This window comes from Siphateles boraxobius, unplaced genomic scaffold, assembly GCF_051911475.1.
Source record: "Siphateles boraxobius isolate OS27281-9 unplaced genomic scaffold, OSU_SipBor_1 8, whole genome shotgun sequence".
Lineage (NCBI taxonomy): Eukaryota > Metazoa > Chordata > Actinopteri > Cypriniformes > Leuciscidae > Siphateles > Siphateles boraxobius.
Window position 1 is genome coordinate 14,713,512 of NW_027509208.1, and position 72,089 is coordinate 14,785,600.

Here is a 72,089-nt window from a genome sequence, read left to right on the forward strand (position 1 = left end):
GCCACGGGACTGGCAGCCGCCTCACTGCATGCCATGGTCATTCTGCTGGTCCACCTGACCCAGATGCTCATGGACCTGCACGAGGGCGGGACTGACCCAGGGCTCTTCACTGAGCTGCGCGACGCCACTGACCTTGCTCTCTGAGCGATGAAAGTGGCCGTACGCTCCCTGGGTCAGGTGATGCTCACCATTCTGTGGCTGAAACTGTCTGATGTGCTGGATGTCGCGCGGACCCGTCTGTCCGACATTTCCATATCCCAGGTCGGCCTCTTCGGCGGTGCGGTTGAGGGCTTGCCCAACAGCTCTCAGCCGCCCATGAGCAAACTGACGTTGATTCTGTCCCGACGGCCCCGCCGTCCGCTCAGATCCCTCGGTCTGCCCACCGCCGAAGGCACCCTCCCGCGGCTCCCACCCCGCCCGTTCACGGGCCGGCTCTGGGGGCCGCGGGCGGACGCCACAGCCCTCTCCAGCCCCGCCCCCCGCTACACGCCGGGTTAAGCGGCGCTCTTGAGACGGGCTCCTCGGCGATGGAGCAGACTGAGGTTGATTCTGTCCCGACGGCCCCGCCGTCCGCTCAGATCCCTCGGTCTGCCCACTGCCGAGGGCGCCCCCCCCGCGGCTCCCACCCCGCCCATTCACCCGGGTCGGCTCTGGAGGCCGCGGTCGGACGCCACAGTCCTCTCCAGCCCCGCACCCCGCTACACACCGGGTTAAGCGGCGCTCTTGAGATGGGCTCCTCAGAGATGGGACTCAGTTCTTTCCAGGAGTTGGTAGCAGGACCACTCCTTTCCCCGGGGGAGGGCCGGGAAAGAATCCTTATTCTCCAAAGAGCTGACTCTCCCGTCTCTGAGCACAGAGAGTTCTCGGACGTCACAGTACGCCGCCCACAAGCCGTGCTCTCCTCGTCCCCCTCTGTCCCAGAGGTGGTTGACACGGCGTGCCATCCACGGACCGCTTCGCCCCTGTCCCCCTCTTTCGCCAGACCCCTGGCAGAGCAGGCCCCCGCGGGATGACCAGCCTGGTCCTCCCCTGGCCCCCTCTGCCAGGGCGCGGTTGCTAACTGTGCCCCCACATCGGGCCGCTATGCCGTCCACGTCTGGGCCAGTTACTCCGCTTCGCTGCCCCTCCGGGGGGACGCCTGTGATTCGCATGATCCCGCTGGTTCAGTTCCTGGGAGCCTGGTTAGAGCTTCCCCATCTGTCCCGCTGGGTCGCGCGGACCATCAGGCTCGGCTATGCGATTCAGTTCGCACGGTCTCCTCCCCGCTTGGGGAGTCCGCTCCACTTTTGTCGGTGGCTATGCCCCCATCATGAGAGCAGAGATTGCCACCCTGCTGGCGAAGGGTGCAATCGAGACTGTCCCTCCAGCCGAGATGAGGTCCGGCTTCTACAGCCCCTACTTCATTGTCCCCAAGAAAACCGGTGGGTTACGGCCAATCCTGGACTTGCGCGTGCTGAACCGCTCCCTTCACAGGATGCCGTTCAAGATGCTCAAACGCATTTTTGAATGCATACGGCTCAAGGATTGGTTTGCAGCGATCGACCTGAAGGACGCCTACTTTCATGTCTCCATTCTCCTTGACAGAGACCGTTCCTTCGGTTTTCTTTCGAGGGGCAGGCATCGAGTACGCGGTTTTCCCTTTCGGGCTAGCCCTGTCTCCTCGCATCTTCACGAAGGTCGTCGAGGCTGCCCTTGTTCCCCTTCGGGAACACGGGGTTCGCATCCTGAGTTATATCGACGACTGGCTGATCATAGCTCACTCTCGAGTTCAGGTTTGTGAACACAGGGACCTAGTGCTTCGGCACCTAGCTCGTCTGGGCCTTCGGGTCAACTGGGAGAAGAGCAAACTTTGCCCCGTGCAGAGGATCTCTTTTCTCGGTATGGATATCGACTCGGTCGCCATGTCCGCGCAGTTTACGAGCGAGCGCTCGCAGTCACTGCTGACTTGCCTGAGACAGTTCGAGGGCAAGAGTGCGGTTCCACTGAAACTTTTTCAGAGGCTCCTGGGGCATATGGCTTCTGCAGCCGCGGCAACGCCGCTCGGATTGCTTCATATGAGACCGCTTCAGCTTTGGCTTCGCGACCGAGTCCCGAGGTGGGCATGGCAACACGGCACCCTCCGAGTAACAGTTACTCCGACCTGCCGTCAGACCTTCACCCCGTGGTCGAACCTCAGTTTTCTACGGGCCGGAGTGCCCCTGGAACGAGCTTCGCGGCATGTTGTTGTAACGACAGATGCCTCCTCCACGGGGTGGGGTGCCATGTGCATTGGACGCGCTGCCCCGGGCTCCTGGACAGGACCCCGTCGCCTATGGCATGTCAATTGACTCGAGTTGCTGGCCGTACGTCTTGCTTTGCGCCACTTCCGGGGCGTGCTCAAGAACCAACACGTACTAGTCCGCTCAGACAATACCGCCACTGTAGCGTACATCAACCATCAAGGTGGTCTACGCTCCCGCCGTATGTCGCAACTCGCTCGCCACCTCCTCATATGGAGTCGGAAGCATCTGAGGTCGCTTCATGCCATTTATATCCCCGGAGCCCTGAACTGTGCAGCCGACGAGCTCTCACGGCTTCAGCCACTCCCTGGAGAATGGCGACTCCATCCCCAGTCGGTCCCTGTGAAACAACCCACGAGCAAGCCGCACTACAATCACTGCCAACAGCTCCTACCTTACAAACATGCGTGCGTCCCACGTCCCACCGGAAACACGGTGACTCGCTCAATGCCACAGAGAGAACGCACACTCCTAGCGACACCCTTATATGTCGCAGAAGGACGCAATTAAAGGGGCACTCCCCCTCATATGAAGTGACTCCGACAGATGTAACCAGTACTGCTACATAAGGATGAATTAAAACTTTTAAGGCCCCGTGGAACCCTGATAAATGTTTTTACTGTCACTGTTGTTAAGTTTAAAATGTCCAACATTTTTGAAAGGCAGCGCCTATAATATTTGATTTTTCAGTTCATAAAATTGATTAAAGATAACAAACACAGTTGACATGCACTGACAAATCATCCACAATAAAAATATGAACGTGCATTAAGAAAGCAAATAGTGTGTTTACTTTAAAATGTATACTCTGTTGTAATACAATGAGGGACAACACACAGAGAGGAAGAAAACAAGAGAAAGACGTGTCATGGGTAATGAAAAGAGACCATCTCTAAGCTAAAGAGGAGGAACGAGAGGAAAAGGTACCAGCGCACATTCAGCGTCTCTGGCTGAATTATTCAAAGCATTTCATGTATGAAGCATTTCAAAATATTTAGAACCACAAACATGCTCTTCAAAACACGGTCTTCACCTCGGCTAGAATAATAGCATCTGGGAATCTTTCTTGTCCAGAGCAAAATCTTGCTTTAGAAGCGTGAAGCAGTATCCATGCTTTTGTACCATGGTATATCCCTTTATAGTCCATTATTCTCCAGGAGTATTCACAGACACAAGGCCTTTATTTCCGCCTGTTAGTTTGATGTAGGTCTGCTTTCTCTCCTTTCGCTTGCCTTAGGTCTGCTTAATGTAATGCTCCCATTGCTGGATTATATCATTATGAGCAGTAAGCCACATTTCCCGACCCAGTAGTTTGCTGTAATATGCACACCCCATTAAATTATTCAGCTGTTCATACACACATTTATGCGTGATGTGGTTAGCCATAGTAAAATTTTACTGCTCAGAAGTTGCTTTTTACTGCTCAGTAGACTTAATGCAGTATTTGGTTTCTCAAATTCAGTATTTTGGTTTCTTAATTTCACCAAAAATTCCTTATGAGGATTAAAAATAGACACAAGCTAGTATAGCCAGATAAAAAGGCTTCAAATTTTTTTTGAAGAAAAACATTTGAATTCATACTGAAAATTTTGGTCACCGATTTCGGTATCTCTACAAATCTGAGCATAGTTTAAGATCTTGTTGAGATCACGTCTGAGATTGTGGGGCTTTCTTGGGAGAAAAATCTGAGAAGCAGCAGACTGGCCATTAAAAAACAAAATCTACATTTGTTCTCTATTTAATCTCGTTGCTGTTTAAACCATGAAACGGAAGTTGCGAACGTCTTTTCTTCTCTTTTGTGAAGTATATCTGAGTAAAACGGCTTCTCGAGCAAGAAAGAAATGTAGGGTGGGACTTGATTTTGTCCATTGGGAATTGATTGGATGGTTGTGTTTTGCTATTGCTGTGATGTCATGTGAGAGACAGGTTGTCCCGCCCTCACACCAGTAAACACGTAATCAAAAAAGAGATGTCTGCGAGTGGGAGGGGAAGCCATTTTGTTTAAAGATTATGAGTGAACATGAATTTAAAAAAATAAAATAATGATGTTCAAAAATAAATAATTTATAATAAATACCTCAATATTCCATAAAAAAAAAATTTTGATTTCATGGTCACTTTTTTGTTGTCATTTTCCTTCCAATATCCACAAGCACGCGGTTTAAGATATTCTGTTGATATAGCCTATTATCAGAGGACTTTTGTCTAAAGCAGCCTCTTTTTGTGACACAGCATGGCAAAGTGCTCTGATTTACTTGGCATTTCAGCACACTGCATCAACAGGACTGAATGCATTATGTGAATGACTCTCTTCCCCAGAGCTGTGGACAAACCCTGTCAGTACAATGATATAGCTGGCCCGATCTCCCTCTCATGTCTACTCACATCAATACAGACAAGAAGAGAGAAGCTCTTGTTGACTCTTCAGGCCATTTCTGTGGACATTAACAAGCCAAAGTAACGTCCTGCTTCATTCCCTTTGTCATGTGATCTGGGATGTCCAAGCATGTGGAGGTAAAACTACATGCTGACATCCACAAATGTAATCAGATTTAAATATAGGAGACTGAGTGTACATTATAACTCTACTACACATTAGACTGAATGCTTCATGTAGCTATAGTACAGTATATGGGGGTGCCAGATCCCACTCAATTCAACTAATAATGACATTTATTACATTTATTAGAGTCATGCCGTTTCAAACTCATATGGCTTTTTTTCTTCCATGTAAGAACACAAATGGAGAATAAAAATATATAAAAAAAGAATGTTCATTGAATGTTCATGTAAAATCAAAGTAGTAGGCCTATACAAATAGTATAGAAAAAACATTATTAGAGTACATTTTACAAGAAAAAATATTTCATGTTTAATTCAGTGTGTTAACTGACAAATAATTGTAATTATTTGTGAAATTTATTAGCAATTTCTGAGTTATATATATATATATATATATATATATATATATATATATATATATATATATATATATATATATATAATTTTTTTATTTTTCAGTGTAATGAACGTGAACAGAGACTGGGGCTGTTTTTGAGCTACAAAAATAACAAACATGCACCATAAAAGTATCATTAAAGCCGTTCAAATTACTTTTACACTATATTGGGCAATCCCTATGCCCTACTCAAAAATTACAGTGATTTTTCAATCCGACCTCATGAGAAAACATAACTACTATTTTTAGAGGTGGCGATTTCGTATGATTTTTTTACCATGTGATTTCTGCAGAAACAATTTTTAAGGGAAAAGTATGACGGTCCAACTCTAAACATAACCGTCAGTGGGGCAGAAGTATATCATATGAAACAGTATGAGTTTGTACAAACGCATACAAATTAGACACCATTTTGTCAAAACATAATTACAAAATTCCATGAGGGTGTGTTGGATTTGTCACCGAAAATCTTCCCCTCTGGCTCTGCAATAGCTCCCGAATCACAGTTTGGTTATGTCAAATTGTGTGTTTTGTGTACTACAAAATAAAGAAATTCAGAGGTTTGGAATCCCATGAGGGTGAGGATATTTTATTAACCTTTTTATATTGTTATTTGTTAATTTGGTCTTTCACAATGAATCGTAAACAAATGTTTTGGTTTGGATTAAGGCATAAAGGAAAATCTGAGTGATACACCAATGTGGGGGGAGTGAGTTTGACCCTGACAGCAATGGCAAAGCAGGAATGTAAAAGGCAGAGTTAAGACCTCGGGAAAGAAAGAGAGAGAGAGAAAGAGAGATGGGAGATGAGAGTTGTTCTCCCTGTATCAGTTGATCAATGTCATCTCCATCCTCCAGCCAGCACAAAGTCCTATTTTTAGAGCCTCAAACTCAAACTCCCCTTCACACAGTTTTACTCTTACATACACACACGCAGTCCTCCCTTTCTACAAATATGCAGTTCATAAATCTACATTCCCCTTGCAGAATCACCATGTAAGATGTTTAACCTATTTATTTAAAAATAGAAAAGGACATAAAACTGTGTTCCCTGCATAGATTTTTAGCACCACGGAAAAATAAAACATAGGCCTATCCTATTTACCTGAGTAACTTGTGAATTCGTATTCGCAGTCTGTAGCGTCTTTGTGTTGAGTTTTCCTTGCTGCCTGCACGTGTAAACAAACCTAACGCGCCGATTCACGAATACATGACTCTTATGAGTTGCTTAGTAGTGACTCGCAGTTTCGAGTTACAACCAAGCGGCAACATTCTAAGCTGAAAAATGAAGCCTACCCGGATGTGCGAAAAACTGCAATACATCGAAAATCCGCTAGGGGCGGGTCCCAAAAGGGAGCAAACGTCCATAGACCCCCATGTTAAATTGTCCGTTTTCACAGCAAGCATAAATTCAGGTTTTTACAGGTTGGTCCCATGGACTTTTATTGTATTTTTCGATAGGCTCCGAGTGCCTGACAACTGTGAGGGGGTGAATTTTTTTCTAACTCGTTAGTTTAGATCGTATAAAATGTATAACAAATAAGGACGTGGTTAACTTTGATTGACAGCGTGATTGATAGCTAATAACGGGCTGCGCCGAGTGGAATTCCTGAAATTTGACGTCTCGGCCATGATCTGACACAACACATCATACCACCTCTGTATCCTTTCTGAAAAGATTTTCCAAGGTGGCGCCGCCCATAGCCTACCCCCCATAAACGGCTTCAAAACCGTTCTTCAGAAAGTCTATGGGTGACGTCACAGACGCTTTGTCCATATTTTTTACAGTCTATGGTTACAACCCATGTCAATATCTTTGAATTATTTCATGCTGGAGTTTTACAAATGGGTGTAGCCTACTTTCAAAGATCCGGTGGTGCAAGTACAGTACCCGCGTACTCTTCTGATGATGACATCACTGACCCTCGCTTAGCCTACGCGTAAAAACCATAGACTGTAAAAGAATATGGACGTAGTCTCCATGACGTCACCCGTAGGTTTCTGAAGAGTGTTTTTGAAGCCTAAAGTGGGCGGAGTCGCTCGTCGCCATCTTGGAAGCGCTTCACAGTGCGTCACTCCCCGATAAACGAAAATGGGCAAAAAGGCGGGACGTGGGTGGAGTTGAGGTGCCTGGATGCTGAAACTACGCCCGCCTAGCTCGTCGTGATTGAGTTTGCTCAGGCCAAGCTAACGTGCTACTGGCCTCGCGCTAAAGTGACAGCTGACTTGAAGAAGTAGACCTAAAGCCAATAGTAAAAGTTCATGTTTTTGCCCTTTGAAATACTATAATAGTTAAAAGACATAACTAACCGTGAAACTATGTGTATTGTGATGCATTATTATTCTCATGCAGTAACTTACAATATTTGCTCTGAGCGTGTGTGTGAGTGTGACAGTTATTCATGCGCATACATGTCAGTCAGCGCGGCATCGCACGTCAAGTTCGAGAGAGCTTTATTCAGTCCATTTTCAATTCTCATAGATCTTACCTAAGAAGTTCAAGTAATGCACAGGAAATCCACGCTCATTTAAGGGACGAAGAGAAAGCACTGACACCTGCAGGATTTCATCTGACGGTACTTTTTATTGAACACTAAAAAGTTAAATAAGCATACTATAGTCTATCTGCTCCGTAAGATCAACGGTACAGCAGAACGAGTGTGGCCTCTAGATCTTAGACGTTTTTAAATCTGAACTCCAAAAAGCAACGATATTGTCAGACATCCATGAGTGCATGTTCACAGAGGAAAACAACTGAAGAACAGCGCTGGTTGTTCTCTCGATACTCGACAACGACGGAATCCAACGGCGTGGGCGAAGGTATAAGGGCGGCGTGTAATAAACTGTATGAAATAATCCCAAAAAAAGTACAAACACGGCAGAGATGACAAGTTCAGCAGCTGGAATCAGCTGAGGTGACATAATGGCTAACAGAGAGCAGACAAAAGGCTAGTAACAGCAGCGGTAATCCACCTGTCACTCAAGTGGCCACGCCCTTGATTATGCAGCATTTTAAGGCTTAATATAATTTAAACGGATGAGTTCTAAAAAAAATTCACCCCCCTCAGAGTTGTCATGAAGGGCAAAATTAGCTGTATAGACCAAAACAACTTAGGACACCAGGCTGTAAACATATTTTTTTCTGCGGTAAAGTCGGGAATTTTAACATGGGGGGAGATACAGATTTGACTCACTTTTGCTGCCAGCCTCAAGCGGCCAGGCGATGAATTGCAGTTTAATTCACTTTCGTGTTGGTTTCAAGAGAGAGACAGGGAGGTTGCCGCTTGGTAAAAACTGAAGTATATTTCGGCCTTTAACCGGTTCTTTTGATAGTTCAAAAACACGTTACCGTTTGAATCAGTGTAATGAATCAATAAATCGACTACAGAGGTTACCAACAGAATCAATATTTGACTTAATTTACTCAAGTTTTGTGGGCAGAAATTGTATTAGTTTTTTGTCTTTATGTTTTTCAATCAGGCAATTTCGGTCAAGTAAAATCACCTAGAACTGTACTTTGTTCCTCTAGTTCATGGAACAAAGTACAGTTCTAGAGTAGCCTATCTAGAAATCTTTCTACAGTCTATCTGTGATCTAGTGATTATTTTTGAAATAGGCTATCTGTTATGTCAAAAAACTTCCTTAGAGCAGTACTAAAATTAGATTTTTTTTAATGATCAGTCTTGGAACAAGATTTATGTGTCCACAAACAAAAAAAAGTTAATTTTTTAAGTACAATCAACTTTGTTTGACTTTAAAAATGAGCTGAATCTTGTATAACATTTTTTTTTTAAATTGCTTAACTTATTTTAATAGATGAAGACACATTTTATCATAACTTATTGATCATATACTTTTTTAGTGTAAAAAGATAAACCTGCACAGACAATAGGTATGTAATATGACCAAAAATGTATATCTCATCGTACTTATTTTGTAAATCCCTGCAGCACTCACTGCCCTTCCTTCTCTCTCTCTCTCACTCTCACTCTCACACACACACACACACACACACACACACACACACACACACACACACACACACACACACACACACACACACACACACATAGAGAGAGAGAGAGAGAGAGAGAGAGAGAGAGAGAGAGAGAGAGAGAGAGAGAGAGAGAGAGAGAGAGAGACGTATCCCTTTGGCGTAACAAAGGATCAAGTGTTCCACTGGACTGGCAAGACCATTACTGACAAAACCGAGCACAAAAAAAAAAAAAAAAAAAAACTGAAACAAAGGACAGAGAAAGAGTGTGATGGAACATGAAGTATAAAATGAAATAGGAAAATAACTCTAAATATAAAACGCAGGAAGGAATTTTATATGTGTATATACGTAGAGAGTGTGGAATGAAGGAGATAGCAGCACAGAGAAAAGCTTATTCCCCATCCTTCATGTGACCTTAAGCAACAAGACTTCAACTTTTTAGCTCCCTCATTCTCTCAGTCACACACAATGGGACGTGGGGAGGCCAGGCTTTGATGTTGGCACAATAATCTCAGTCCCCAGAGAACGTTAGATAGAGAAGGAGGAGCAAAGGATAGCCCTGAAGGGAGTATAGAAATACACAAGATTATGTGCGTGTGTGGACTGTAGACTGACTCAAATGATGGAGGCAGGCACACACAGACCCAGATAATGACCCAGCTGCCAGTAAATACTTTTAAGGTCAAGGTATGCAACGGCATTTCCTTTTTCCATTTAATGGAGCCCATTTACCATGCATATATACAATTATCTCATTCCAAAACCTAGTGAGCTGCATATGCCCGCAACATTTTAAGGCAATAAAGGCAGACTGACTAAACTATTAAAAGGCTGTTCAAAAATGTTAAATAAGATATCTAATTTGATCAAAATTGGCAGCAGCAGAAGGTGATCCATAAAGCACCGCTTCAAGCTCAGTGAAAAATGAATCCAAAATGGTGTTTAAGGTGAGATAAATATTATTTATAGATTAAATTCAGTAATCAAAAATATAAAGTGTAATTAAAAATGTATTATTTTACATGTGAACATGTACATGCATTTCTTTTGTGCTATGTATTTTAGTGTTGCATCGACATTTTTTTTTTAAAGAAACAGAAATTAGTTTACATTTAGCCGAAAAATAAATAAAGTTTCTGTAATGAAATTTGGGTAAATGGAAACCTGAACCTGGTATGATTTTGGTATGATAAATGAAAGCAGTGGCAGTGAAGTTTTTCGCCCCAACAAGCCGCCTCTTGATATTTCAGCAGAGCACATTTTATGTAATCTTTGTCATAGTGAAGTGCATTTGTCCATGCAGCCGACATTGTGTACAGTTTGTACACGTTGTGTGCATGAAATAGATAGCGATTCGATCAATTATTTCAGCCCTGCAAAAAAAATTCGGCTAAAATCGAATCTAGTTTTTGCTGTTTCAGCTAAATAGTTCCTGTTGCTGAAATTTCAGTGCATCACTAATTTTTATGTTTATTAAGAGTATAAAGCTTTATGCTCAGCAACATACTAACATCAAACACAATTAAAATCAATTGCAAGTCAAGTCTCTCATGTGAAGGGCTATTTTTGATTTGCTACCCATGTAGAGCATTCTAAATCGGTTACTGGTGTGCTCCCATGATGCTTAGGACCCTGCCTTAGAAGACAGCTGCTAATACGTCACTAGCTGCGTTTACATGGACCCTTATAATCGGATTGACGGCTCAATTGGACTAAAAACCTTTATGTAAACACCTTAATCGATCTGATTGAGCTCGATCCGATTGTAATTTTGATCGGATTGAAAGGGGTGGTTTATTCCTTTTGTAATCCGATCGAGAGAACATGTAAACACTTGATCGAAACTGAAAGGATTGCGCATGTGCAATAACGTTGAAATAGCGTAATGACGCATGACGCATGGAACGAGTTTGCTACCTGTTGAATAAAGTGTCAACTAAATGAGTGTCCCGTTATTCTAAAACTCTCATTTCACTCAGCATCTGTGGAGCAGGACAACGTCCCACCAGTCCTTGTTTCAGACTCTCATCCACAGACAACTGGTTTTGGGCGCTGTGTTTTACAGCGTGATAAATATAAGCAGCACGGCAAAACGGTGCATGCTCATTGTCTCCAAATCATGACCAGAGACGGATAAATATTAAGTCTGCTGTTTAAAACATATAAAGAACCAATAGAGGAGAATAGTTATGCGCGGACAGCAGCAGTATTCGTATAAAGCAGCGCATGTCAAAAAATCAATTCCGATTTGAAACTTGTGACATATAAACGCGCACATCAACCCGATTACTTTATTTATCGTTCATGTAAACACTGTGTTCGGATTCATCAATCGGATTGATTTCATTACGATTGAACCAAAAGGTGTCCCTGTAAACGTAGCTACTGTAGCAAAGAAAACCAACAAATCAGCATTTCCAAAATTAGACTTTTATTGGTCATTTGGGCTGCAATGGGTCATAATATCAACAAGTAATTGCAAACAGAGCCCACTGAAGTCTGGACAGCCATCGTCCATTAAAAAGCTGTTAATCATCTTATGGCTGTGAGCCTCATGAGTGGACTGGCCTCGTACTTCCATTCTGCTCTTTTGATTGGCCCTCTCTGATGGTATCCAGTGATACACACACACACACACACACACACACACACCATTACGGTTCTCTAACAGGCAGAGTCGGTTATGATGAGGGCTTAGGTCCACCATTACAGTTTAGTTCAAAAGTGAAGATCCCGAAGGATCGTGCATTTAGGAGTATGGCCTCGGAGCCTTGAACGTCAGTCGACCTCTTTGATCCATGAGAGTGGCCCGGGGGAGAAGACAATGGAAATGCAGAACGTAGCAGAGAAGAACAAAGGAAGCGTAAGGTCAACATGGAATCCTTGACGAAGGACGTCAAGAAATGAAATTAGAGAACGGGCAAATGGAAGGTCATTAACTGGGCCAAAAGGGCGAAATAAAAAAAGGAATGTTAGGTCATGAAAGGGGAGGGATGAAAACAACGGGTATCTGGACCAAACTTCTGTCTCACTTATTCGCTTTAGTCACATTCAAGGTGGGCATTTCTTTATTTGTGTGTAAATCAATTTCAGAAAGACCGTTTTATACGTAAAAGATAAAAACATGCAAAAATCCTTTTGTCTGTAGTCCAAATTATACATATACAAGTTCTTCACGCCCTGTTCTTCTTCGTAGACTACATCAAAAGAGGAAAAAACAAAACAAAACTATGTACACGCCATTTCATTTACAGTGGAGTAAAAAATTAAAGAATACCAGGCATGAAAGAATACCAGGATGACTAAGGCAGATGACATTTCAAAAAACAGAATGTTTTCATTAGCAAAATACTAAATCACTTCAAAAAATGCAGAAAGAGAGAAAATAAATGAACAAAACAAAAATTTCTGCTACCAAATAATAATGCTCGTCTCCCATTTTGCAACCGGCTGCATAAGTTAACGTTTTGGTGGAAAAACAGTGAATATATTTAAAAAAAATAGGAAAACGCAAAAAAAAAAGAAAGAAAGAAAAAATAAATCTATTTTCTAGCATACTGTACAAAGCTGTTCTCTCTGTCTTGCCGCTCTCATTCTTCCAAAGCTTTCGTTTTGATACGTGACGTGAACGAACAGCGTGATGGTGAGAAACGCAAACAAAAGCATAAACGTTATAAACAGGCTCACGACATAAACACTCCAAAACTCTGAGCCACCAAAGCCATTGAACAGAAAAACAACATCATCAGATCAAATGAACAAAGACCGAAAAAGAAAGAAAAATGTAAAAACGAAACAAAAAAAAAATGTACAAAAAGGCACGTAATATCCCAGTGCTTCTGTACTGTGAGATTCAAGTGTAACTTAGCATTCATTTAACGTTCTTTAAGCGTTCCTTCATACGTTTCGTACCGATGATCCTTCAAACTTAGGCGAAAAAATCCTGGACTGAACCAAACCTAGGAAGATTTCCTTCATTAGACCCCCTTCCGTCAACAACAGAGGGCCTCGGAGAGACCTGGTTTTGTTTCCATGGTGATCTTCCTTCCACTTTCTTGTCTCTTCATTCTTTGTCTCTTTAGGGTATATTGGTTTCTTCATTGTTTTGATTCTGCACACTGTCCATGTCCTGCAATTAAAAAAAAAGTGCCACACTGTTTTTTTGATGTTGTTTCTTTTAATATTCCTCCTCCTCCGGTTCTTCCTTCTCTTTCTGTGGTCCTGCGTTGATGGCGTAAGCTAGTCGTCGTTGCCTCCGTACATGTCGGCGAGTTTGCGGAAGCGAGGGCCCCAGTCGTTGAGGTAGTCATAGTCCTGGTCGCCTCCGCTGCTGGAGGAGTGAAGGGAGCTGAGCGATCCGGCCGTGGAGCCGCTGCCCTCGTAGTCGAAGACCAGCAGGGAGTCGTATGGAGGGGCCGTGGGATCGGTGTCGGCCGCCTTCAGACCCTAGGGAACATGACCACAACGGATGTGCTTTTAAAATAGACGCTTCAAAGATAGCACATGATCATTGTTTAGTACATGCGTTTTCTTGTCCAATTACTCATGTGGTACAACGTATTGCTGTTTAAGTGAAGAGGGGGATGTGATGGAGAAATAGAAGGAACAAAAAGAGGAGGAGGGGAGATGGGAGGAGAGGGAAGTGGAGAAGGATTGGGGTTGCCGTGCAAACAGATGCTGGGCTCTGGAACAGGCTAAAGCGTTTATTTATAAGCGGCTGCGTTCTGGAAACGCCACAGCTAAGTGCAGTCTGAGCTCGCACAATTAAACAATGAAACACTGAATACACTGTCAGGGCACTGGACGAGAAATAACTAAAGTGAGAAGAGGAAGGAAGGAAGGAAGGAGGAAGGAGTGACAATAGAACTGAAACCCATTAAGTAGAAACTGCGTGTGAGAGCCATTTCACATGCTGCTGAACTATTCTCTACTGTTTAGTAAAATGTGCAGGTGAATCCAAAATTTAAATGAACACAAAGACCACTGTGTACTGGCCATTATTTCCTGCAATAAAATAATGTGTCTTGCCTCTCAGGAAATCTGCAGTCTTTCCAACATTTAAAATTATCCTCTGAAGTTTAACCTATGAACTTCCTCATAAAATGAATTTATAAGAATATGGTAATCTTTAAACATTATAAATACTAATATATCAACCTTCTTTATTTTATTTTCATCAGGTCACAACAGGTCGTAACACACACAATTATACCATTAATATAAATATCTTATATTTTTGCACGATGATCAATTGTATTTTAAGCAAATAAATCCAATGATGGCGGAGTGGGTATGGAGTGTGGGCACCCAATGGAAGAATCATAAATCCTATACATGCATGTTTTGTCTGTAATAATAACAAAAACGTTAAAAATATATACAAAAAAAACTGTATGATGTACTTCTTCAGCCAAGCAAGCTGATGTGTGGAACGCTGGACATTTAATGCACTTTCCTAAACGGAGCTAAATGTGCTAAAACTAGCATTCAAACCCTAGTAGTAGGTATGTAGTACAGCATTTCGGACTTAACTTTAGTTAGATAATATCAACAGAGGCAAAAACATTCTGTAGACAAGATCACATGTCTACCTAGACAACATTTTGGGGTAGATTCAAATGTTTGATTTACATGTACCCAACCAATTTTGGTAGTGAATCGAACATCCAACTGCATGTTCAACTTGAATGTTTAAAATGCCTCTGGTGCCCAAAAATGCGGTCTTTGGTAGGCAGCTCACTTGGTTTTGAGACACCGCCATATTGTACAAATAAAGTTCTATTCTTAGCATAACACTATCCAGACTAAACACTGTATAGACGTTCAGCTGACATAATTCCGAATCCTGAAGTCGCTTGTCCAAACAAATCTTTCTGAAGACATAAAACGAATATAAACAAAACTCATAACTGACAATTTCTGTTCACGTTTGAATGCTAAAAAAAAAAAAGAGCTATAAAAAAATCCTAACTGACAGGTTTCTTTAAAATACAGTTTGGTCGAAACGATTGGCAAATGCTGATGTATAAAAAGTCTGTCCGTCTTTTAAGTGAGGCTGCTTACATTTAGCAGTAATGTTTAATTCATTACCTGATTTAAGAAGTTTCTTGCTAATCTCACCCTGCTTTGAGTGCAGTCGCACTACTTAGAGCGTGTGAGGTCTGCATGTGTGCGTGGGAGGGCACGCACCACAGACTGTAGCATGAGTTATTGGATCCCTGAGCCTGGCTAATGAACAACAAACCTAAAAGGACCTTGTTCCAATTAACCAATCAATCACCATTAAGTCTTATCACTGGTGCCATCGAGCCATTTTATATGGCGCGACTTCAGAAGAGCGGACACACAGCGTACCTCGTGGATGAACTCTCCTATGTCTCCGGGATGGGGTGCGGCCGAGCGGATGGGATAGTTCGGATGCTCGGAGTGCATCGGTCGCTCGTCCATTCGGCGGATCCCGACGGGCTTGATCATGTCTGGCTCCAGTGTATCGGGCTGCTGCAGCTGGCTCAGATCATAGTCCTGAAGAAACACAGATAGACAATCACAAACAGGGTTAGAGGTCTGCTCAAAGCCCTTGGTTTACTGGAAACATCTGCATGCAAAACAAGGAACGTTTTGACCATAGTAATGCAATTTAAATTGTCTTTGTTCCATATGAAGGACATTCATGTGGGTTTTCTTTTCAAAAGTTAGCTACATTTAATAAAACCTTCCTATGAGAAAATTTGGAACAGTCCATATTTGGAATGAAAATACTTAAAAGTACAACTAAAAAACTTGATGTAAAATGTAAAATAAATATATTCTTTATTCATACTGATATTTCATTTCTTTTAGGTTAGCGAGTGGTCATTAATAGCTTTGTATCGATAGCTTAGACTTCTAATCAGCCTCTATAAGTAAATAACTAGAAGAATAACAAAGTGCAGTAAAAAGTAAAACTATTTGCGCTACAAACCAGTGTTTATGACTAAGATGATACATTAAAATAATGTGACAAAAAATACCAGTTTGCAATATCAAGCCACATATCAGACTATTTTTATACTGCTGAAATAACTGGAAGCACATTTAAGTTACAAATGGCGACGCCTGCTGTTATGTTAAATATAAGGTGGATAAAATCGAACTCTATAGTATTTCCTCCTTTACATAGCTAGCCGATAGCCGAAAGTATGTTTTGATTTGCCACTACATTTTGAAATCAGCAGGTCGGGTCGGTGTAATACAAACTTTGTATGGCGCACACACACTAATTGGTTGGTCCACTATGTGGCAATACTCACAGTTGGCTCGCTGTTTTCAAGAACTACTTGAAGAAGACGATGGAAAATGCCATTAAAAATAACCAAAGAAGAAGGTGGAAACAACAAAAATGGATATGCAAGAGGTTAGAATATACCCACGACAAGTTTGAAAGATGAGATGTCTGTAAGTGGTAATGGTCCATGGAGTATTACTTTGAAAAGCTAGAACACTCGGTCATGCGCAAGATGTAGATGCAGGTGGAAAAAAATGCAGTGTACCCCAATTTAATGTTTTAATTAAAATCTAAAAATGCCAAACGGTTTCTGTGGGGATTTAGGGGGTAGAAAATATCATTAACTCATAAAACCATAAAAAAGTCTTCAAAATGATAAAACTGAAAATGAGTGTGTGTGTGTGTGTGTGTGTGTGTGTGTGTGTGTGTGTGTGTGTGTGTGTGTGAGAGAGCATTAAGACACTTTACAAAAACCAAAGTTTGGCTCAAATGCAAATGCAAAAATAATATGTGTGTGTGTGTGAGAGAGAGCATTGAGACACTTTACAAAAACCAAAGTTTGGCTCAAATGCAAAAATATGTGCTCACACCACCAGGCAAAGCAGGAACGGTTTCATCAATTTAAAATGAGTCTCTAGCATACTATGAATGTAATCAGCATTACTTGCAAAATGAGTGCTGAAAATGTGTCATCGTGATTTCAAACCGCACTACGCAGCTCAAATTAAAAAGCGTGAATATTTAACGACTGCTTAAAATCAAAATTTTTAACATGTTTTTATTAAACAAGCTAGATGGTCTCAAGTTATTCTGAGCTGAAATAATTGTGTATGCCCAGCATCAATAGCAGTAGAGAGGGAGCGCATGTACCTGGTCTTCCTCTCCGCCGCCCTCCTCGTCGTATTTGAGTATGTTGTCTCGCACGTCGTCCTCTGGATCGATCAGCAGCTGCTTGGCCTGTCTCTCTTTATCCCGTCTCTTCATCCACATCACAAACATCAACACCAGCACTGCAGAGAGAGACAGAAAGTGAGAGAGAGATCAATATAAAACGAGCAAAATGACTTGAGATCATACAGTTATAGGTGCAGTGTGTAATTTTTAGCACCACCAACCAAATTTTACATTTCACCTAGCTACACCCCCTCAGTTTCTGTTGCTTCCTCAGACAAGCTTCAGAGATTTCCGTGAGGGGTGTGGTTTTTCAGTAAAATTAGCACATAAGATAGTAAAAATTGGATTGCTATTATTCAGCTATTCTGTGACACTGCAAAGTATTTCACCTGCTGTTTTTCCTTAAAGTAAATTAACACAAGTAACGTGATTTAAACTGTAGAGACGGAGAATCAGAATTGTGCAAGAGATAATCATAAGCTGTGTTTCCATCTAAGTTCCAAATTTAATTTAACCTGAAAACAGTTTCTACATTCCATGTGTTTGAGAACTAAATTGTCACTTACATAGGAGTTTGAGCAAAATAGAAATGGAAGTTGTGGCCATTGGGAAACAACTGTGGCTCTTTTATTAAATGTAATAAATTACTTTAGAGTGCAGAGACATTCTGACAAAAATGTCATTGCTAGTGAATGGAGGCAGATGCCTTATTTTTGAGAGGCGACAACATGTCAGACAGTTTTGATGGTGACAGTAGCCAATCATTTTGATAACAGGCTTTGGCAGCGTTTCATGAAGACTAGAACCATATTTATGCAATGAGATTGGTCCTCGACTTTTTTATGCGCCTCTAGAAATGTACTCTATAAATGTTTTCATTGTAGTTTGTCTTCTTACTGAACAAAGCATTTATCCACCTCAAGTGTGCTTATAAGTTCTTAAAGGGGTCATCAGATGCAAAATTCACTTTTATATGGTGTTTGCATACAAATGTGTCTTTGCAGTTTGTGGACAAAACCACCCTACAATGAAAAAAATCCATTCACTTCTTTTTTTAATCCTCTAAAAGCCTAAACACTCTCAATAATCAAGCCGTTTGGATTTTCTGAGCAATATGATGTCATATTGCTCATGCTCTGTCCACGACCTCACGGATTGTCCTGTATTAGCATATTTACGTCCTCAACCATTCGACAACCCCCATGGAAGTGAGGGGTGGGGTGAGCAGTTGCTCATTATCATTTAAAGTAGCAGTGTGTAATTTTTAGCGGCATCTAGTGGTGAGTTTTGCAAATTGCAAACAGCAAGTCACTCGCGGTCTATCCCTCGGTTTTCAAACTCGAATGAGAAGCTATGGTGGCCGACGTAAGACAAAAGATGTCGTCGTCTGAGTCTGAGTCAGCAGCAGAGAGTAGTAAGTCAAGCAATGAGGTTTCTTTAGCGCTGTTTGTTCGCTTTCGGCTACGGTAGACACATCACGTCACAATATGTCGACGTTCATAGAAGAGGATTCCCGCGCCTATGTAGATATAAATGTCTCATTCTAAGGTAATAAAAACATAACGGCTCATTGAGTAAGGTCTTTATACACCACTGAAAACATAGTTATGGATCTTATATTGCATTTCTGTCAATAGATCCTAAGAAATATCACACATTGCACCTTTAAAGAGACATGCACCGAAACGGATCGCTGTGAACAGAGCTGTTTTTGAGGAGGTAAAAAGCATGTTGTTTTACACAACCATTGAGGAATTTTAACGAAAGTATGTTACAAACTTTACATGAAGACCCTAAAGTATCATACCAACTTGTGGAAAATGGGTATCCGATGACCCCTTTAAAGCACATTTTTGGAAACTGCATTTACTTCTTGGTGTATTCATCCAACATTTAAAAAAAATAAAAAAATAATATGTGGATAGAAACCCAGCTAAAGTCAACCGAAAAGAGAAAAGCATCATTTGATTTTGATTCAACTGATAACATTGGTGTAAGAGAACAGAACTGTTGCTATCATTTCCACAACAGTCTCGCTATTAAATCTTTTGTGACTGTATAAGCAGATCACATGTGCTCGACAGAAATGTGACCAACTGATAAGAACTCCACTGCCTGGAAGAAACAACCTCTGCCTAGTGTGTGTCTTACCCAGCAGGATGATGATGCAGATAAGAATGGCGATGATGGCTCCGGTGCCCAGCCCGGCTGCCATGATGCGTTCCATGTCCACGCAGTCGCCGTGGTGATCGCACTGGCACACCTTGATGCGCAGGTAGGTGATGTTGGACATGGGCAGGTTACCCGAGTCTGTGATGCTGATGGGCAGCTCGTATATCCCACTTTCCAAGTAACTAATTTTCAGACTTAACTGAGCATAATCGCCTACAAACCAACCACAAGTATGACAAAACGCGTGCATCAGATAAAGTTTAGCAAGATAAATTAAAACATAATTGAGAAAAGTGTTTTGATATGGCGTTGTGGCGTACCACTGATTCGAGTCAGTGTCCAGTTCCTGCGGATGTCAGAGGGTCGGTTGGGCAGCTCGAAAGCATAGGGCCCAGCGTTGGGGTTGAGGTCTCCATCTACAGCTGTGATATTGATGGCGTTGGGCTCAGGACGCTCGCACACTTCTGCTTCTTGAGGGAAGACTCGAGGTGCGTTATCGTTTATGTCCAGCAGGTAGATCTGCAGAGTTCCTGTCCCACTCGCAGGGGGGACACCTGACAATGGAAAGAAGAGAAAAAGAAGGGAAAGTCAAAACAAACATTTTTTCTCATGTCTCAGACTTTTGATTAAGAATAGTCAACTAATCACATTTTAAAACTTTTAAACACTATTTTCAACACGCAATCTAAAAAAACGTAACCTATGTGACGAGATGTTTAAAAACAAAAGACGCAATAAACTTGTCCATACAGCCCTTGCTGTATATTGCACACGTTTTTGTGTGCAATATGCTTCATGGCTGTGAAAGTTTCGTGGGCGTGACATCTGAGCCCGAGACTAATAGTTGAAAACTGACAATACAGATGAACTACAGCAGTTAATGACTTTAAGTTCCACTCATCTGTGTCGGTTGGCATGATAACTCATTTATAAACCATAATGCACAGTCTATAAGATCCAATCAAACAACAGCCCTTATAACTACCACAGACTGGACCATCACTACTTAGAAAAGAGCTTAGTTTCTGTTTCAACAAGACCTTTCGACTTCACTGATCTTTAAACAAAGAACAAGAGACAGGCAGAGCAGCGCAGGCAGGCTGACGGAGCTGAGGGTTTCTGTTCTACTCCTGCTGGTATTCAAAACACATTTTTAATCCGTTCCAGCCTGAAAACAACTAAATCAAGTACGACTAAGTATCCTTAATTTATTGAATCAGGTGTGCGAATCAGCTTCTTTGTGGCAACGGGTTTCGATCAGCACTATACTGCTACTTGCACACAAAGATTTAACTGAGTTGAGGCAGGAATTCACTAAGAATGCTAAGTTAGCATTGTGTATTTGCACCCGCTGTCTAAGTAAATTGTTTTAACAAGTTTACAAATATAAACTATGCAACTAAATTAGCAAAAATTAATTAAAAAATTAGCAAAGCAATTCTTGCTCCACAACATAACTCTCTGATTAACTACCATAGTACGATGCATCCTTGGAGAAATTAACTAGCTAGTCACAAGTGTTTCCTAACTTTGTCACATGTAAACCATGTTGGCTCAACAATAAAGAATGCCGTAAATTACGCCACACAGGAGATGGAGTAATAACTTCTGATATTTAATCGGTTTAGAGATCGAATTAATGTCAGATTATTTGTATCTGAAGATTACTTTGCTATGTTTGTTCTCTATTGTTTAGCTTTTTTTTACTCCAACCAAACAACTTTGTGATGCAGTTTGTGAATGTTCATTGGAACTATGGTTTCGGGAAACACAGAATCACTGAATTATTTAGGTAATGGCGGAACTTGTGACTGTAGTCGGCACTGCAATCTACCTTTAAAATGCCAAAAGTGCACTTTACTGCAGTGCACAGCTGGATATAACCCTCTTTTCCATAATTTCCTCAATTACTAATTGCAAGAAAATGTACACAAACAACCCTTTTAAATTAAAATGTATTTAAATGAAATGCAATTAAATATAATTGCTTGATAACATTACCATGCAAGTAGCATTGATTTTGAGCAAATAGTGCTGATCTAAAACAAGCCTAATTTGCATAGAAGAGTCAGTTTGTGCTAAAAAGAATGAGAATGACTTCATTTACATACAGTGTCTTGCTATTTCAGCGCATTTAAACTGGATAACAGGTGGGGTTTTGCACTGAAATACCGCATACAAAAATGGCACAACTGTTTAGTGAGTGTTTCAGGAGACAAGCTTTCAAATTTACAGCGTGTGTGTGAGAGAGAGGGGGTTTGTTTCAGAGCTCTGATGCAGTGAGAATGTTAAACACCACAGCAGAATAGGGCCTAGCAGACTTCAGTAGACTCTTTCACACAGCGGGTAGTGTATGTGCATATGTGTGTGTTAGGAAGAGAGAGAGAGCCTGCTTCAAAGAACAACCCAGAGAAAGTGAGTGCATAGACATTGAGAATGAGTTTGCATATGTTGTTGGTGAGATCATTAACATGGATGTGTGGGCATGTGTATATCTCTGTTCAGTTGCAATTTCTCCCTAGAGCTAAAATCAATAGAATCACTTGATCTCAAGTGTTTCTGCATATATACACATACACAAACACAGCTGCTCCTACCGTTGTCAGAGGCCATAAATGTGGCATTATAGAGATTGTTTTTAACATAGGGAGACTCTCGGTCCAAAACAGCAATTGTGGAAATTCGTCCATTGTTGGGGTCGATCTCCAGCCAGCTGGCAGGGTCAAACAATTTAGAGTACCTTAAAGACACAAACACACCAAACACAGATGGTTAACATTTACTTTTTCATACAAAAAACACTAAAATGGTGGAAAAAAATGACAAAACACAAAGGGTATATGTGGAGTAGCATACTTTCATTCTACTATTTACTATACTATATATCTTACTATTTCTGCACTGTATAGTATGTATTCTACATCATTCTACATTTGTCAAAATGAGAAGGATACAACCGAGCATACTGCGCTGGGCAATGTATCTCACAATGCAAAGCGTTTAACTTGACATTCCATTCCAGTGTGACCAGTGTTGTTATTGTTAACTAAAACTATTAAAACATTTTTCAGTAATTGAAATAAAGCTTAAAAAAAATCCTAGTCTTTTTCAAATTATTTTTTGACCATATTCATGACCATCCACTTTACATGACTATGACATATTCTGTTTGCTCCTGCACCTTTAAGACTTCTGTATGTAAATAACCTCTGACATGATTGACTGGGCGATAATTTCTGAGTGAATAATTTTTCCAGCTTAGTTTCAATAAATGTTCTGGCTGGACTAGCAAGAAAGCACTGCTTCGTTCTTCATAGTGTATTAAACTCTCCTATTTCAAAAAGTCCTTTCCAAACATGTGTGTGTAGATGCATGTGTGTGTTTTAATACCTAATACTCTGCTGCATATATCTGTCTGGATCATGAGCAGTAAAAGTCGTTAGCATCGACCACTGTGGAAGCCCCTCCTCCAGTTTGATCTGTTTGGGGTTTGGGTCAAAGTTTGGGCTTTCGTTCACGTCGATGACGCGTATGGACACGGTGGCTGTAGACTGGCGGGTGCGATGGATCCCGCTTGCCAGCGGCACCTCATTTTCAGCGACAACAGTCAGCCTGAATGATTGATTCATCTCAAAATCGATTGGCTGTACACAAGGACACACACACATACACACACACACAGAATCAAGTTAACGGAGCTGTTAGGGAAAATAATCAAAATTATACAATGAATGGATTGTGTTGCAATTAAATACACAGAGGAGAAATGCTTGAATAATAATTATGAATGACTCATTCTCAATTAAGAGACATATAAACCATTAACTCAGTTGAACAGCAGGTGGAAGCTGTTTCCATGGAGACCGTCTTTTACTCTTAATTTGAACCCGTGCCTTTAACACTCTAGCGAGATCTGTTTATACAACAGTTAGTTCTGGTCCACGGATCTGATTGGCTGGGCAAAGTGCTGAAACTTTTCAAATTTGTATCAATCCGCTTGTCCGTGTATGCAGTATGTGAGCGGTGCTGACTTCAAGTAGAGGGATGTTGTGTGATTTTCTCTCATGAGTGAGCAGAAAGTGTAAAACAGAATCGTTCACATAAGTTGACCATCTGTCAGTATGTTTATTCCTCAGTAAGTTTGTGAGTGTTACCTTGACAACGGTGACAAGGCCTTCATTGGTAACGGGGTCAGTGGGGATAGAAAAGCGTCCGGTTGGATCCCCAGATATGATCCGGTACACAGCATTCCATGAAGGAGTCCCTGGTTCATCTTTGTCAGTCACGGTGAGATTCGTCACTATCACATTCACGCGGTTCTCTGGGACCTCACCATGGAACTACAGAGACAGACAGAGAGAGATCGATTTTCAGCAAAGATGGCTTTTGCGAGACGCGTGTTCAAGTGTCTGTGTGTGTGTGCCACTCACAGTCTCTCGGGTAAACTCCGGAGCGTTGTCATTGACATCCAGCAGGCGTATGACAGCAGTGGCAGTGTTGGACAGACCATATGTGGGGTTTCCCTCCATATCGGTAGCCTGAATGATCAGGGTGTATTGAGGGACCTTCTGCTCGGCACAAAAAACAAAAACAAAAAACAAGAAAATTTGGGTTAAAAACAAAAGAAGGAAATGGTTTACAGCAGTGGCTCTCAACTGGATGTAGAATGTGGGAAGCGTTATGTTTGCAGGGCTGCCAACTGACTCGCGCAATTGACACTGTTCCCAGGCTCTCACACCACACATAAATTTTCTCACACGGCAAAAAATTGCGACGCAAAGAGTACACTGACAGAAAAGGTTAGTTTTGATTTGAAATAGTCTTAGCTTTCAAATTCTGTCAATTTTATTACGAAATTCAAACAATAAATATTGTTTTGGCACTCTTAAATGTGACGTGACAGATCACTAAGTTCAAGTGGACACGAACTGATCATCTCTTCCTCTTTACTACTAGTTAATAGTAAATAAAAATAAATGAACATTAAAAAGAATGTTAAAAGATACAGTATAACTTACCAAAATGTATCATGTCTCATGTAATCACTCAATCAGTGTTTAAACCACAGAAAGAGGTCTATAATACAGCTGGAGAACAATATGTCACGTAACGTTACATTTACCTCATGAAACCCATTTAATGACCATAGCATTTCAGTTAGGTAGAAAAATGAACTATAGAGAGGAGTATTTTGCTAAATATATGCACTATATTACATATTTATTTTATTTTTACACGTATCAGTACAATTATTCTAACGTTATTCTCATAAAAACCGCATTATATAAATTTGAGTGGTTATTTTTAATCTTTAATAATAATACCGGCTGACAGGGCTCCCTGTATGTTTACAGCATTAGTTGAGAGATTTGTTCCTTAAAAAAAATTAGCATATAGCTACTGTACTGATATTGATCTAAATCGAAATCTTAACTGTATGAATTGAAATTGTGAAATTTGTGTCAAGGACTAATAAAAACAGTAGCCTACCAGTCATTGTACCATGTAAACATTGTAACGTTGTCACTAAACATATTGAAATTATGTTTAGTTACCATGTTTTGAAAATAATATATATATTTTTAAAAACAGTTAAAAACAGTTTGTTTTTACAACACCCCCAATTCCAAAACCACCCCCCCCCCCCCCCCCCCCTCCATAATTCTCACTCTAAGCTAAACTCAAAAGTTGGCTGCCCTGTGTTTGCATTTTATTATTTAACCGAATTAGACCAGATAAGCAGCCCATTGTTTTTGGTTTCCAACCCACTAGTTGAAAACAATGTTGTTACTGTTAACTAAAACTATTAAAAATAGTTTTCAGTAATTGAAATTAAGCTAAAATAAAATTATATAAGCTATATTTGATGAAAAACAAACTTAAAAAAATGTTGCTTCAACAACCAACTGAAATAAAATAAGTTTAAACACTGGAATTACTAACTCAAACTGAAATAAAAAATATATTACAGCTAAAAAGAAATAGTTAAAAAAGACAAAAGCACACAATTACTTAAACTTGAATTAAAATTAAAATTAAAAATTAAAAAGATAATTTAAGACATGTAGAATACTGTATTAATAATACAACTGGTTGTAGTATATTTTTGACATTCCACTAGAACAAATTTCCTCGTACCTCACGGTCCAGGCCTGCAGCTACAGTGATGATTTTGCCGGTCTTGTTGTTGATAGTGAACATATTGGAGGAGGGGCTCTCCGGGGTCTGGGAGAGGATCTTGTATCTGAGCATCCCATTGGCTGTATTTGGGTCATCCTTATCCTGGGACGTCACCGTCATTACAAATGTACCTAGAACCGAGCAATAAAAGTCAGTTTTTACTTCATTGGTGAAGGCGTGCCATAAATTGTCTCAAAAGTGTGAATGCGTGTGTGTACCTGGTTTGGCGCCCTCATCCACGGTTCCGTTCCAGATCTGGTGTGTGAACTCAGGCCGGTTGTCGTTCATATCAATGACATTGATGATGATGTCAATGGGGTTCTCCATCTGGTTCCCATTAATGTCCACGGCATGAGCACGTAGCTGTGAACGCAAACACACATTTAAAGTCACAGTTTACATGAAAACTCTTCATAAAAACAAAATCTGGAACAATAAACATTCAAGTCTACATCTGAGCAGCTATGAAAACAAATACTTTCACTGTTATTTTCATATGAAATTACACTACAGTTCAAAAAATTGGGGATTGGTAAGATTTTTTTCTTCTTTTCTATGCTCACCAAGGCTGCATTTATTCGACAAAACTAGGTAAAAACAATACTATTGTGAAATATGATAATTACAATTTAAAAGGTGCTGTTTTCTATTTTAATATATTTTAAAATGTCATTCATTCCTGTGATGGCAAAGCTCATTTATCAGCATCATTACTCCAGTCTTTAGTGTCACATGATCCTTCAGAAATCACTCTAATTTTTTTTTTGTAACAGTACTGTTAACTTTGATCAATTGAATTACGTACTTGCTGAATAAAATCATTATTTTACCAAAATACAAATCTTACTAACTAACTAGCTATGCTATGGGATGCATTAAGAGAATTACTCTCAGAATCACGTTTGCACTCTTATGAGTTTTGAGAGCAACACTTAATCTCCACAGTATTTTTCAGTGTTTTTATGCCATTATAAGCCATTTTAATGCAACATTCAGAAGAAATTTACAGTACTCAATTCACACATTTTCTGCAGCCAACTGAGCAAAACTGTAACAGCAATGGCAGTACAGACACACTCTCAGTGTAAAAGAGGCTATTAACCGTCACACTCATTTACAGTGGTTATTGGGGTTAAGCAACTGCTGTAGCTGACTTGTTTGCAGTTTGCGTGCTAGAGCATTTTAAGTCTGCTGTATATATGCATGAGCTATCCGAAGGAAGCCTGATGCTCCACCTTTGGCACCATTAGGAAGCAAATCATTTCATATTCATGTAATCTCTGCATAATTTGAATCTGAATGTGGATTAGGTAGACACTGAAGGAGGTTAGCAGCCTCTCGGGTCCAGTAGTGAAGTGAAAGGGTATTGAAACCAGGCAGGAAAAGTTTGAAACTACTTCCAGGGGAGAGTGAGGATTGTTCTTACTTAGGAAAAGCCAGATTTAGGGAATGCCCCCCTACGAGCACAATGAATGAATGAGTGTGTGTGACTTAGTGTTAGGATAAGCTCCTCCAGAGTTTAATTTTGCCTGCTCTCCTCTTCACGGTACAGTGGATTAGAGGGAAGTCAAAGGTCACATTCTCAGACTGGCTGCCATGGTAACTATGACACATGCAATTTATTGGGAGTTTTAGAGGGCTTCTCTCTGTCCTGGATGGAATGCACAGATCTAAAGACCAAAGGCCTGATGTTTAAACATTGTGTATGCAAGAAAAGGCATTGAAAGGTGCACAGGCTAACCCACACACACACATTTGTTTTTATACAAATTAAACTTTACTTTGAAATTTTAATAATAAATCAACTCTTTTACTGGGCAATTTGGCGACTCCTGTGGCCAAATAATGAACTGAACAATTGTGCTTAATTCATATTTAAATGCTCATTATTATGGTTTAGTATTTCTCTGTAATGTAGAACAATGCTATAATATTTATTCTGAACCCTTAATCTGAAACCATATTCCGATGCCACTCCCCAACCCCAAGTATATTTTTAAGTACTTAAATTAATATCATAAATGTCGGACAAGTCGACTAATGGGTTAAATGAGTGACTACTAGTCAACAAGAAAATCCTTTAGTCGGTGGCAGCCCTACATATTTGTAAAGGAAATCTTGTGCAATCATTCATATGGTTTCAAAAATCTGAATAATTTTATTTGTTTGAATAATCTGTTTTTTAGGATGAAATGTACACAAAAGTCTGACATGACATCTCAGGGCATGGAGTCATAAACACACACACACACACACACACACACACACACACACACACACACACACACACACACACACACACACACACACACACACACACACACACACACACACACACTTACATGGAAGTTGGGGATGTGTTCTCTGTCCAGTGGTTTGGTGACGGACAGGATTCCTGAAATGGCGTCGATGATAAACAGGCCGGTGGGGTTTTGATCGGCTCCTGGTCCGGTCACGCTATAGCGCAGTGTGTTACTCTTGTCCTTATCTGACTGGATCTGAAACACACACGCAAATATTGCAGGATAAACATAAAATTGAATTCCATGCACGTGAATAGCAACTCAATGAATGAATCACCGTTTTTTATCATACTTTTTCGAATACACTTCACATGATAAACCAATGTTGTTTTTCTTTGTGTACACACTCACTTTTACAAGCTCTTCAGGGAATTGTTTTCTGGAGTTCTCAAGCACGTTGACAGGAGGAATGACCCAGTCTCTTTTCACGCGATTCACCGTGCCATCGCCCTTGACAACCACACTGTGCCGCGGAAACAGTATCACTGGCACCTGGCAAAGAAAAAAAAATGGCGAAAAGAACAACAGTTAGATTCAAAAACACCCACACGGTCAATGTACATTAGGTGATGCGCACGCACACACCCACACACACTGCAGCACTTGCAACACTTCTGCCCCGGCCCCGAATAATTACAGAATTAATTTTACCCTCTGTAATGGGGTCATAAATATCACTGCTGCTCCATCGTTAACTCCCAGAGCAGTAACACCCACATAGTGAATGTGAAAATGTGTGTCGAGCTTGCAGTATTGTTCCATTTCCTTTTTCATGAGCCTTGTTATTCAGAGCCAAAGGCAGCCAGAGATGTGCTTGACCAGACATTTGCCCTGCTCTTAGTATTATATAGAACAAAAACCCCTGAGTGCTCAGTTAAGAGTTCATTTCCAACTAACAACACAACACAACGACTGATTTCTTTATGCAAGTACAAAATCTCACAGTGTGTTAGCTTATAAAGCGACTCAATATTCCCCCTCAGTTTATATCAACTAAGCCTCCCTTTCTCTTGACCTATCTTCTCTCTCTTCCTCCCGGTGGTGAAATATTGCTGGTAATAACAGTGACATGGGGGCGGGCGGCAGTTCTGTGTTGAAGGAGGGAGATAGATTCTCTCGTTTTTCTCTCTCGCTACTATGACTCAGGTGATGAGCTAACTCATTACCCTTGTACCTCCTCACAGTCTCACAATCTCTCCAAATGAACAAACCGACAACATAAACATTGACAGTACTGATGGAAAAACATCTTTCACCTCAGTTCGTTCTCGTTTACTTTTCATATCTCCTATTTTCCCTCTCATTCCACATTAATCGCCTTTCTATCCCTATCTGTTATCTCTAGCTGTATAAACTAGGGCTGGGCTTTTGATTATATTTAATGAGAATCGAAATGTTTAAAGAAAGTAAAAACAATAAAAATGTACTTTAAAATAAGCAAGGCATGTTTTTCCAGTTTTTGTTTTAACTTAATCAACACAAGAATGATGGATAAAGTGTTCCCATTCTTTCTGGACAATGAATTTCTATGATTTATCCACGAATTAGCCATTTGTGAAGTTTGCACTTTATCATCTGTAGCTAAAATACTTGACCATAACTATAAATAATTATATTGTCACAGCCTTTTAAGATTTTATCAATTTCCATTTATTGTCATGTTTTTTAGAGCCCTGGAAAGCACACTTTTGATTTTTTTGGAATATTAAATTCCCTGATATTTCCATGTTTTTCAGGATCGTTGGAACTCTGAATATAATCATTTTCATTCAAATGCACCAATAAATAAATCTATAGTGATAAACAGCTATATTTATCTACATTACCTATTTAAAAGTTTGGGGTCAGTAAGATTGTTTTTTAAAGATATTAATACTTTTATTCAACAAGGATGCATTAAAGCACAACTGCTTTTAATGATAAGAATTTAATTTTAATTTGATGATAAGAAATTTAATTTCATTAATTTGATGATAAGAAATGTTTCTTGAGCATCAAATCAGCATATTAGAATGATTTCTGAAGGATCATGTGACACTGAAGACTGAAGTAATGATGCTGAAAATCCAGCTTTGATCACAGGAATAAATTACATTTAAAAAAACATTAAAATATAAAACAGTTGTTTTAAATTGTAATAATATTTCACAATATTACTGCTTATACTGTATTTTTGATCAAATAAATGCATCCTTGGAGAGCATAAAAAACATTACAAAAATTGTACTAACCCCAAAATTTTGAATGGTAATGTTGAGTTTTGAATCGAATTCATAAAAAAAAAAACACACGAATCAACCGTACCCATTCAAACACGGTTGTTGCTACTTAATTTAAATAAGAGTTGTAATTAAAACGTCTCACAAGATAAGGAGGGGAACTACTTGCAAAACTAGTCTAATGACACGTTCTTTAGAAAACCTAATGGCCAAATTAAAAGCTCATTAAAATCACCATATTTCCAGTGTTGCTTGGTTTTAACATCACCAGCAAACTCATGGGTAATATATTATGACTGCCCACCCTTCACCCTCTCCTCCTTTGCCTCCTCGACCAGCTCGGCCTTTATCCGCTCTCATCCCCTGCTGGCTCCTCTCGTCCTCCTTCCCCTTGGCGGCAGTGTGTGGGCATGTGTGAGTCAGTAATAAAGAGTAAATTCTCCTTGTCTCTGACCAGAAGGCAGGGCTATGAGACATATGGCTAGTGTTCCCAAGCTGAGGGTCCAGATCCACACTGTCTAATGTATCCTCCAGCCTTAATGTCTCTTTAGCATCGTTAAACATTAATTACAGCCCTACTATCAACGTGTTAGTGCTCTGCTAATTTTCTAATATAGTTTTATTAGTGCTTTGGCTTTGTCACAGAGGCCCTCGGATGAAGAGAGACATTTTTGTGAGCTCACATTCGCACAATGGCATTTTGATGGTGTAATTGCAGCGTGAGGCTAGTTTAGAAACACCATGCGCTGTTAGCGATCTGACACAGTTATAATTACTGTGATTTTTGCAGTCACGTAGTCGCCGTTCCTTGTGTTAACATGCGAGTGCGCCTTACTTCCTACCTGCTTAGGCTGGGTGAAGTTGACGTGTACCAGCCAATGCTCTTGAGACATCTCGTCCTTGGCCTTAATCTCCAAGCTCCGCCCCTTCCCGTCAGAGAGCTGCAGTGTTCGCGCTGCGAAAACCGTCCCGTCGGCCTCTATCCGGAAATCTGCGGGGTCTCCGCTCTCGAAGCGCAAGCCAGAACCTCTGCCACAGTCCACGAAATCCACTGCAGAAGAGATAGAGAGAGAGAGTGAACTGAGTGCAAGCCTGTTTTTGTTTTTAAACTGAAAACAGGATTTTTTTTTGTTGCAAAAACAAGCACACAGGAAATCACATTCCCACTCCTCCACAAGGGAATAATGGTTTTACTTGGTTTTAAAGTGAGGACAAGGAGAGTGAGAGATGGAAAGTGCGGACTGACACAGAGAGATAGAGAGAGAGAGAGAGAGAGAGAGAGAGAGAGAGAGAGAGAGAGAGAGAGAGAGAGAGAGAGAGAGAGAGAGAGAGAGAGAGAGAGAAAAGAAACAGAGAAGAGAGAGAGATATATTGAGAGAGAGAAAGAAACAGAGAAGAGAGAGAGAGAGAGAGAGAGAGAGAGAGAGAGAGAGAGAGAGAGAGAGAGAGAGAGAGAGAGAGATGGTCGGAAAGGAGAGCAGGTACAACTTCTGAAGCTCTTCTGCATTATTCATGCTGAGACATCCCCTGCAGGCCCCCAGGTGTGTTGAGGAGTGGAGGAACAGGAGGACGAGGAGACAAAGAGAGAGAGGGATGAGGGGAGGGAAAAAGAGAGAAAACTGAGAAAAAGCAGAGTTGAGAGATATCTGCGGCACAGCACTGGAGGGAATCGCAATAGAAGTACAGACATAAACAAATGAATGTGCTTTATTTATTATGCCGCAATTAGAGAACACAGACAGACAATTACACGCCCAGAACTGAGAGAGACACAGGGATGCTCTCCTATCAGGACGCATTTGTTTGCAAGAAGCCTCGTATTGACTGAGCTCATTTGTCTGACATTTTTCATCTTTCAAGCAGAACGCCAGATCTCATTATCCAGCGCAGGTGGACGGCACACGTGATTTCTCGCAAAACGCTACAGTGACACGGTATATAGCGCTAGTGGACGCACGATTACTGACAGTCATTCATTTTACTGTTCATTAGTCCTGTCAGGACATGAACAGTTCATAAAAACACATGTAAGCACATTAGGGATGGTATGATTTTGAAAATTTTGACCACCTCGATGCAAACATGTACAGACAGTTGAATATGCATAATCAATTTGCATATCATTATCTGCTATTCATTATATCACAGTACATTTTTAAAATTTACTTTAAAATTGGAGTTTTCAATTAAATTCTCCAAATATTATAGAACAAAACATGTTTCCTCAAATAGCAATTAACTTTCACAAATTTAGTCTGTAGTCCTTGCATGTTGTGTGCAAAAACACAGAACTTGACCAATGTAGTCCAATTCCTAAACAAATTACTTTTATGAACCAAATCTTTTTAGTGGATCAAAAACGTACAGTACGATAATTTTAGCCCGATTCCCCGAATCGGATCTTTTTCAACAAGAAAATTTATATAGGCTGAAATATGACAACTTATATAAATAATTTACACCAGTAGCAGAGATCATTTCTTTCGTATGTCAGCAAAATGGAGATCATCATGATCAAAAAACGACATCCAAATCTTCAACTATACAGTTGTGCCTTAACACACTGAACCACGATTTTCATGCAGGAAAAGTTCAGCTCATGTCACTTCCCGAACATTTCCTGTCCTTTCTCTACTATCACTGTCAATAAAAATGGTGCAAAAGCCAATTTTCCATCTCCATGGAAATTTCCATCCTTTCTCTCACAGAAAAACACACACCAGCGAGAACAGGCTACATTTCCTCATCACAGATGAATTTCTCTCTCACAGGTGGCTTTCTACCAATCTGCTCTCAGTGTGTGTGTGTGTGTGTGTGTGTGTGTTTGTGTGTTACCTTGTTTTTTGCAATTCTTTGCTCTCATGCATATGTGCAAGGAAAAAAGCAGATTTGCCGTATAGCAATTACGCACGTCCATAGGTAAATTACACCTTTCACTCTTGTTAATCACCATTTATTATGCGAGGACCTCTCAGAGTATTACAGTAGGCTAAAATAATCGCTCACTATTATTAGACATGGCAACCAATGAGACCTTATTCCTGATTATTAGATAAAGACCTGCTGAAGGGGGCGAGCAATTATTACGCTTATCAGATTGTTAATATTGGTAGTCCCGACGTCCTTGCGCATTACTTGTGTAAAGAGCCTCCTATGTTGTTTAATTTTTCAAAATTAAAAGACTCCTCTTCATGGCCCCTGGCACACTGGTAACCATCACGGAGTAATGCGTTTAATGTAATATCATTGCGATTGCCCTGGTGGCAAAAGATCTGCTGCTCAGCAGGTGCGATGTAGGTGCTTGTGGTGTGTGTGTGTGTGTGTGTGTCAGTCTATTTTGACGAAGTGCACCGAGTACGTTTTATTAGATGGCTGCACCAGTTTCGCCTGCAGCTGCATTTTCTTGTGCAGTTTTCATGAGGATGGGGGGAGGGTGTAGCGCTATACGTCTACCGCGCTGTCTCCTTCCATTACCGAACGCTGCTCTTCTAACGGATGAAACAGAGAAAACAGTGTCTTTGAGTCTTTCTTCTCGTCTGCAGTCTCTTTACGCATCCCTGCAAACTCGGCTTAATGCAGCGAGTAAAAGCCGCATTACTCATCACGTCTCGCGAGTAAACATGGTTACGGCAAAACAGTGGAAATTGATTTAATTATCAGGGTGATTTAATGTAAGACAGAGGCAATTGACTGAATTATTTTAAGCAAACTCTGAGGTAGCTTGTGTGTTTTCTCAATGCCCTCAACAAATGAGTGCATGTGTCGGTCTTCAAACCGCATATGATTAGGATAAATAGAACAGCTTAGATTTTATTCTACAAACCAGGTTCTCTAGTTACATTTTGTTTCATTATATTCTCGACCCAATGATATTAATCAACCTTGTCCATACCGAAGGGTCTGACATTTATGTCGGGTGTTATTTGTACGGTATTGATGATGTAGGATGTATGACATACAATATTCAATCCTTTAGCTACAAAATCAGGGGACAAATAAGTTTTTGATTTATCTGTAATAAACTGATACAATCTAAATAAGAGGCAATTAAAAAATACAATCCATTTTCTGTCACCTTGACCAATGAGATGGAAAACAATTTGTCAAAGTGCTAAATGCAAGCTGGAGATTTAGGAGGCTCGATATGCGCATGCATGCGTGTCTATGAATTTGCATATGTGTGTGAGAAGGTGAACAGACACCACAGACGTGTTTGAGAAGCAAGGCGAGCGTTGGTTGCTCTTCACTATGTCTCTTCAAAATCAGCAGAAGGGAAAAATTAGAATTTAAAGCAATTCTGCCATTATTTACTCACCAGTCATGTCGTTTCACACCTGTATGCTATTTTTTCTTCTGAAGCACAAAAGTAGAAATCTTTGAAGAACTGTGATGCAATTCTTGTCCAACACAGTGCACTGTAATCAGAGGCTGTCAAGCTACAAAAAGGATAACCCCCCCGCAATATGACTTGTGCTCTATATTCCAGCTCATCTTAAAATCCCCCATGTAGTCAATAACTGTATCTCTTAAAACGAATCTTTGATCACCAAAATGACATATAATCACATATAATCACAGTCACACTATATTCTACGATCACACGTTGACTTGATTGGTGACAAGGTATTTTGTAACGTCTATATTACGATTATCTTTGGTTCACTGCAGTTTTAAAGGGAAAATACTCGGCAATGGTGCTGACTTATGCATTTGTACCTGGTTTGTCTTAAAGCACATTAAAAACACCACATACACATATAAACAACATTAAAGCTTGATTTTCACCACAGATGGACTTTAAGGAATACAACAACTTTATGTAATGAATAGTTTGAAATTTAAGTCATTATTCAATAATTTCCTTAAAGCTCTCACCAACTTCCTGGACATGGCCAAAACACAACTTTCAGTGAATAACAACTATAATTTGACTTTAGAAAGATTTGGAATATTACACATGTAATTTGGACTACTTTTATTACTTTTTGTCCTTTCTATTGAGTTTACAGCTGAACTGCTGTAGTATGACAAGGAGTTACATAACAAGTGTCTATTTTGCGCTCCACCAAAAATAATATCCAAATACAGTTTTGAAATGACATAAGGATGAGTAAATAAAGACATAATTTTCATTTCAAGATTAACTATCTTGTATACTTTTGCAAATGAGGGCCCAGCCACACGCGCACATTCAAGCTGAAGTGCTGATTTGGCGAGCCAGCAGGTATGATGTGCTCTGTAAGCAATCTCTTTCATCCATTAGCATTTAGCATTCAACACCAACTACACATCTTTACCGCTCAAAATGTCCCCACTATTCCCTCCCAATGGGACTCTTAGCTCATTTTAATACGAGCCGGTTACAACTGGTGTGAGCTTTTAGTAGCAGCAAGACATAAATGAGGAAAGTAATGGAAAATAGTTTTGTTTAGCCCACCACCCCCATGAGAGAGCATAAAATAGCTGTCGTAATGTCGTCATTTGGGGTTTCATGGTCTCCGATACATACTGAGCCTTACTGTGAAAGAATTCAGATGGATGTAGCACTTAGGACCCCACTCCGCACCGAGCTGAGCTGTCTTTTGTACCGCCTGCCTATAATTGCCCTTTTTCCATGACTTTTCTAAGAGTGAGCTTCCTCTAATGGCCACATCGCTCAGCCACATCCCTCGGTGGGCATGGCAACTTAGGTTTAACTCGTACACACTTCCACGGCCAAAAATACACAAAAAGACAGACACTTTCACATATACACCTAAATGCAGACTGAGAAAATGCACCAATGGGACCTCAAATCAATTTGAAAACCAAAGTGCACATTAAACTGTTAGAGCTTTTCAGCTCATAAAGGGATTCATTATCTCTTTTTGAAACCAGCACAATATGTAGCTCCTATAATGAGCCAATGGCTATTGATTAGTTGCCAAAATTTTATAATGGTGAGTAACAGCTGCTTTTATGTGTTCCTCTGTTAATGTGAATCATCTAAGCCTTTGATCCAAAAGTACAACTAACAACACACCGTATCTACTCGCCTCATGCTGTTTCTCCTCAAACAAAGCAAGTAAAACATAGAAAGATAATATGACATTCCCTCTTAAAATATCCTCTCATCTCTTTCCTGATTTGTTCAGATTTAAACTTTAGATCAAAAGAACATGGTGAATCTCACGGCTGATTAAGCTCAATCTCAACCTGTTAAATGACTTGATCACATGCAAATGCATACGCGCACGGATAAATACATAGAGAGAACAGCGACATTAAACCCATTTTCTGCATTGTACCTTTTTCTCACACTAATGTGATGTCAGTGTAACAGAAGAATTTCTGTGAATTTTGCTGATGTACAGTTATCATTGTGAGAATGAGTTTTGATCGTCTTTTATAAAAATGTGTTGTAAATTGTAAATCAATTTCCAGCAAGAGTGTTTATGAATGTATTAATGAGTTTCATTAAAGTAGTAGCCTATAATAAACATTTTATTTTATTTTAAGAAAATCTTAACATTTAACTGAGTTACATAAAACTTGTATAATATACAATATAGCTGCTATTGTTTTAATCCTAAACACATATTTTAATGACAACATTTTACAAGTATATTGTTAAATAAATAATGTATTTGTTTAATAGTGGAGCCAGTAAAAATATCCAAGTAAAAATCTAAACTATGAATCCCTACTGTTGTACTGGCGATTTAAATAATAAACCTGGTTTATAATGTTTTTGGGAGTCGTGTGATACAACACATGGAGGGATTAAATAAAATAAAGAATGATTAACTTTTTAAAGCATAAAAACATGTAGCCTATATTCCAAAAGAGCAAATTATCATGACAATGCATCATTATTGTTGTGCCCTGGACATCTACCATGTTACTGGCATGGTATTTTGAAGCACCACAATAAATTTTTGTATGGGTCATTTGGTTACTCCATGCTAACAAGTCGGACATCTTTATTTGAATATTTTGGATTTACATGCAAATGTTGAGTTTCTGCAAATGCTTTGCACTAGAAGTAGCCTAATGTTTTGTCCATTACCTGCTGGATGCTAAATGCTAATAAAATATATAGCCTACCACAATGCAGAATACAACAATACACCACCACATTTCACATGCAGAGAATGTGTCAGCTTCTAATGGCGATACAGCTGACACCCCCAAAACAGACACAAATAAAATGTGCAATACTGAATGCAGAGCGGGGAAAAACAATATTTTTTTTTTCTGGCATTCACTGGATAATCTCTGTCACAGACAAACTCAATTATTCATTCTGCATCATAATAGCACTAAGGGCCTTTAGGTTATTTTTTCAATCATAATTTTTTTAGAGCGACTCTCCAGTTTTGCATGCGTGTTTGTGTATGTACGCATGCGTGCAGTGCCATTTTAACCTCTGACCTCGCTAGATTGGTGGTGTCTGCAAGGACTTAGGATTTATGACCGTGCACAGAGCCACACACACATAAACGCACACTAAAGCACAAACACACATGCAGCATATGGCAGGGGCTCCACGCCAGCCCGATCCTGAGCACCCAAAGCGGGCAGCGCATTCCACTGCTGTCTGTCCTCCTCACACACTAACTGCTGTTTTACAAAACATAAACCAATGTTTACGGCCTCTGACTAATTTTCAAGCACATCTTGAGCCTTTATAAATGCAGTCCAGCAGTTCAACTCAATATTCCTGCTAGAACATTAGACACATTTCAATACCTTAATCTCATACCATTAACCAGAAGTTGTTTTAAACACACCAGATTGTCACAGCAAACAGCTCCATCTTTTCTGCGCAAATTCACATGAAAACATTTAAACAAATTAATTGCACTAGCATTCATTACAAACTACATAATTCCATATTACATGTTGTTTGTGACTTTCTTTTTATATTTACACATATAATTGCACTCTAACATGGAGCCTATTATAATTTGTGACCAGACGTCCATGACAATTACTATTATTTGGGTTTGAAAACCCAGAAAATTGCTTTTGTGACAATGTTGCCTATGGGGATGCTGACTGGGTCACAAAATTTGCCACGTCAATGGACAGACATTACAGTAGCAACCTTCTTGGACTGCCTCTTTTACGTTCTCATGTCTCCTACACTTACTACACAGATAAAGTACTCACATTTAAGACAGTGTGAATATGTGATGAATATGTCTTCTTATTAGGGTTTCAGAAAGGCATAGGCCTACTTAAAGATCACAAAACTCCATTCACAATGTATTTAGGTTTAGTAATAAGGGTATTTCACGGTGAACCAGAGCATTCAGCAGGCAGTAATGTAGGAAAGAATTGTATCTAGTGAAAACATGTCGAGTTACGATATTAAGTTAATATTTTTTTGCACCTGGCCTTGGTTATGTTTCAGAAGCCTACAATTTGATGAAGCACACATTTCTTTTCAACACTGTGCACCCATGGAACATGGATATTTTTAATAAAGTAACTCCAGTTTGATTTAATGTTGTCTTTAAATCATCTCTCTGCTGCTGTTGTTTCTGGTCTGGCTACTGTGGTATGATCTGAAGCAAGAACGGAATCCAAACTGGAGTGAATATACAAGTTAACCCTCCTGGGTCTGAGGGATTTTCTGGGTCCTGGAGGAGTTCTGACATGCTCTGACATTTGTGCTTTTTTCAGTTATTTATTAACATGTTAATGGCAAAGGTGTAAATTCACTCTATATAGCACAAACGGGGCTACCGTAATATGTGAGCAACAAGTATGTACATGTTTGTATTTTTGAGAGAATATTGTTTATGCATGGTTATTGAAAAAACTAAAACTTAAAGTGTCTGAAATAAGGCCACAAAACACATACTAAATATGTGTCCACAAGAGTTTTGACTAATGGGCATTGTTGCCTAGAATTTTTGCTTCAAAATGATCTGAAAATCATCCTGCCTAATCATTTACACAAAACAATACATTGATTTAAACTTTATAAGACACCTTTTGACAAAGACAAAGGCCGGATAATGTGCAAACATACATAATGAGCTGCATATTAATTAGCTTCACAGAGATGTGTCACAGGGTCCCAAAGAATGCAAGGACAAAATAAATTATCTATATATACATATTTTACAATTAGAAATTGTAACCAATTACAAATAGGTTACAATTACAACAACAATTACAATTTTAACAATATTTCAAGTGTATTCTTTCTTTGTAAAAAGTATACATTTTATCATACGTATTAAAAAAGGTAAGGATTCAATTAGTTTGAATATTGGAACAAACACTATAATAACATCTTAGTTGATAATTCAATATACCTACTTTATTTTTGACAAAACATCATACTATAGTATATTTAACTATGAGCAGAAATTGGTGAACAAAAGCTTACCTATTTAATGTGACAGTAGTCTTTTTTTACAGTCAAAACTTTATAATCTATCCAAAACTAATCACAAAATCTTGTCTAAACATTCATATTTAGTCTGTAATATTGTGTATAATATATTAGCATATACATGTTAATTTGCAGTTTGTTGCTTATACAGACATTTTATTTCAACATATTTCAGTCTTTTTTTACTCATCTTAGTAGGCTATAGCAATATACTTTGGATGTGTTCATGTAAATTTAATAACATGTTTACTAATAGATGCGAGAGTGAATGAACGGCACAGACACGCGCTGTATAACTGTAGTTACGTTAAACAAAACGCGCGCACCTGTGCCGTTCATTCATCATTTAGCCTACACACAGACACGCAATTCATATTTAAACAGTCTTTTTGCGGTTTATAGACACTATTCAATATCGCGATTAGAACAAAGCACTTAAAAATAAATGACTTACTACATCAGCTGGATCCGTTGCTCCTCAAAATGAAACTACCAGCACTTCTGATACATTTTCCAGGGTTAATAGATAGTATTATTCCTCACAGCGTGGGGATTCGCAGTGTTCACAGCGGTAGTAAGAAACTTACTAAACATGATTTTATAATCCAGCTGGTGGGCGTTGGCATGTTTGCATGGCTTGCCTTAGATCATTTGCGTTTGAATACTGCGCGCTCTCCGTGGGCGTGGCACATTAACGCGTAATGAGGTATAATGAGCTGGAAAGAAAAATACTGACATCTCTCTCTTTTCATACAGATTACATAAACTGAGAATAATTGTTTTTTTTATATAAATTAATTCATTTTAAAGAAGAGAGTTCAAGCTTCATTATGGAAAAACACTCGTGCCTGTATGACAAGTATTCGCGGAATTACAGTTAATCTTCGGACGCGTTTCAGAATGGACTTCACTGACAGAGAAAAGGCAAAACTAGCATCATGTTTATTTTTCTTTATTTGACTAAAAGCATAATACTTTGTTTCTATTGTGAGTATACACCAAAAAAAATGGACACTTAACAGGATCAAATGATGTATAACACAAATATGTAAAATCAAAATCAACAGAGTATTTTGAGTCTCTTTTGCACTGATAAGAAAAAAAGCGAGACTATCGCGCCGGCACGATAGCCGACCTCAGAGGGTTAAAGAACGGTTCAATTAAACCATTTTGATCCGAATATCAATGTGTCCCTCTCAATGTCTATGGTGGACACAGCCTGATTCATTTTAAAAATTAGAAGAGCAGTGAAAGAACCATCTCTGACAGCTACACAACAGAAAAACACTGACATATACGGCATTATACCAGGACAAAGCAGTGCAGTGTCATGAATGGACAACATTACAAAGAAAGAACTAGTGCAGTAATTTAGGGAGAGGTTCTTTCATTATTGTACGGTAACAAAGGAGGAAATAAGTAAATGCAAAAAATGACATGTTGACTTAAAGCACAAGATCAACAAACAGCAACCCCCTCCCCCTCCTTTTTGACCAATGAATTTCCATGACCTTTACAGTATGGATGCATTCACTAACACATTATTCAGATGATTTGATTCTTTGAATCCTGGAAAACAGAGAAAAAGATATAGGCTATAGTATATAAATAATTTGAAGAGTAACATTTACTTAGACATTGTGAACCTGTGAACACACACTCTTCAGCACAAGAGTTCAGAGTTTGATGTAAAATGGATGGTAAGCCACATGATTCATTAATTGGAGGTTGATGGAGGAAGGAGGGGATTATACATGCTCCAGATTATGTGTGTGTGTGAGTGATTGAAGACTCCCTCGGGTCAGTAACGTTGACCACTGTAATAGCTCTTCATTGTGTATCACAAAGAGTGACAGGAAATAACAAACAGCAAATAATTGCAAACATCTGCACTCTCTCTCACAACGCTGAACGCAGATGATACTGTAATTTACCAAGATTGCTCAACAAACCGAATTCCGTTTTGAGATTTTGAAATAGCAGTGTGTGTGTTAACAGATTTGACTGCCTGTGGTTATACACCTTGCTAACAGTCATTTTAATCTACAAACAGATTTTATAATCTGCCTCTTCTAAAACACATGCAATTGTTTTTCTATGTACCTGCGTGACGGCACATGTTTTAACGGCTTCTTTTAATCTGTATTTAGAAAGCACAGATTGAAAAAGCAAATTGCAAACAAACGAGGACAAAAGCAGGATTAGACTTCCTCAAATCTTGAGTTCACAGGGAAATAATAGTGATTTGAGCTCAAACCCCGATTAAATTTTTTTGTGTGTGCGTGGCATGTGTGCTGGCATCCTGGCATTATTTGTTTAAGAGGTTCCTCCTCTTTGATCTCTTCATCTGACACACAGCAGCCGAGGATAGACCGTGTCAATAAAGGTACGTTCAACCAGACAAAAGCAAAAAGACAAGCTCTAAAACAAAACCAGAAAACATTGTTGTGGAGAATCACGGTAAACCCTGACGGAACGATAGTTTCATATGAGAAAATCTGCATAGCTCATGAGGCTCAAATACAATGTAGCCTAAATGAAATTGATAACGAACCACATTGTCTATTATGCACTCTCCCAATCGCACTCGGATGTGGTGAGGGTGCACAATTGCAGATATTGATTTTTTTTTCTTCTTTTGGCTAGTAGAAATCCATAACCTCCTGTTCAGAACAGATGCCCATTAGATCCTGCAGTTCAGGATAAAACATCCTTATTGTGGACGCATAAAAATAGAGATACAGAGTGATTTTGAACAGGGTGTGTGAGAAAGTGAAGTACCTGTCCTCAGGTGTATCAATGATACAGGCAGACCGTGTGAAACAAGACTCCAGCGAGCCTACAGAGGTTTCAAATATACTCGCGCACACACATATAGTGTAAAATGAGCAATGGTGGATCGGCTTTCATTTATCGACACTCCTCTGAGAGACACTCAATACCTTTTTAAAGGCAAAGGGAGGGTGTATACCTACTACAAATGCTAAAAGCAAATCTAATCTCATGCAGGAAGAAGTTAAAAAGTAATGCGTGTGCCTGTTGTGTTGTTTTTAATACTAGGTCAGAACTACATTACCCAGAATGCATCAGGATGGCAGACTGGAGTGTAATGAGATTTGTACAGGCACTGACCCAGATAACCAAGCCCGCAGTGAAGGAGTGTGTGTGCGTGAACGCATTGCCGATTTGTCTTTGTGAGTTCAGAAAAGCAAATTTCAAGAATAAAGTTACACATGCTTTTGGTTTAGTGGCTTTCCACGCATATTTAAACGTCTGTCAGAAGAAAGAACAAATGCATTTTGATTCTGTTAGCACAAGTGTGTCAGCTTCTGTGTGTGTGAATGGTGACAGCTGGGAAGACAGTGGGATACAGTATTGCGGACAAGGGCGGACTTAGTTCTTTGATATGTGTACGAGTGCCGGGAGGTGTGTGTGCGCCTTAGGATTATCGCCAACTGAGCAGAAGAAAAATAAGCAAGAGATGTATTTCAAAATTCTCAAATTACATAACTATGTGCAGATGTAACACGCAGATAAAACTATCAAACATCCATCCTGAACAAGCATACGCTTTTGATTTGTATTGGACGGCAAAGATTCCTCCGGCTGTGAGGTCAAGTTCGTGCCTGGCTAGTTTTTGTTGACTCAGGAACAATACTCCCTGCGCAACCACGCTCAGCCAAATGGGACGAATTAGGCCAGGTTTCCTAGCGCCATGCTGGTCGCCCCTGACAACCCCAAGGCCTCCAGCTCAGGAGCAAAAGGGAAGGGTTTTGCAAAGGGGAGGAATAGAGTTTCATTCGGCCTCATGCTCTTACAAAACACCTCCCCCCAGGCTCGCAAAACAATGTCGGCCGTGTCAAATCAATCGGCAACGCCTAAGGACATCAATATGGGGCCAATAAATCTCACTTGAGGGAAGCCCACTCTGTCACCTCTCCGGCCATATGGGAAAGATTGTAATAACGTAGCTGCAACGCTCGACTAGCATAGATATGCACATTAAAACATTGCAGCACATGAGCGGTGCCCCAATAACCGTGGCATTCGCACAGGTGATAGAGTATCGTGAAAATAAAAGACGGAAAGGTGATAGTGGAATAAAAGTGGGGCTCAGAACAGGGGAGACGGAGAACGTAACAAAAGACACAAAAGCTTGTCTCCTTTGAGGAACGGCTGAGTGTAAAAACCGCAAGAGCGTATACTAGTAAACGATGCTTCAAAGGAAAGGCTGAGACAATACAACACAAAGACGGGAATATCATGATGAGACAGGCAGAGGGAGAGTGAGTAAGAAAGAGAGAGAGAGAGAGAGAGAGAGAGAGAGAGAGAGAGAGAGAGAGAGAGAGAGAGAGAGAGAGAGAGAAACACAACGATCAAGGCGGAGGGAGACAGACCGAGATGATGTCAGCGCTGTAAGTTTTTGAGATGGCCCCTCTGAGCAAAGCTGTACAGATCCGTAGTTTTAAAGGGATAGTTCTTTCGAAAATGAGAATACAATCATCATTTGATCACCCTCATAGCATTTCATTCTTTATTTTCATCACTGAAACATAGATAAGGATTAAACATTGAAAATGGATGTCGATTTATAATGCCATTCTCCCAAAAAGACCATTAAAGTAATCTATATGACTTGTGCGCTATTTAAGTCTTATTCTGAAGCCATATGATTTGTGTGAGGAACAGGCCGTATGATTCACTGAAAATCTTCCCCTTCACCGCAGGCTCACAAATCAAATATGTCTACAGTCAGTTCACTTGGTGGACATCTTGGAAAGGTGTTTACTATATTTACTGTGAATATTATGAAACATATTTAAACTCAGGTACGAAACTGTGACAGTGACAACTTTTGTATCAACTGACATCAGTGGTATCAAAAATATTTGTTTTGTTCAAATCACGTTTAAAATACTTTTTTATTCCCAAACAAACAGATGAGCCTTTGAAAAGCTGACTGGCATATTTAAAGGTGCAGTGTGTGATTTTTAGCGGCAACTAGTGGTGAGGTTACGAATTTCAACCAATAAAAGTTACGTGTAATAAAAGTGCTACTGTAGAAACATGTCGGCGCATTTCAATGTAAGGGAACCCGCGGTGTATGTAGATAGAAACTGCTCATTCTAAGGTAATATAACGGTTCATTAAGTAAGGTCTTTATACACCACGGAAAACTTATTTTTCAAGGTAGTGTTGAAACACGCTCTGTAGCGCTGTTTGTTTGCTGTCGGCTATGGTAGAAACATGACGACACAATATATGTCGACCTCCATAGAAGGGTGTGACCGCGGTAATGGAGATATAAATGTCTCATTCTAAGGTAATAAAAACATAAAGGTTCATTATGCAAGGTCTTTATACACCACTGAAAACATAGTTATGGATCTTATATTGCATTTCTGTCAATAGATCCTCAGAAATATTACACAATGCACCTTTAACTGTTTCATCTAAGACTGACACATATGCATCACATTAAGTTTATTGTGTTAGTTTATGTTAAAAACTGTGTAATCCAAATGGATAGATTTTATATGCAATTCAAATATATAAATCTTAAATTTAGGCCTAAATATGGCAGTATGCACCTTTTTACGTTGGTTGGAACCCACCATAAAATGAAGAAAACATTGCATGATTTCAGAATACTTTGAATTAGAGCTATATAATTAATCGTTAAAAGATCTCGATTCAAACATTCCTAAATGACAACAATTCGCCTGTCTCTATTACAAATTCACACCAGATCAATCAAATCTGCACTGCTGCTTACCAAGAGAAAGCAGATATCATTTATAGGTATGAAACAGTTTCACAAACAGTCTTTTCAACCCCACAGTATGATTATTTCTGTTACAAATATTCAATATATAGCTCTACTTAGAATACAGTGAACAAGCAGTATGAACTACAATGATACTTTTCTGATTTGTGTGAATGTGGAATGTGTTGACATGACATCTCCTTTTGTGTTTCACTAAAGAAAGAATATAACACAGGCTTAGACCGTCACCAGGGTAAGTAAATGATTTTTGGGTGAACTATTCCTTTAAGCTGGAGAACAGCAGTCACATGAGTCGGTCCAATTATCACCTCCTGCACCCGCTAACTCCTATGCCAGCTAATGTCTTTTCTCATTAAACACTAGAGAAATCATTTTAATCGCCATTCCTTCCTCTCCTATTGTGCGTGTGTGCATTTTATAAAGCGGACCCATATCGGGTACAGCTGCGATCCATTGTCCTGTATTAAGGTCATGCTAGCTTTACCCTGCTCTAAATATATCCCTCCATCTTACGGGAAACGCAAGAATTCCACTTCACACTCTCTTCTCTCGCTTAGCTGCTGACAAACCTAAACCAGGCGAGCGAGCTGATAGCAGAAGCAGAGGTGTGAGGAGAAGGGAAACGAGAGGAAGGGTGTAATAATGATGGGACAAGAGCGTTTATACAGCAGAAACCTGAGCGGCGATGGACACATGCCAGTCCAGCTGTCCCCTCTCTGATGTAGACTATCCTAACTCCTGTAAAAACACAAACACACACCCACACTTAAAGAGGGGGAAAAAATTACGCATTTGTCTGAGACATGCCGATCTTGGCTTATCCTGATTGTCGGGGGGCTGGAGGGTAGGGGTACTTACAGCTGTCAACCGGTGGGCTCTGGTGGCATTATATGTCTTTATAGGTTTACACATGCATATGTGAAACACGGAAATCCAGTGCTGTTGTCAGATGCCATTAGGACAGGATTAACCCGTCGTTCACCATTATCAAATAAACGGCCTTTAGATCTGGATAGCTCACACATTCGTGCACAATTACGTCTACAGCTGCAACCTTTTATGGATAAAGATTAGAATAGCACAAATACCAGCCAGATTAGGGGTGAGGGGGAGGGTGTTTTGGACGGATGGCGAGATGGAGACGGGGTAACGTCTGCTGGGTTCGCTGGAATGTGTCTCTGAAGTGCGTCGACTCGAATTCTTCACGTCCGCGGTAGCCGTCCGCGCCACAAGTCAAAGCAACATAAACACTAATAACGCATTAAAAGAGCTCCTGCCAGGCATTTTAAACCATCCAACACACACACACAACTGTACGCTAAGAGTGTGTGTCCCATATCTTCCCTCTGCAGGATGGGAGAAGGAGAGATTTGGCAGAGCATGAAATAGATCGAGGCTATAGGAGCGCATTTACACACACACACACACACACACACACACACACACACACACACACACACACACACACACACACACACACACACACACACACACACACACACACACACACAGACAGACACACACTCGCACACACAAATAGGGAGGAAAGCATTGCTCCATTCAGTGGGCTGTTTTAGCACGGTAGTGTTTTGTTTATTCGCACACTGAATCATTGGGATGGTATTGATGACATCATAATTGGCCTTTCCATGTTACTGCGAAACACTAACTGGATTTAGGAATGATTCATAAATTCACAACCACCATCTAAAATGAACAAGAAAGACATAAAGTCCAGTCATTTGTTTCTGTTCTTTTTTCTATCGGAGTTAAGCAATTGTTCTTAGGGAAGGTCATCTGTTCTTAGGGAAGCTGTCATTAAAGCACTGTTATTATATATATATATATATATATATATATATATATATATATATACACTGCCGTTGAAAAGTTTGGGATCGGTACGATTTTTAATGTTTTTAAAAGAAGTCACTTATGCTCACCAATGCTGTATTTATTTCATTAAAAATACAACAAAAAACAGTAATATTGTGAAATATTATTACATTTTAAAATAACTGTTTTCGATTTTAAAATATAATTTATTCCTGTGATCAAAGCTGAATTTTCAGCATCATTACTCCAGTCTTCAGTGTCACATGATCCTTCAAAAATCATTCTAATATGATGTTTTGACGCTCAAGAAACATTTATGATTATTATCAATGTTGAAAACAGTTGTGTACCATTTTTTTAGGATTCTTTGATGAACAGAAAGTTAAAAACAACAGCATTTATTTGAAATAGAATCTTTTGTAACATTATAATGTCTTTACTGTCACTTTTGATCAATTTAATTCATCCTTGATGAATAAAAGTATTGATTTATTTTATTTATTTCCCCCAAAAAATAAAATAAAAATTCTTACTGACCCCAAAGTTTTCGACGGTAGTGTTTAATGTTACAAAATATTCTATTTCAGATAAATGCTGTTCTTTTGAACTTTCTATTCATCAAAGAATCCTGAAATAAAAATGTAAATAACTGTTTTCAACATTGATAATAATGAGAAATGTTTCTTGAGCATCAAATCATCATATTAGAATGATTTCTGAAGGATCATGTGACACTGAAGACTGGAGTAATGATGCTGAAATTTCATATATATCGAGAGAAAGACGAAAAACATTTAAAAAAATATAAAAATGTGGTATATTACATTGTGTTCTCCATTCCACTCCAACACTTGGATCTAACCTTCATATCTCTCAATCATCCTCTCCCCCAAAAGCCCCTGACTCGGCCTGATGATTGAAACCAGACTTCAGTGTAGTTCAGCCACCCCCGCATTCTCACAGCGCTCCAGAACACAGTCACCCAGGCATGCACCCAACCGCAAACTCCAGGCACGTAGAGGTCAGTGGTGCTGACCAGTGTGTGTGTGTGGGAGAGATCGTGAGCAGTGGGCTTCTGAACCGCGGGCTCTGTTTAGCAGCGGTCAGCCTACGATGACACGGTGAGGCCCAAACACACAAAAACTGCCTTTTACAGCCAGTCCTGCATAAACACGCTCAGAAACAGAGCTCGGGTTTGCGATCCGATAGGGAACTCTTATTCTCACCGAGTAACCACGCTGTGATTAGCATACATGCCACATAATTACCCGTTTCCTGCGGTTAAACACCATTACTGCCTAAATGATGTCTAAAATGCCATCTGTTCAATGATCAATAATCCTCTGAGTATGAAAACTCAAACCACACCCATATTTTCCTCTTTTTCTCATCTGTTTCTCTCTTTTCCTCTCTCCACCCCTCCTCTTGAACCAATATGGCTAGCACAGTGGGAAGGAATCCATCATTACTACGGAAACTAGGGCATCCCGTATGAACTTACGTAGTGCGTTTGTAAGCATGCGCGTGAGTGCGTGTGTATGCGTGTGACAGTCAAGCACAAAATTAGAGTCAACAGTGTTTTTGGGTCATCTGACCTCTGATAACAAAGAGCCTGAGAGAATGGAATCAGACAGTTGCCATGACACCAAAACACCCAATAATAGTCCAACAGTCAAAAGGGGCTTACGCATGCACATGAGAGACAGATAGAGAGGGACAGAAAGACTTGATGTTGTCTTTGCCTAGTATTCCAACACCCTCGAGCAGTATCGAAAAGGGGTTCAACAATAAAGACGGCCCAGGGCCCAGCGGGAGCGTGTTTCGGCCAGTGGACAGGACAGTCTCTTGCTCTTTTGGGCCACTGTTGCGCTGTCACTACATTTACGTTCAATAATCAAGTGTTGTTATGACTTGCAAAATTTGTGTGAAAATTTTGCTCATTTAAATGCCACACCAAGGCAATGCTATGACTTTATTAATGCTATGAAATTAAAATAGACAAATAAACAATCAAGCTGTTAGCTCTCTATTAATGTTCTGCATTTTTTTTTTATTATGTCATCAAAACAATATTTTTATTTGATTTAAATATGTTTAAAATTATTAGGTATATATAGTATAAATACCTAAGAATTTTAAGCATATTTAAATCAAATACAAATATTGTTTTGATGACATAACAAAGAAAATGTTATATACCAAATTTTATATTCATATTTTATAGTACATTTATATTTCATTATATATCTATATTGTATACTTAGATTAATATTTTTCTAACACCAAGGTTAAGCTTTGACTTGTGATCGACTTATAAAAGTCAGAATTGGTTAAAAATAATAAACAAATCAGTTATGTTTTCCATTGTGTTTTTAATTATTATTTTACTACAAATATTAACATTTTAAATCAAACATATATATTTCATATACTATACTTCATATTTTATAGTAAATTTATTTTTAATTATAATGAATAGTTATGAACAGATTTTTTATTACTGTTGTTTAAAATGCTACTAAAAATAAATCTTATTTGCAGTGGGACCAGTGAAAATGTTGGCAGGGCACGTGCAAATCTGCTCGACTGGGACACCACCAAAAGAAAAAAAAGAAAAAGAAAAAAAATCCTTATTGTTGATCCCTGCGTAAGCTTTGCCAAAAGTCCATGAGCAGACAATGACAACCATTGAACACAAACTGAGTATAGTTGTCTGATGTCATTCTTTACTCTTCGAAAATACAGCTTATGTGTTAGAGCAAAGTACTACTCTAAAAATATCAGTCGAAATGGCTGATGTCACACTGGACAGGTTCCACGCCTCCCCCTGCGGCACCAAACCTTGAGACCAGCTGACTAAAGAAACATTGTGAGATTTTTACAGCGATTTAACGCAACATTAACAGGTGCACATACACACAGACACTAATGAGAGAGTGCCGGATCTCGTGGTCCACAGTAATCCTGGTATGTCTGGTACAGACCACCCGAAATTTATATTGAACTATAACGTTCAAAGGTCTAGTTTTTTTTCTTTGTCTTTCCCAGGTTCACAACCCAAGGATAAATCTATTATTTCTCTTTCTTTTTCTTTCTTTCTTTTCCCACATGCATCAACTCTCTCACATATGCATGCTCTGATCAATACTCTTAGGGTCTTTGTTTTGCCAGATCGATTTAGGGTAATGAAGTCCATGTGTCTATATCCTACACGGAAAAAGAGAGAAGGATTGTCAAGCTGAGAGGTTTGACCGTATGCGGATCAGAGGTTGAGGCTTTAGAGAGGTCACGTTTTATTCTCATCCGTTCTTCTTTACCTCTTTAACATAGACTACCTCTCCACACGGTCATTAATTAAGCACGTCCGTCCTCCTGTTGCATAAAGAATCGTGAAGATGCATGTGTGCACATTTCTCCAGCCTTAAAGAGATACTTCACCTACAAATGAAAATCCAAATCCTTCATGTAGTTCCAAACCTGTATGAGTTTCATTCTTCTTCAGACAACAATGGATCCATTGAATTTTAATACCGCTGAAACATTTTTCAAAACAATTTATTTTGTGTTCCACAAAAAAAAAAAATATCACATAAGTCTGGAATGATTTCAGTTTTCATTTTTGGGTGAACTATCTCTTTAAATGAAGACAGAAAGTGCAGTTGTTGGCGATGTGATCTTTAAAAGCTATGACAGCAAAGGCCAAACTGGGTGACTCACACTGTCACTCAAGTAAAAGGGGTGATTTAGGACTGAACTGCACTCTGGGACTCAACTTTTCGTGGTGAACTAAGTAGAGAACAATCCACTCCTGTAAAGCTTCCTCTCAGCTGGGGTTTTATGTTTTTTGGTGTGTTTTTTTTTGGGTTAATTAAAAATGTCAGCTCATTATCACATGTATATGAACACAACAAAGAATTTCGGTGCCTGAACAAATAAGACAATGGCACGCTTGCTAATCTTTAGACAGCTCATTAGGTACTTCATATTAAATTTAAAAACACTGAAGGGACAAAGCACCAGGAGTGCCCACCCCCCTCTCTCCCAATTCTACCTCTCTTTCTCCCTCTCTCCCTCTCTCTGTTTTTTCTCTCGCTCCCCTTGCTCTCTGTATTCCCGTAACCGTTCTTTAATTCCACCTCAGTCAGCCCATTGAGGGGCAGTGAACCGCATGCTGATAACCTCACTGCCCCGCTCTGATTGGTCAATCTCAGTGACCAACAGCCCCCACATGGGCCAGACAAAAAAGCCACTCTGTCTCTGTCACTCTCTCTCTCCCCTCTCTGTGTTGACTCATTATTGTTTTTCAGCTCTTTTCTTTTACTTGTTCACAGAAAGTAGGCAGAGCGGAAAGTTGTGTTTCGTTTGCTCTGATCGGAAGTGTTCAAAAACAAACACCGCCTTCTGGCTTGGTGCGATGCGTGCACGCCAATACGGTAATCACCTCTCACCCACTGCATCTTTCTCTAATCATTTGCTCTCTCCTGTTTTAAAACAGATCAAACAAGGTACAAAACGATTTCCTGTGAACTCAAGGAGGACAAAGATTGAGAGAGAAATTCGTGGAGTACACATACTCAGTGGTTAAAAGAGGCTTGAGTAATGTAATTCATGGGAAAAAAGTTACAAAATGACTCCTCCAGTAAAACAAGTTTGTCTTAAACTTCAAAGTGTTATCTCTGTTCAGAAGAAATGGGAGAATTATATGAGGAAAAGAAAAACATGAAAGCTGGAGAAGAGGCGTAGGAGACCTAAAAAGGAAAAAATAGTTTACTGGCATATAGGGCTGTGCAATAACATGAATATGCAATGATATTTTTTTCCAATGGATGAATATTTCCATGGATAACACAATGATTTTCCTAAAAATTTAAAAAGTGAATGTGACTATTTGAATTAAACTTGTTTAATAAACTCATCAATCTGAACGTCTCAGGTGGACTTGGTGTGTTTGATTTATTTCCACGAATCAGTTCAAACTGTCCATTCCATATAAGACAATAATAAGAAATGTTTCTTGAGCATCAAATCAGCATATTGGAATGATTTCTGAAGGATCATGTGACACTGAAGACTAATGATGCTGAAAATGCAGCTTTGCCATCACATGTAAATAATTTACATTTTACAATATATATATATATATATATATATATATATTAAAACATAAAACAGTTTTAAATTGCAATGATAATCCATAATATTAATGGTTTTACATCTTTGACCAAAATAAATGTAGCTTTGGTGAGCATATAAGAACCCCAAACGTTATTATTAACTATAATGTAATAAATAAAATAAAATATAAGTATTTATATAAATATGTGTATTTATATGTAAATATTGCTGATTGCTACTATACATATCTATTTGTGTGTACAAATGAAAATGATTAAATAACTCACTTGTGTTCATTTAATGCAAAATAAGTAGGAAAAACATGCCTTTGTTTTTTTCTTACTTAGCAACAACGGCTGTTGTCAAATGACATGTATAAATATATATAAACATAATAAATAGTCAAGAGGAAAAAAAGTACTTTGGTTTTACTTTTATTATCGACATTTCCAGACTCACAGGAAGGAAATTAAAATCGTTCAGAGCAGCAAAGACTGCATAAGCACATTCTTTGGGTACGAATCACCAAGTGGGCTCAGTCAGACAGCACTAACTGTACATTCCTCTGTCCCACTTAAAAAGAAAAGGAGGGACCGAGGGGGAGAGAGAGTGAAAGAGAGGCTGCAGGGGAGAAGAGAAAGTCTTCATCCCTAAGCCATTTGCCTAAAAAGGATGTGATGAATGAATGTCAGGGACACAAAACATCCACCTCATGTTTAACAAGAGACTCACCCAGTCCTCGGTCAGGAGGGGTGAGATGGAGAAAGAGTGAAGGGGGAGGGAGGAAGATAGAAAGCAAATTCTTGTGTCCATTGGCAAAAGGCACTGTGCGTAACAGAGTTCACATTGACTTGCTAACCATACAAGCCGAAATGGTAGGGAAACGAGAGCCGCTTTTGTGTTCGCGTGGTCAATGCGATACAGCTCATCTTTCCACTGAAAAGGACATAGGAAGTGAATCAGTGAGTCAACTGTGAGATCAAATGACTGGTCTATGTGAGCGCAATACAACTCGGCCATCAGCAGTTCCTGACTCACGCTCACACACTTGGGAAATTCCTATCAGGGTGTGATATGTCAACTCTCAGTGTGAAATTTAAAGCTAGTGTTATCACTTTTATTGTAATTGTCACAGGTCTGTGCGTGTGTTTGTCCCACAGTTCACAAATAGACCTCAAGAGGCACAAAGCTACAGCTTGCGACCGTCTGTTCGCATTCCACAACTCGCTCTTCCACGGTAACCCATGAATAAGTCAACGATATGGAAATGTAAAAATAATATGTCACTTGTTAGAAGTCAAGTAATACACAAGTAAAAAATAACTCCCTGGCTCTTTGGGACAAAAATATTTTGCTTAGTGATACAACCAAAACTATTCTCCCAAAACAGCAAAAAAAAAAATACATTTGCGGACGTTTAATTAGACGCGTTTTGACTGTTTGAGCATTTGACATATTTCATCCACACAACTATAAGCTCTACATAGATATATGGATAAGCTGTAACAGGTAAACACGTAGGCAGTGTGGATCCACTTTACCATGACTGAAAAATGATGCTAGAGTAGCAATATGTCAAATTTGTTCAGCTGAAATATGAATGTTTAATGACTGGTTTAATCAACAACATTCCGAATTCATTTACTCTCATTTTCGGCTAAATGAAAACTAGTTTTGATAACACTTTATTTTGACGTTATTGCATGTACTTACTATAGTAATAACAGTAAATTATGAATAATTACAAGTAACCAACCAAAACCATACCCTAACCATAACACTATAGTAAGTACATGTAGTTAATAAATATTACTCAGTACTTATTTGAGTAAGCACAATGTGCAACGCCTTTAAATAAAGTGTAACCCTGTTTTTTTGGTGTTTCAGCAAAAAATGTAATCAGTGCATCACTAATTTTGCTACAAAAAATGTAGACTGAATCATGAGCCATAGCTGTAACTGGTGGATTAGTTTCGTTTATCTACTGGAAATGTAAAACATGTAGTTATGGCCTTTTTACGACATCATAATTAAACAGGACGCGAGGATGTTATAAGGCCTCCCATGTTTACAACCGCAGCACAAATGTGGCCCTGCCAGATTGACAGATTGTATTGAGATGGCTGACTAGGATCTGTGCCATCGACTGAATGTATGGATACGGACTGGTCTAATCAATGCTATCGATCACGACAGGGGGGTTTCAGCCACGGAGGGGGAGGGTGATTCAGCCCCCCAAATATTTCACACTGTGACCCTTCAAAACACATTCCACCAAAACACTGAGCTGTTCTCCCTCTCCGGCTCCTTTCTTTCACTCACACATATATCCCCCTCAATAAACACCCCCAAACCCCCCCCCCCCCCCCCGCTAAATCAACCCTAACACTTAACCCCCTCCCCCTTCTCGTTCTTTCACATACACACATAAATCCAACCCTTCCCCCATCCTCCCTCTCTCTTTCTCTTCCCAACAGAATCAGGGTGGAAACCGAAGCATGGTGAGGGAGCGTTTTGCTGAACATGTTAAATCGGCGTTTATTACGAGAATAAATGCAAAGAAAACAATCTTTGTTTACCTTTAAGAAGAAATTGTCCCTCACTGATGACAGCGGCAGTCATGACGTTGTACTCGTTCTCGGTGAAGCCCGGTTGACATGGCATTGCCCCCGTGCCCTGGACTGCCACCTGCCAAAAATCACAAAAGCACCAGACAAATGAATACCTCGATTAATGGTGATTAATAAACATCGCCCCTCAGCACGAACCAACCTCCACCGCGGCGAGAGCCAAATATCCAGAATCCCGAGAGGAATCAATGGACATAACGATCATGCTCTTTCACCATAAACAGAGGAAATGAGGCAGAACTCATCTCAAGAAAAGCACAGTGATGAGACTTTCCAGAGCCGCCGAGTCCATCAATCAAGCTCCAAATGAACTCTTTAAATTAGCAATGCTATTGTACTTTTCACCGATTACTCGCTAATTTGCAGCAGATCGGCGAAATTAAATGAGGTTCATTGCATGACGATTTACCGGGTTGCTTTTGTATTATGCCATTTTTCTTCATTCTCCTTTCCCCAAAGGATAGCGAGGGGTTTCTATCTCCCCTCCTCCCCCCTTCGGCACCAGGGCATCTGTTATATTGAGGTGGGTGTAATTAGACTGATGAGGTCAGGAGGGCGAGACCTTAGAAAAGCAGAGCTGACCAGGCTACGCATACTCTGCCTTGAATGGTGTGGTCTGGTGGAGCACTTATCACATAAAAACACAAACATACACTTGTGCAGTTGCCGTAAGCACTCCGGCGACAAGTCACAAACCCCTTCTTTATGGCTCACGCTTAAAACAGGCGCGCACACCTAGCCTTTAACAGGCAGGACAAAGACTTATTCATCCTTGGTTGTCTTATAAGGAAATAAACCACCAGCATTGAGTCATTCTGTCTTAATAGCATGAACTGATATGACACACAAAGTCTGAATCTTAGTGTAGGCAAATAGGTGAATTTGGCTTTTAAAGGATGCTTGAGAAGATCAAAGGTGATGTCCACTGTGAAACCAGCCTCTTTGTGTTGGAATAAGATCAGAGGCTTGAAGAAGACGGCTGGCTGTGTTTGTTAATGGCCCCATAGTCAATTCATCAAACATGTTAATTACTTGTTAGCTCGGTGGATGCTGACTTAATGCCCTACACACAACGACCAATCAAACATTTGCTTTTGTGCTAACAAAATCATCATCAACCATGAGCTATAATTGCCCAGTTTTTTGATGTCGTCATCTGCTGCCTGATGTATCTGCAGAGCCCCTATATAAAGCTGGCACTACATGGGGTGTGTTTGAAAATCTGACTTTAAACTGTCCTGTCAGCAATTGCTTAGCAATATGCTGCCTCTGCACATCCACACAGAGCGAATGATTCTAGATGGAGCCGCACCAGCAGCCCTGCTGACATGAAGAATCAGAGGCAGCACACGATATAAAGCCAATGGTGATCGTGTAAAGACACTGTCAGTACAGGACTTTATACTACCTCAGAAAATTACAATGAGATTTGTGGTATAATTATAAATACTTTTAAAAAAAGCATATTTAAAAAGTGCAGTGATACTTTATTCGCAAACACTTTGCTTCTAAGAACCACTTTTAAAAAGCGATTATTTTACACCATCGCTTGGTTCTTGACATAGCACCATAGTGTATTTGTGCTCGAAACATTCCTGTTAATTGTTTTTATTTAAATTAATAAGTCTGTTTATTACAATTTCATGTCTTGAATTTGTTGCATTTATGATTCAAAACATCAAGCCATTTAGAACCTAAATAGGCTATAATTTGTATTACACTATAGCCTACAAACTATACAAACATCATTCATCTCTCTTGGCTGAAAACGTTTTTGCTATAAAAAAAAAAAAAAAAATATATATATATATATATATATATATATATATATATATATATATTCTAACCAACTCTGTTTGTGAATTGACTAAACTGGCATTTAACCAATTTGTAAACATCTTTCCAGTACGTTTAATTTTTTAACAGGATCGTGACGATTCAATAAATCATTCAGTTGTTTGCTTGAGAACAATTCAGCTCAGTTCGCTCACGGAATCGGTTCAAATGATACATTTGAAAGATTCGACTCAAATTGATTTGTTCACCAAGCGGACCTCGCTATCAAACAGCAGAGGGGTTTTAAACATGTGGGACCGTTATAACACTAACACAAACAACAGTAAAATGCGACATTGAACACTTTAATAAAAATTGTCGCAATAAGACATTTATGTGGGCAGGACTGCTACTTCTACTGCAGACTACAAATACAATAAAAACGTTGAAACCCGGACCAAATGGCTCATGGCCAAATGTTAACTTTATTGCAACGCAGATTTCAAACATTTGATTCCATCATAACTTAACAATTTGCTATAGCAATTAATTCCTCACTTGAGGGTGATGGAAATAACACGACGTTCAAATTGTAATCCTGCTGGACTCTGTATTTTCAGCAATTTAGAGGGCAGCAGACCGAAAACCTGACAGCACGACTCATTTCACCGCTCGAAGATTCGGGTCAGAGTGATTGTCATGTTTGGGTTACGCAGACCCGTTGTTCGCCGTGAGATTTCGCATTTGCACATCTAAAAGAGACCGAGTCCGCGGAAGAGGACAGTCGCCTCGCGGCCGCCTCGATGAGCTACTCATTAACTGATTATTGTAACATTTGTTTCATCACTTGAAAAGGGACCATTGCGACCTAATCACCTCTTCGAGGGCAACTTTTCAATATCGTGCCAAAAGAAGCAAAAGCGCGTTTGAAAATCCGCATTCATCTGCGGCTTGGTCCGGTTCAGCACGGGACGGTTTGAACGGGGCTGCTACAATTCAACGGCTATACAACATAGAACAAAAATATCTCACACGGTGTCGAAACCTCTTGCAAATAACTGGGAGGCAAGGATAACAGAATAAAGACAGTCTAGAATTGCATTCGAAGAAAATTAGATGCGACATGAAGTCTTTAACCCTTCGAGACCATCAGAAAACCGTTAGTATTGAATTTGATCTAGGCACTGACGCCCTATTTAAATATCCTGGCACTAATATAAAGCGTTCATTTGTGTTTTGATTAATACATGCACACAAATAATTGCTCTACAGTTAACATCTAGAGTAGGCTATAAATAATAGCAATTTCGGACACGCCAAATGCCAAACATAAAGTAGCATCGCTATAACGTACAGCTCGTGCCCGAGCGCACATCGCTTTTCGGACCCTTCATTTTACCTGGAGAGCGGCGAGAAGCCCCAGCATCACGCCTCCCGAACGGTACATCGTTTAAATTCCGTCCTTTGTGAAGAAACCGATAGAGTTTGGCCGTTTCCCGCTGCGTTATAATGTTCCGTAAGGTAGCGGCAGCATGTAGCGACAAAATCTTTCCTCCGTCTCTCTCTGGCACTGATCCGTGCTGCTCTCGGTCTGGTACTGACGCTCCGCTCGCTCGCGCACTACTACGGCAGAGACGCGCGTTCAGTGGCGCCCTCTAGCCACGTTCAGTGGTACTGCGGCGGAGAGGGGGCTCCTTTCCTTCTGTCACCCCCTTCAGCCTCAGACACAGGGAAGAAGACAAGACCCCGCCTCCTTCACTACAACAAAAGGAAGATCTTCTTTCTTTAACCCCACCCCAACCCCTTAATGCCTACTAAATCGGCAAGAGGGACTGAGAATTCCTGGATTTAAAGTGCATGTCTCATGCTGGTGGGCTACTTTTAAAATCTAGTAATGTGGTAGTATAGCTACTTCTGAAAGCATTGTTAAACAACCTCATGTAAGAGATAATGTACAGTCAGCGGGTCATGATTGCAAAATAAACCTGACAGGGTGATCAGGACCCTAAGAAGCTTAAATAAATATATGTATAGCCTATGGAATATTGATTAGAACTGAAATAATTGTATTTTGTGAGAAGAGAAGAGAAGTGTTAAAACAAATTCATGTCACCCTAAAGGACCCTAAAGTGTTTCTGCCGAAATGACTGTACTTATTGGAATATTTTGGCAAATTGGCAAACATTATTTGTTGAATCTGCAGAGATAGTAAACATTGGTTTTTGAGATTAATGGTCAGTTATACAGAATATTTGATCACTGAATGACCAATTAGAATCAAGTATGCCAGAGACCGGTGTAATAAATCCTGACAAAGTAACTCAATATAGGCCAATTTGGCTTTAGTTATGCCAGAAATCTCATGAGTATCAGATTGGGAAAATTATGCCTGTCTTATGCTGTGAATCTTAAATAGTGTGAATTGGCAATGTTAATGGATTTTTTGACAGTGCTGAAACTTGATTAGGGGATTTGCTCAGGTGATGTCTTATTCCACTGCTATCTTGTGGGCATGACTGCGTCTCTAGTCGTGACAGGCAGGGACAGGGACAGGGAAACTGGCACTTGGAGTGCCTGTGACAGCAGCGGATGTCTATGGAGCAGATGTCCTGTGCGCTCTGAGAGAGTCTCCGGTCATCAGCGCGCACCACCATCTGCTCATCATTACCGGCCCGGCCGAAATACACAAACACACACACACACACACACACACACACACACACACACACACACACACACACACACACACACACACACACACACACACACACCAACCGTGGAGCCGCCGGTCTGTCTCAGTGACATCAGAGAGGTTGGCCTTGACAGAGAGAGAGAGAGATAAGCGATAAAGAGGGGGAAACAGTGGGGAACCCGTAACATACATTTTTAAAGGGAATGGGATAGGTCAACCAAAAAATTTGCATCGCACCATTTACACATTCAATACCTACATGAATTTCTGAAGAGTAATGACTAAATTTAAGTAGACATGTTTTAATACTTATATGGTGAATTTTTTTTTGTCACATTAGACATTGACAGCCCCAGTCCTCATTCACTTTCATTATGAAAAAGTGAAAATATTAACCAAAAAAATTGCCTTTTGGGTTCCACTGAAGAAAGAAAGAAATACAGGTTTAGAATGACATGAGGTTGAGTAAATAATGACAGAATTTTAAAAACATGCATCCACAAAGTCTATCTTTGTACAGTGGTGTTACATGGCAATTTCATCACATTCGTATGTTTCAGGATTGTGTATTGTCTATGGGCACTGTTATTTTTCTCTGAATTTATTGTTGACCGTTCTACAAACTGAACTTGACAAGTGATTTCTTGTGTTCTCAATACGATGGCTTCTGAAGGTTTTCAAAGTTACCTGGATTGCAAACTATAAATCATCTGTTATATTATCTTCCTTCCATCTCATTAAGGTCCTGGAACTGCTTCATGATCCTTATAACATTCTATCAGCGTGTACAAATTTATACTAAAAAATTAACAAGAAGTGCTATCTTTCAGGATTGGGCAAAATTCAGACTTTAAGAACGGGCTCCTATTCATATAATGAGTGTGAATTTGGATTCAAATGGTTTCAGTTCACAGGATGTTGAACTGTAATTTGAATGGGAATGTTTAGAAGAGGATTTTCTCTGTTGTTATTCAAAGGAATTCAATACAGTCACAAAACATACAATGACATCCTTAATTTACAAATAATGCAAATATACACAAGTCTCTTCTGCTCACCATGGCTGCATTTATTTAATTAAAAATACAGTAAAACCAGTAATATTGCAAAACATCAAAATAACTGTTGTCTATTTAAATATATTTTTAAATGTGTTTGATTTCTGTGTTTCTTGAGCAGCAAATCAGCACATTAGAATGATTTCTGAAGGCTCATGTGAAACTGAAGACCGGAGTAATGATACTGAAAATTCAGCTTTGCAAGTTTTTGTTTTAGTTAGTGACAATAACCCTGATTCCATTTTAATTCCACTTCTTTAAATTCAAATTGCAATTGTGCAACGGTGAATCCTGTTTGTTTCAAATTCAGGAAGTGAACTGAATTTAACATTCATTCTTAATTCAATTCTCATGACATGCAATTGTGCCTTGATCGTTATGGTAACAGCAATTCATTGAGGTTGAAATGTTGATTGGCCCATTATGAACAACTAATAGCTGCGTCTACTTAATATTCACACATATTTAGCTGCTTAATGAATTATTTGGGAGCAAATGGCCAGCGAGTTCCTCTCAAATCTATATAGACACAGTCCACTAAACTTGCAATGCTAAAAGCATTATGGTCAGAACAGCACATTTTGGTCAGCTAGCTAACTAGCCATTGCTTCTCATGGGAGGCAGCCCCACATTTGAGCTTCAGACTCCCTACAGACTCCAGAAATAATTTGTTTTCCTCCAGACTACATTTTCTATGCTCTGAACCATATTTCAACCATACATGTTTTTCATGCCCTGACATCCCTTTGAGTCATGAGTCATGCTGAATTGCAGCATCTGCTATATGAATAAAATGAAATTGTGCGAATATTACACTGTCCCATAAGGATATATGGGGATTTACTAGTAAGTCTTCATATGAGCCAGAAGTATTTAGAATCCAAGCATGAATGATGCAGGAGACATGCAGGAAACTGTAGCTCATTATTAATTTACTTCACAGTGATTGGCTTTTGAACGGGGACGCAAAGTCTCATTGGTCCACTGAGAGATGGATGTGGATGTATTAGAGTACTTTAACAGTTATTAGGGTTAAAGGTTGCACTGAGAGTGTTTTTTTGAGTTCATTGCTTATATGCTTATATGAGATGTGTTTTACATATTCAGGTTATTGTATCATAGAGGACAGTCTTAAAGGGATAGTTCACCCAAAGATTAAATCATCATTGTTATCAATCATGGTCATCATCATCGTCATCATTAAAGGTCCGATATACTTAAAGCGAAATCGAAGAACGAACTTGTGTGATGTCAATGTGTACAAAAAGTTAATTTAGGAAGTTTTTAAGTTCGCTTCGGATGGTTAGATCTGAGACAATGATGTAATAGGTAGTTGGGGCTCTGTGGTTCCGCCTTCTTTGACGCAGAAATCTTCTCCGGCTTATTTCTCCTGTTAAGTCCATTGAGCCAACCCGATCTTAAGGCAATTCGTACGTATTTTACGAGGTGGCTAATTAAAAAATATGCATGATTTAGCAAAAATCGTACGAATTCTTACGAGTGAGGCCGATGAATTCGTACGATTTTTGCTAAATCATACATATTTTTGCTAAATTGTAAACCACATACTCACTTGTACGAATTCGTATGAATTGGTCGTGGTGGATGAGCTCAGATGGGAGTAAAAATATGAGCACACTGGAAAGCTGCTTTTTAGAATGAATTGAAGTTGCAATTCTAATAGAAATACACTGTTATTTTTTCATGTTTATTACTGTAAAGCTGCTTGTTTTAAGCATACAGTGCTATATAAATAAGCATGACTTGACTGGAGTGCCGAATTGCAGAATTTGTTCAAACATATCCACGTCACTATGATCAGATGCTTTCTGAACTGTCATTTTTGTCATGTTTATTTTGTCACTGAGAGGAAAGCGTGCAGCAAACACTTACATATTCATCAAACAGCACTCGTAGCAGTGTAGTGTTTGTTGGGATGTTCGCTAACAATATATTGCTGCAAAGGTATTTCAAACTTCTTTTCACCGTTTTTAAACGTTAAAAAACTTCAATATATCGTCAGTATATTTACTCACCCTCATTTCGTTCTAAATCTGTATGACTTTCTGTTAAACACAAAAAAAGAAGCTATTCTGAAGAATGTCTGTGTCCATAATGAAAGTTGCTGGGGTCCAAAATAAAACAACGACATCAGTGTGAGTAAATGATGGCAGAATTTTAATTTGTGTTTGTGTGTGTGTATGTGTGTGTTGGCTGTCCCTAAATGCAGTTATGTACAGTCAATGACTCCAGTTTCGTTCTCTATCTCTCTTTTTCTGTAGTGATTGTTCCCTGAGGGAGGCAAGTTATGAGAAAGCTCTGATCCTATCTCTTACTTATCCCATTAGCATGCCACTCTGTGTTTTCTAGTGAGTTTGAGATGCTCTGCATGTTGCATGTTGTGTGTGTGTGTGTGTGTGTGTGTGTGTGTGTGTGTGTGTGTGTGTGTGCGCGCTTTGAGCTAAGTGGGGTCACATTCTCATGCACTTCACTACAGTGTGTCTAATAGTCTACATTCTAAATCCATTCCTTCACTTTTTCCATCAAGGCATCTTTCCTTTTTTCTTGTCCTGTTTTTCCTCCAGCTTTCACCTTAGGCCTCGAAGCACTAAGAAACTTGGAAAAGACAATCCACTTTGAAATGGTTCATGACAATCATCTAAAAGTCACAGTCAAAACAAAGTATCAAACCATATCAAGTGTAAAAAACAACAATGGTGCTGCGTGAATGGTTCTGATCTAAATGTCAGCTGCCGCAACAGGTTTATATGTATAAGTGAGCTGCAGAATTTGCATTCAATACTCCGCTCTTCGTAACCATTTGTAAACCATCATCTTACAAGCTCAAATGACATGAACACTTTAACAAGCCTTTAATATTCTCTTTGCATCTTTGTATATTAAACATGAAGAAGATATGCTTTACTATCTGACACATTTTGTGCAATAATGGTCTGTCACATCCAGGTTGTGAAAGTGAAATCTGTCGTAGTGGCTGGAAATATCAAACACTTTTTTCTTTTCTTTTCTCATGCCGTAGGGGAATCTTATTATGCTCAGTTGCTCGACAGAAAACCATCTGGGTTGTTCAGGGAAAGCAGGAATGTTTTATATTTTTATTAACAGTAGATACTTAAATCAAATACTAAGCATGGGTGCACTAATCTTAGAACACACATACTTTATTTGCAACATTTATTTTCTTTTATTTATATAGCAAGAAATGTTTCATAAGTGAAGTTTAGGTGAAAAAAGAAGAACTAGCAAAGATGGTGCATTTAATGCTGCCTTCATGTGCTGTCGGAATTATTGTAATACAAAAAAAAAAAGGACATGAATGCCCTCAAGTCAAAATTTTAATGCGATGAGCCCATAATCACAACTTCAGAAGTGGGAAGTAGGAAATTTCCGATAGCACGTCAAGGCAGCATTAGTTATGTTAAAAAGATCGTATTTAAGAGTTAAATGCACATGAACGTCACCACAATGTTGTAATTAGGACTGGGAAACTTGAGATTTTTTTTTAAGCTCTGAGTTTTAGAGTTGGAGGCATGTCATGAGAAAACATCAGATGCAGCATGGTCAAGTTATTAAAATGAATCCAATTTGTATTATTTTTTAATACAATAAAAATATTTAAGTTGCATTTTCAAAAGACCATTGTACAATTATGAATTAAGATTCAATTTACATACATTTAATAAAAACAAAAAAGCAAAAATCACATACAAAGCGCATTCTTTATTCAACATTTTGAAGATCTTGAATTTTATCACCATCTTGCCCCAACCAAAGTTATCTGAATGCACCTAAAGGCATTATTATAACTTTCCAACTCATAAATATGAACTTCCCAGGATGATTAAATTGAACAATAAATTGAACACAGAAATGCTGAAAAGCACAACCAGTCAGACAGTGTTCAGTCACTCACAACACTCATTCAAACATAGGGCTTGCCAGAGGTCATGACAGTGAAAAGAAGGATCATCTGGAGTTATTTCACTCCACTAAATAATGACAAAGCTAAACGGGATATCTAATAAAGGCTAATTGGTTTTGTGCCATTTGACCTTTTGTAGAAATGTAGAAGTTGTTGATTGATAATGTTCTAATTATTAATAAATGTAATCCTTAATGTTAAATGACTAACCTATTATATCTTCATAGATCATAAAAAAACCAGTTTAATAGCATTATTGGTATTCATTTTGATTGTACCTGAAAAGACGAAAAAGTGGCATTGCTCAACCTCATAAATATGCTGATATATAGCAGAAAAATAACCTTTTCAATCTCTTTTCTGCTTAATTAAGTTTGATTAAATAATGTTTTATAATTATAAAGTGCCCTATGCTATTTTAAAGGTTCCTAGTTTTGGAGGTCTCCTAGACCATTCATCCAAGGTCAAAAAATACTTAAATTCTTTCATAACATACATTTGCAGCATCACCCCTGTCTGAAACGGTTCAATAAAGGATTCAGTCTCTCTAAACCCCTCCTTTCAGATTGCTCTGATTGGTCAGATGGCCCAGTCTGTTGTGATTGGTTTTAGTGATTACAGCATGTGTGTCGGAAAACGAAACACTCATTACCATATCTGAATTTCAATTCCGGTGGCTTCCTCAGCACTTGTATACACAGTGATATAAACAATAACGAATTTTCACTGTATCAATTTGAGCCCGATTCCTCATCCTAAGTGCATGCGAAGTGGATTTTTGAATTTCACAGCTCAGAAAAAAGCATCTTCTAAATATGTCGACAACATGAACAAAACACTTCCAGGCCTCAGCTACGAGTACAGTGTTTGAGGGTCAAATTAGACGTTGTTCGAGGGAGACAAATGAAGACCATAGGCTGACATTATGCAAATTTGTTTGTGCAGGAAGTAAGACTGGAATTTCTGACGATTCGTTTCAGGCAGTTCAAAATCGGCTCTTTCTTAGGAGACATTAACTCCATTCATCATGCACTTTGATCTTTGAAACCTTGCAGACCTTTTACATTCACAAACAGCCATATAACACACATCATAATGGGGCACTTTTAACATTATAGTTAAGCATTTCAGGGTAAAAAGATTAAGCAAATTTTGTTTTATTTTAATGTAGGCATACTAATGTGAAATGTACTTTTTGAGGCTTTATTTTCAATTCCATTTTTAAATGTATCGGATATTGATATCCACATGATGTGCATCATGTTAAGCCAGAGATACTGGCCATTATACACACTTTTTCCTCTCTGTCGCACTCTCTGATGACAATATTCATGCGTTCTATCCCGGCCCACATCTCTCACAATGAGCCAAATTACCTTTGTGCAAAGGAGTTCGGTTCACTGTATTGAGGTTACTTGTTTTTTGGAGGTTGGTGAGCTCTCATACACATAAGTGTGTGTACAATGGCACACACTCTCTGGCTCACACAAGGTTTAGGTAGGTGGCATGGGGTGCTGAGCAGATAATTACACCGGAGCAGTGAAGAACAAGAAAAGAGCTGAGAAGAAAAGGAACAGATCCCTCGTTTTCACCTCTTCACTTTACACACTCCTTTCTTCAGCCTAATTATCAGTATAGCTTTGAGGTTAGGCAAAGGATTCTCACATCTCCCTCTTCTGAGCTTTTCATTTCATGTCAGCGTTTCTCTGAGATGTGGAACAACTCTAAACAGGGAGAAAAGACAATCTGTGAAAGACTCAAAACTTGTATGTGAATTTATTTAAGGCTGGTATCTGAGGTTCATTGTTCACGTGAACGGTTTCTCTATGATTTGAGAGCTTTAGAAATGAGCTCAGGAGGCTTCAGTGACCTAAGCAATGAAACCGCACAGATATACACAAGCACGTTTCTTATAGCTGGAGGCTACGAGGAGTTGCCTTGGGGATAAACATCTTTAACCACCAGCCTTCAGGAATAAGATCATATCTAAGAGTGAGTGACAAATATTATTACTACTCTCATATGCTGCTGAACCAAGCCATCGCACCTGTCTGTATTTGTAACAATAACACTACATTATTTGTTTTATATAATTTTTTTTAATAAACACTAGACCATACCATTCTAAGAACATGCTAATGTCAACCTGCACAACATCAGTTGCTTCATAACATACTGATGTCAAACTGTACATAATAGCTTAGATACTAATTAATCTCTCAATCATTAGCTTAGCAACATGCTAATGTTAAACTCTTGGGGCTTCTCAATCAGCTCCCTAGTTCAAAGTTCAGATACAGACTGTGTGATTTCAGCAGTCCTATGAGATAATAAAAAATCACACTGTATAACATGTATCTAATAAACTTGGATATGACTTGTATGTAGGCTGTGCAATGATGAAACCTATTGAATCATAAGGCTACGACGCAAGTTAGTACAGAAGAATAAAGCATCATCAGCATGCGGTAGTGTACAAATAGAGCAAGATGAATCGCACTTTGGCAATTACTGAAAAAAAGAGGAGGAAGCAAAAGAGGAAAATTTGGAAGCGTCATGGCTAGGGAAAAAAGGGGCCAACTTGGCATGCCAATTTTGTAAATCGAGCTTGAGTTAAGTAGTTTTAAGTTTCAGCATCATGTTGTGTTGATCAATTCACCATTTCATGTTGCAGTTTCATTGGCTAGTCAGTAGACCTAGGTCGTAGCAGCAAACACACTGTGATATGATCATGTTAAATTACTGACAGTGTCGCAGGCTATCTTTGGTCTCACCGTCCGTCTTTGAACCTCTTGTACGACGTAGAACCATCATTTAGGAGCCATGACCACAGAAATTGCCACGATTGGTCATCTTTCATGTGGGACAGCCACAATTTGTACAATGTGTACCGCCATTAAGAGTTTCCTCAATCGCAAAATCATTCCAGCACACTAAAACATCAGCTCCTTAAAAACTGCTCCCTCCTAACTATGTTCCCTTAATGGAAAGTCTGAAGCGCAAAACATAAATTGTGCGAGCAATAAACATCATGACACGTGAAAGATGTTTAAAAAATCCAAACCTTTTTTGTATACTCGCTAGCCTAGACAGGTAGTGATCTAGCTAACATATATAATTATTTACGGCTGCATTTTTACATTTACATTATTCATTTAGCTGACGCTTTTATCCAAAGCGACTTACAATTGCTATATTTCAGAGGTCGCACGCCTCTGGAGCAACTAGGGGTTAAGTGTCTTGCTCAGGGACACATTGGTGTCTCACAGTGGATTCGAACCCGGGACTCTCACACCAAAGGCATGTGTCTTATCCACTGCGCCATCACCACCCCCATGCAGGTATATATAACAATTAAAGTAACATAAAAAATAATGTCAGAAATATATTAGTTCTGCTGCTGTTCATAAATACCTGTAAAAAGTGCCTGGAGCTGTTCTGGACTGCTTTTCCTGTTTCCTGTCCCGCTTGCCATCTTTGTTGTCCGTCTTCTTCTTCTTCTTCTTTTTGTTTTATGGCAGATTGCAACCATGACTTTTGAGGGTGCATACTGCCACCTACTGTATCGGAGTATGTAGCATGAACTATGTGCGTTGGGACTACTTTATATCACAAAAAATAGATAGAAAAACTACTTTGCATTCAAATCCTCGTCCATTGTCTCTGCTTGCAATCCTTCCACCCACACTGTTACAATAACATGTTGTAGAACACTAGCCAAGGACATTATGTCACCGGAAATAGAGGGGTCCTTACCATTATCAAAATTTGTGTTGATGATATATTGATTTACAATCTAGGGAGCTGATTGAGGCACACCCTTAGTGTCATTAGCTTAGCAACATGCCAATGTTAAACTCTGAAATTCCATCTGAGTTGCTATGCACTGAAAACCCCTTGATTAGGATTAGGGGTGGGGAGTGCGTGAGTATTACATTCCATAGAGTGCGTATCATATGCACGCAAAAACAATTTGAATTTGAATGGCATGAGAAATAACATTTGTTGTATAGATACGCACTTTCATGAGATCGGCTGGTTTTTTGGATATTATATAGTAGGGAAGTATTTGATTTCGGACGCAGCGTATATGTCATGTTTTAGATCATATATAAGAGTGACAAATATTACTATTACACATATAGTGCTGCATCAAGGCTTTTAGCACTATTGCATATGTGCACATTTGTAACAATGCCACCACATTCTTAGTTTTATTTATATATTTTGTATTTAGAACTTTTTCTGACACAATTCTAGAGCACATATAGACATCCCCTAAATCTGGCCAAAAATTCTATTGTTATCAGCATTATCAGACATCCTGGTTGTTATCAGCATTATCAGGTGTCCTGGTATAAGGCCTCTGACCTCTGACCGGTCACTGGCTATAACCGTACGTTTCCACTGGCACCGACTGAGCAAAGCTGACCAGGCATTTTCAATTCATTATCTTTCGGAGCTGAGAGACAGGCTCGTGTGGGGTATGTGGGATTGACAGCATTGAGAGCTTTAAAAAGTTGAGAAATGCTCAAGTTTATGCAAATGAGAGGCAAAAAACACCAGGCGGCGTGTGAAGACAGTGATGTCTGTCATAAGCATTTCAAAATCTGCAAAAAGCACTGGAGGTTCTAGAGGATTCAGTGCTTAAAACACGTTGTGACATATTCCTATATTTAATTCAGATTTCAAATGCATACTTTCATTGCATTTAGGCTGTAGCTGAGTTAAAACAAAAAAAGTTTGTTATAATGTGGGTCAATGACATGATACTTTTGTCCAGGTCTAATCATTCATAGAAATGTAAAATATGCAATTCATACAATGACCACACCTCTTGATATGATAAGCATGTTTCAGCATGTTTCATGTTTCAAGCATGGTAAGCATGTGTCAGTGTGATGATATTTGACTATTATGTATTAGATAAATAACATATTAACAAAACTGCTTTATTGTTTATTAATATTTGAAAAATTTTTGTCCACCAAATTAAAGTAATTTAATGTGATCATGCAGGAAATTTCATTAAAGATAAATAAGGAAATTGTTGTTCAGGTTGTAAAATATAATGTGTTGTGACTGCCCAAGAACTTAATTTACAGTTATATTTGTTCATATAAGTATATTAAACAAATATATTGACATTTAAAAAAATAAATAAACACAAATATGATGTGTACACTCACACAAATCATGTATTCAAGGAGAAATAGAAACGAACTTATATTTTGCAGGACATAACATTAATTTTAGGCATTATTTATATTTAAAATTCTCTTGAAAATGGTATAAAAGTTTTTCAAAACCAATAAAACCAACATGAATACAAATAGGACATTTCTTAGGACTTGACACGTTTTTAAAACTAGATATTTATGTGATTGAATCAACTTTGGTCACTTGTATATATAAACATTTTTTTTTCTAAATGTACGCATTCATATTATGATTTTATTGACCATGTATTGAAAGCAGTTTTGCTGTTTTTTCCCTCAGCAGTAGCGGTTGCTAAGACAGACATAAAACCCTGCTGTAACATGAGCAAGATGTAATAAATAAATAAAATGCATAAATACACCCCATACTAAGTCAAAAAGTTTTTGTACTTTGCAAAATTTTATTTGGCTCACATCTTCAGCATTTTCAGGGTTCTGTTGGATTTCCAGAATATAAACTGTCTCTCCATATATATATCTCTCTCTCTCTCTCTCTCTCTCTCTCTCTCTCTCTCTCTCTCTCTCTCTCTCTCTCTCTCTATCTCTCTCTCTCTCTCTCTCTCTCTCTCTCGGTCTGGCTCGCCAACATGCTTGTTAAATAATGTACTTTGATGTTTTTTAAACACATATCAGACGTGTGGGTTGCTAACCAACGGAGGCCTTTAGGGAGTGTAGGAAAAGAGTTACAGAAACGAGGGATATTCACCAGGGCACCACTTCAATTCAACCCAGAATATAGAAACAGAGAGAGATGAAGAGAGAGAAAAAAATCTCTGCACTCCTATACCTATTTCTTCAATTGTGTATTAAGCCGTGTGCTGAGGGGAAAGCATTTACACCCTCCTCTGCCACTATTATTCTTAAACAGACTTTTGAGAGATGTTCTGAGCTCTTTCCACATTCTAAAAGATTTTCATCATACTTTAAAGTTCATTTGAAATTCTTAGTGGTATTATCCAATATAAAATGTTTGGGCTTCCTTCCTTTCTATTTAAGAGTCTATTTCCCAGAACCAGTTTAATAAGACATCTACCGGGCAAGTAATGCAAAATTCACCCATATGGAAAATTTAGATCAGACCAAGTATACTGTATATATTCCCTTTAATATTAATATGTTTCAGTGGCCCATAAAATATCAACAGTGTTTCATGTTGTCAGTGACCACTGCATAGTCCAAATGCTTCTAGTTTGTAGAACTTACAGGTAATCAAACCAAATGGTGTTGTTGCAAGTCGGGGCTACATTCCAAAACCTAGTTGGCAGCTTTTTAAGGCAACATATTTATTATTTTGGCCACATTCTAAAGCAGCACTGTGGCAGAATCTATTGTGACAAGCTCAGTGAAAAGATCCATCACTTTTGGTATAGACAGAAAAAGAGTATGCAACCTTTAAAAAAAACTAGTGTTTAGGACCGAAGTACCGAAGCTTTCATCGTGAAAAGGTTCCCTGGTGGTCAAAATGATGAACTGCACCTACCAAACTTTTGTGGACTATTAAAGTGAATGGTTTTACACCTGTTTTTTTCTTAATGCAATTTGTTTTATTTTGAAGTAAAAACATTTTAGATGTGATTATTTCATTTGTGTGGATTGGTACTAACTAAAAAAAACAAATGATACAAAAATACATAAATAAATTCTACAATATGTCTTTTAATCATGCCCGCTAATCCTTCGATTGTTAGCCTATTCCATAAGTAAAGTTCATGCGTTTCATACATAAATCATAAAATATTTTTAATTATTTTAATTTTACATGCTGTGTTATTTTCATTTGGGCTTATTGTGTGAATTGGCATTTAATCTTTAGTTTATCAACATACTGTCAAACTTGCTAAAGTCTTAGCAACATACTAATGTCAAACAAAGTCTGTTATTAGCTTAATAAACATACTCAAACAAACTCTGTTATTAGCTAAGCAACATAGGCTACTAATGTGCAAATTTAAGTTATTCGCTTAAAGGGTAAATAAACCCTAAAACAACTTTTTTTAATTAATGAGCTGTAAAACTGGGGCTTTATTAGTGCTGTTCGTTGATTCAAGTACATTTTTTGACATTTAGATATAAAGTGTTTTAATTCTACAATATATGGAATCTGAGTGCTGCCCTCTTCAGGTTGAACGGTGGCTACTGCAGTTGAATTTTCCTATTGGATGTTGTGATGCCGCGTGACGCAAGCAGGCACCAGATCATCACGCCCTTGGTACAAGCTCACCACGGCCTTGGGATAGGCTCAGTCCCTGGTAAAAACATCTTATTCCGTCAAAACTACTGTAGCAAGTCAGGAGTTGGAATTGCGAGTATTGAAATGTTCAGGATAGCGTATATTAGCATCTAGTTAGCATAGCATTTATATGGTTATTTCATGT

At 39.1% G+C, this 72,089-nt stretch overlaps 1 protein-coding gene across 1 annotated transcript; it reads right to left on the reverse strand.

Moving 5' to 3' along the window:
• Positions 1 to 11,648: 11,648 nt before the first annotated feature.
• On the reverse strand, positions 11,649 to 58,509 carry cdh2 (cadherin 2, type 1, N-cadherin (neuronal)). Its single transcript, XM_077220108.1, has 16 exons — positions 58,202 to 58,509; positions 54,976 to 55,084; positions 31,109 to 31,317; positions 28,399 to 28,539; positions 28,087 to 28,242; positions 25,963 to 26,107; positions 25,703 to 25,875; positions 23,995 to 24,132; positions 23,719 to 23,904; positions 22,955 to 23,208; positions 22,162 to 22,304; positions 19,885 to 20,118; positions 19,544 to 19,777; positions 17,369 to 17,508; positions 15,589 to 15,756; positions 11,649 to 13,680 (listed from the first exon to the last, which is right to left on the reverse strand). The coding sequence occupies exons 1-16, from the start codon at positions 58,247 to 58,249 to the stop codon at positions 13,474 to 13,476; spliced, it is 2,685 nt and encodes an 894-aa protein (XP_077076223.1). The 5' UTR covers positions 58,250 to 58,509; the 3' UTR covers positions 11,649 to 13,473.
• Between the last annotated feature and the right edge of the window lie 13,580 nt (positions 58,510 to 72,089).

What these genes read in the sequence shown, in the direction of transcription:
- cdh2 (XM_077220108.1), bottom strand. Translation starts at nt 58,249, where the DNA reads ATGTACCGTTCGGGAGGCGTGATGCTGGGGCTTCTCGCCGCTCTCCAG. An exon ending in CTGCAGGCCTGGACCGTGAG is followed by an intron (nt 24,133 to 25,702) that starts GTACGAGGAAAT and finishes TGTGCCGAGCAG; the next exon opens with AAGGTCCCTCAATACACCCT. An exon ending in GCGGCGGAGAGGAAGACCAG is followed by an intron (nt 15,757 to 17,368) that starts GTACATGCGCTC and finishes GTGTTTCTTCAG; the next exon opens with GACTATGATCTGAGCCAGCT.